The 62,639-nt window shown below is 40.5% G+C and overlaps 1 protein-coding gene across 2 annotated transcripts; it reads left to right on the top strand.

Annotated features, from left to right (window-relative positions):
* The first annotated feature begins 29,002 nt into the window (after positions 1-29,002).
* Positions 29,003-61,236, top strand: KIF5B (kinesin family member 5B). Of its 2 annotated transcripts, none has more exons than XM_065731450.1 (26): positions 29,003-29,350; positions 36,970-37,057; positions 38,660-38,733; positions 39,328-39,432; positions 39,788-39,836; positions 40,123-40,178; positions 40,279-40,366; positions 41,782-41,906; positions 42,480-42,584; positions 43,038-43,183; positions 44,633-44,781; positions 46,051-46,244; positions 47,008-47,076; positions 47,960-48,166; positions 48,876-49,019; positions 49,761-49,946; positions 50,691-50,808; positions 51,155-51,216; positions 51,300-51,409; positions 51,764-51,865; positions 53,344-53,404; positions 53,489-53,560; positions 53,740-53,844; positions 54,366-54,582; positions 58,683-58,815; positions 61,066-61,236. In XM_065731450.1, exons 1-26 carry the CDS (start codon positions 29,225-29,227, stop codon positions 61,070-61,072), a joined length of 2,898 nt encoding a protein of 965 aa, XP_065587522.1. In that variant the 5' UTR covers positions 29,003-29,224; the 3' UTR covers positions 61,073-61,236. The 2 variants fall into 2 exon arrangements, with proteins under 2 accessions (XP_065587522.1, XP_065587521.1); XM_065731449.1 differs by having other exon boundaries at positions 29,004-29,350; positions 49,758-49,946.
* The last annotated feature ends 1,403 nt before the right edge of the window (positions 61,237-62,639 follow it).

Below are 62,639 nucleotides of genomic sequence, written 5' to 3'. Positions count from 1 at the left end.
GCTTTGTTGAGGCATAGCTGGAGCAGGAGTTGTTCAGAAGGATCGCTGGGAAAGGAAGGGCTTGCTGCGTGCAGGAACCTGCTGGTGCTGGGCTGTGACAGCTGAGGTACCGGGGGAGCAGCGGGCAGGGCAGCCTGAGTCGTGAGCTTGTTCCTCACCGTTAGGTGGCAGACTGAAACAGCAAAAACCCGAACCATGCAAGCCAGGAATTCTAGCTCCTGGAGACCTTTGTGCTAGGAACCTGATTATAACTATTACTGAAAAGTAACAGGAGAGAGCATAGCTGAGCGTTAAGTGCTCTTCCCTCTGCACGTGGGGTAGGTGGGCTGCTCGATGCCCTCAAGCACCATCTAACCATGTAACGGGGAAACACCCACGTCCTGAGTTCTGTTACAACTTCTACACCATCTCTTCACACCCTGCTGTAACACCTCACCTGCAAGATTCATACCCTCAGTGCTGGAAGAAGCTTCGTGTCGGTGCTGGGCAAATTGTGTTCAGCTTGGTAAGCTGTGTGTGCCTGAATCCTGGCAGCAGCTGCATCAGCTGTTTGCTAAGTGGTGTAACGGGCACAAAATGAGAGCTTTGATGGTGCTACCAAAGCACTGCTCTGTCCATGTGTTTGTGTACAGAAGTCATTCTGCCTGAGCCCGGGTTGCTGGTCCCATGGATCCCTGCTTGTGACAGACAGACAGTCTCCAGTCTTGCTGCAGGCTGATTGCAAATTTGTTGTTTGCTTGTTTGTTAATAAAGAGGGCATCCTGGCTTCCAGCCTCAGTGCAAGCAGCGTGTGTCTAAGTACAGCTTCTCTGGGGCTGCTCACATCTTGACCAAGCTAGAGGTGTGTGTCTGCACAGTACAGGCACAGCCTGGAACGTTCCTGGGCGTGTGTCCTGGCACTGCTGCGGTCCTTTGAGAGCCACGAGGGCAGGTCGGGCCTTCCCCACTCACCTCCCTGCCTTTGTTAGAAGACATCAGCATGGAAACATGGCAGTGTGGCATTTTCCCTCCTGCTGTTTTTTTGTGGAATGCATATTACTGCTTAGAGATGGCAGTCTTGACTTCAGCTGAGCTTGTAATCAGGAGCTGCTTGGATAACAAAGTTTGGTTAGCAAGGAGTCTCAGAAGCTCCAGGAGGAAGGCTGAAACCGTTTCTGTATGCGGGTGTTAGGAGAGGCAGCAATGACTCCGATGGGTCCTGAGAAGAGCTGTGTAGATACTCAGCACCCGATGGTGAGAGCCCTGCAGCCCAGCCTGCCTCCTAACACATGCCACAGCCTGAGCACGTGGCCAAGTGCCTGCCAGCGGGAAGCAGACAACAGGAGGCCCTTCAGACCACCACGGAAGCATGTCCTGAACCAGGTATGCTCATTCAAGCTCAGCATTTCCAAAAGCCCGAGGGACTGTGATCCCTAGCAATGTTTACATGGAGACTGGCTGTTCCTTAAAAGGAAACACCGAAGATTGAGGGGCGGCCTTCTGGCACGTGTAGCACGGCAGAACCTGGTGCGCCGTGCCAGGAGCAGAGGCAATGGGCATGAACGGAAGCGCAGGAGGTTCTGTCTGAACATCAGAAATACTCTTTGAGAATTAAGGTGACTGTGTGCTGGCACAGGCTGCCCAGAGGCTGAGGGGTCCTCTCCTTGGAAACACTCAGAAGCTGCAGAAATCAGAGCTCTTCAGATGTTTTATGGATTCCTGTTGTGCTTAAGGCTGATCTTGACTACAAGCACTCTCATAATGAACACTGATTAAAGTTAAATAGTTCGAACCTGGCACAAAATATAAATACACATTTGCTGGTATCAATTCTGATCTGGTTAGTTTCAGAGCGTTTTCTACAGCATAAGGATTGTGCTCCCTCTGGCTTAATGCTGCGGGAGGAAGTGGTCCTGGCCCAAGGGCAGCAGGAGCAGCCATAGGGAGGCAGGAGCAGCTCTTTATCAAAGGAACAAAATCACACCTCTGTTCAGGAAGGCTCTGACTTCACTACGAACTGAAGCTTTCCGCAGGAGGAGCTATTTTGTTAAGGGCCCAGAGATTGCTTGACCTTCCGGCTTCTGAGGAGCAACAAGCCTAGTAGGACCACAGCTGCTCACTGAGAGCTCACCACGAGCAGCTCACCAGGCCCAGCCGCTGCCACTCACCCTCTCCAGGGGCCCAGCAGAGCCAGGGCTGCCACGGAGCCTGCTGGAGGGCAGCCCCACAGCACAGCAGCGGCTCCTTCTGGAGGATATTATTCTATCAGCTAACCAGCAGGAGCACCCTCAACAAGGAGCAGCATTTCCTTTGCTAGCACGGCTCAGTGTTCCCTTAGGAAATGTTTTCTCTAAAAGATTACTCTTCAAATCACATCAAATCAAATAACATCACATTGAGACAGCACTGCAAGCAGAGACTGAGGAGGCACTGTTACCTGCTGAGCGTGCGTGCGGCCGTCCTCACGGGGCTCCTCAGAACACTTGTCTCCTGCACTCGGTGTCCTCCCCTGCAGAGCCTCACAGGGTGCTACGTCTGCTTATGCTGCTTATAAACAAACACAGCTGTCACCATCTCTCCACGTTTTTAATTTTGTGCCTGGACGTAAAGGTGCACAAAACAAAGAACTGGAATGAAGTAAAGAAATGGAAGTGGTGATGGGAGCCAGGATGTTATGAGCTTCATCTGAAGGCACCACAAGATTTCCCTTTATAGTGCTGAATTATTTCCTTACCTCTGCCATATTTTTGGTAAAGTGAATGCATGTTATAGCTCACATGATAAAACTAGCTAACACTGAAACCTTGAAAGTGTTGCAGAAACACAGGAAGTGCTCAAGCACAGAATTTAAGATCTAATTTCAAGCACAGAATTTAAGATCTAATTGATCTGAATGTATGTAATGAAGTCAGTTTTGATTTTCCTGAGTGAAGCACACAATAAAACACTGAGACAGCAAACGCTAACTGGAGCCACACCCCTAAGAGCACAGAACCCTTGGCTGTCCCAGTCAGCTCTCGTTCTGTGCCTCGTGGCACTGCTGTGCGAGGTCAGCGCAGCCTGGGCAAGAAAGGAACCTTGTCATTTTGAACTTCAGTATGAAAGCAACTCTTGTTTGCAGTTACGCCCACTGATTATTGTGCACAGGAAGAGCGTGATGATAAAAATGCAGCTATGTCAGGTCTTACAAGTCTTCCTTACCTGACTGCAGCAGAATACAGCAGTACCCCTGCGCAGGTACAGAGCAGAGCTTCTTAAGGGTCGTGCAGAATAAAGCTGCTGTTTCTGGGGTACAGTTGGTGTCTAAGGAGCTCAGATGAGCCTCTGAAGTCTCGTAGGGCTGGGAGATCTTGGAGGAGAGAGGCACGGCAGTGAGTTCCCTTTTGGTCAGGACCCTTGCCACTGGAACACAGCCAGGGTCTGTTTCTACCCCAGATAGCTTTGACAGACAACCTGTTTTAAGAAAAAAAAAAACACAGCACATTAACCAGTAGTTAGCAGTTGTCACTCTTTGAGTTGCTTGATTTGGTTGATCAAACAGGACATTCTGTCCCGTGTGACACACTCTGGGGTTCCCAGTATAACCCACACCAGTCTGACCAAAGTGATAACTGCAGCAGAGCTGCATTGCTCTGGAGGAGCTGGAGGCCAGCCTGCCTCTGCTAAGTCATTTCTCCTGACTTTTTATTTAAACACTTGAAATTCTGTGATGTCTGAGCAGTCACTGACTGTGCTCCACTCCTCACTGAGCAGATGCTGAGACAGCATCACTACATCCTGCATGGCCACAAGAAAAGCAGGGGCTGAGTGTACCTGCAAGGTAGAAGATGTGTCCTGAGAGTCAGTGATACCTGCATCACAGATGGATGTTCCCCTGCAGCATAAATATACATGCAGGATGTAGCAGATGTATCCCAAGAGCAACAGCTACTGGTATGTAACATTTCTTTGCTCCATGTGATCAGAATAATCCGTCTCTGTACCAACAACCTCCTGCACCAGATACAAAACCCTCCGCTTTGATGCCTTGAGGCTGAATTGCAGCAGGCAGCTCTAAGTTCAGAGCAAAAATCACTCTCTTCTTTTGTATACAGATCCAGTCTCCAAAAGGCAAGTTACATATGACATGAAAGTAGATCCAACTTGGGAGGCTGGACTGTATTTTCTGGCCAATCTGTTGTAGTATTTGATCTGGGGTAGCAGCCCTGCCTATGTCAGGGGAGTGGGAACCTGATGACCCTTGAGGTCCCTTCCAACCCAAGCCATTCCATGATCCTATGATTTACTCATCAAAAGTACAGCAGAGGACGTAATCCCACAGTTCTTAAATCAGACTGAGGGACACATTAAAGGAAATAACTGCAGAGAATTCATCAGTTTCTGGCCAGTGCTTTTGGAATTCATTTGGACTCTTCTTGTTCCTCCTCCAAGGCAACATATATATTAAGAATATTTTTTATTCATCATTCAGGACATGATGTTCCAGCACAGAATTCCTGATGTATCAATTAACTTGAGAGATTTGGGAAGCTTACCTTGAAGCTGTGCACATAATGTTGACATTTAAAAAGAAAGCACTGCCAGCATTTGTTGAAGTGCCAAAATGAAAGTGCTCTGCTCAGGCTCACACCAACCACCCCATTGTTCCCATCCTATCTTACAAGATAATCAAGTGTCTAGGCTGTTCTCCACCCTTTCCTCATTTTCCCTGCAGGAAAGCATGAGATCAGCAGCTTTCTCTTCTTGTTCTTTATTTATTTATTTATTTATTTTCCTTTTCGTGACTCGTATTTGTTCTGATTTATTGCAGTTCATTTTCTGAAGTAGAAAAAAAAATCCTGGCATAGAAACTGTGGACATCTGCAGCCTAGGGACACTGCCTCTTGAGCCCCCCTACAGTCAGACCTATATAGACCTATAAAGTCAGTATCAGCACTTACATCTTAGCTTTAGATCTTTGGTTTCCGCTCTGAATTGCATTGTAGGAATTTCTTCTTGGCTGCAGAGGAAGCACGAGATTAACCTTGCTGGGCTAAAGAAAGTGAGTGCACTGTTGTGGTCACAGAATCACAGAACTGTAGGGATTGGAAGAGACCTCTGCAGATCATCTAGTCCAAGAGCTCCATTAGCAGCTGATATCCCAGTGTTTCGTGATCTCTCTGGAGGTAGGAGGTGTTAGTGGTACAGAACTGTGTACATATACCACCCAGCATTCAAAGACATAAGCCTATTGCTGCCAGGAAATAAAATCACTTCTCGTAACGTAAACGTAAGAGAAATAGAAATAGCAATCAAAAGCAAGATTTAAAAGAGTTGAAATTCTAAAATAATAGGAAACACAGTCTGGATAACTACATAAACGTTTCATTAAAGTCCATCTTGGGACTTAATCTCCCATTTCATATTGTTTGGTCACCACCCCAAGTCTTTCCAGCTGCACAGATTTCAGCCATGTCAGATGACAAACAGCATCAGTTTGTGTAAACACAGTTTGTGTTTATTTCCTCCATTAAAAAGCATGAATTGTATCTCTACCAGAAAACAAGTAGTAGCCACAGAAAAAATTCCAGGACACAACTTTGGGGCTGCAGACTTCCTGCTGCTGAAGCTTTCCATGCTTTACTCACATTAGCTCGGGTGTCTCTGTTGTCAGTCTCTCCTGCCATGCCTTCCTAGCTGTACAACATAGGGGCTAATGACAAACTGACAGGAGAAGAGTTTCTGGCCACAAGCTAATTCACACTGCTCAGAGCAAGACAGGCCAACGAGAGAAGCACCTGAAGCGTGGCATGAGCAGCCACCGTGCTGGCAGGACAAGGTGTACTGTAACTGCTGGCAGAGCAACACAGTAAAAGAACTTGAGGGCAAATTGATTCCCAGCCATAAATTCTGTTCCGTTCTATTCTAACAACATTTCTTTGGTACATCTAATGGCAGAGTGGCACAGAGGGTGATACTTCCATTACAATTCATGTTTTCAGCTTATTGCTGCTGCCCTGTATTGCCTCGTTTCATGGTTTCCCTTAATTTTTAGGTCTTATTTCCACCCGTCTTTTGGAGTCACTTTTATTAGTCTCTCAAAACTGCATGTAGCCCACATCACAGAGGAACGTGAAGAGATCACAAAAAGTGAAACATTTCCAAGTGTTAAACTTTTCTGTGCTAATGCTTTTTTCAAACTGCACTTGTTTCTCCAGCAATAGCCAGCTTCCTTCTCATTTCATGCTCCTTCCCCCCTTGGCAGACACCCGCCCTCCCCATGACTATTTAGGAAGAAAGGGAGGGAGGCGAAGCAAGCTTTCCACCCTGCAGCAGAACAAAGAGTGCCTGCAGCAAGCAGGGAGCTGTGTTCTGCTGAGGACTCTCTGTCAGTGGGGTTAGTGGATTTCAGTTGCATGCCATGACAGATTACACTGTGGATTATCTTCAGATATATGTTGGAGAGGTATTTCAAGGTATTTTACCTTTTAATCCACATTTAGCAAAATCCTTTCAACGTAACTTTGTGGTACAACCAAATACCTTTATCACTTCTGTACCACTGGGTCACTAATAGAAGTGCCCAGAGTTTAGAGCCCGGTTATTATGTGTGCTACCAATCTTTTTTCTGTATGTCACTGCCTTGAACTGTCAATGGATTACAGGAAGGGACTGTAAGCAGAATGTTCAAGCAAAGAGAAATAAAATGATGGCCTCTGGATAAAGCCCATTTTATTCTACTACAAATCTATCAATTGTATCATCTCATAGAATATAAGGCTTACTAAAGAAAAGAATAAGAGACATACTTTACCTTTGTGAAAATGCTCCCCATCAGATATCTGAAGGAAGAAACATAACATTCTAAAAAGAGCAGTTGGTATCCAAAACAATGAAATAACATCACAGTCTGTTGCTACATGACTTTTACTGAACTCACTTTGGTACATCTTCAAGCTCCTTCAGACATTAACTGAGTTTACTTTACCCACCTTGCTGCCATGGTCTTCTACCCCTTTGTAATTAAAAATGTTCATAGCTCTGAAATGGCTCCATCACTGCTGTTGATTTGGCCTTGTCTTTTACTGTGTTGTGCTTGAATCACGGCTGCATAATTGGTTTTACTACAGAACATAAAAACAGACTATCAGGAAAAGCAAATTAGCCCATCCATTACGGCGGGTACAGTCTGCTAATGACATTAAGGACTGGAAGCTCATGTCCTTGGAGCTTGCCATTGTCAGGTTCATTAAAGCACAGGGCATACATTCAGTTTTTTATTCACCTGAATCTGCATCTTGAAAAAATGACTTCCAAAACTAATTCTTATGACACCAAAAGCAAAAGGCAATTTTAACAGCATATGGAAAACAATATATATTTCAATTATCAAACTAGGAAGTCAATATTTAGTATTTTAAGCTTAAGGGGCCAAATATTGCTCTTTCTCTATGATTAAACAATTGGTGAAATTAAATCAGCTCTAAAACTAGAAGTTTCTGTACAGGCCTAGGTATTTTCTTCATGTTTACAATCATAATGACCATGTAATTTCTCAGCTATTTTAACAAATAGGTTTTGTTTGGATGGAGAGTCTCTCTGTGTCGCACACCTAAGCGCAACACGTGAAGGAAATAGTGACTTGGTGGCAGGGTCACTTCCATTTCAGGGGAGGCTGAGTATGTCTCTTCAGTGGATGACAACACAGTGCACAGAAATACTCTTGTTTCCCAACTTTTTCCCTTTCACATCCTCACAAGATAAGCATGCTATCTTAGGAAATAATGCATTTATTAAGCCTCAGTAAGTAATTACCAGTTGAGAAGGGAACAACTGTAGCACCACCAGAAAGGGAAGATCAGCTCAGGGAAGTGTGAGGACCCACAGTGCTGTTTCAGGTAGTAATGGGTGCAGAGAAAGCCAAGGCTTCCTGGAGAGACAGAGGATTTCTCAGTCACTGAGTCGAAGTCATCTCGCTCACAATTACTGAAATTCATTTCACAGACTATTTTCAGCAATGTGTTTTTCACTGAAACTTTGTATGTGAGAGCCAGCTTCTCTGAGATACCTAACTTTGAAAACACCATCTGCAAACAATTTTGATAAGATCTGAAAGTAAATTTCACTTAATACAGTACCTAAAATCTTACCAGTCCACCCCTAACTGATGCAGCAGGGAAGAAGAAGCACTCTTACAGAAGATGGATATTGCACTGGTTGTGAGCACAAGGTCTGGGATCAGACCAAAACTCAGTGCCCAACAAAATTTCAGTCTCCATACAAGATGGATATAATGTCACGTGCACAAACGGACCAGGATCACGGCCTTCCTTCCTTCACCCACATCAACAACAGAGAGAATTACTGCACACAGCAACAAGTGTGCCACCAAGGGCCAGCACTGTCACATGAGGGGTTCAGCTTCTTGAAACTCTGCTACAAATCCTGTTTTCTAAACTGGCCTTGTATTTTATTCAGTTTCTGGGATAAATTCTGTTATCATTGAAGAATTCAATTTGAGGAAAAAAAGTAACAATTGCTTTTTTTTTTTATTATTTATATATTGGAGGTGATGGATAAAATGGGATAAAATCAGCAAATGCACTTCTCCGTTTAATCATATTTTCTAAGTATAAAGACAGCATCATCTTAGGAGCAGCATTAGTATTACAGATGCATATTTCATACAGCTTGAAAGTGCTTTCTGTTTTATATTTGCATACCTCAGTGTGACAATCCTATCTCGTAAAGTATGCATACACACAGATAAATTAAACCAGCCACATAAAAATCAGACTAAAGATAATATAGCATAGGGAAATGTGAAGTTGGCATCTCGTGTGAGTTTAGAAAGTTCTTTATTTAGCTACATTTATACCATCAGTACAACAGGCATAAGTTTCAGCTTCAAAAATTGCCTGATTTGAAGCTTACCATTTTTGTATTGTTGCTTTGGCATAAGAGATTGCCTCACAGAGCTGGAATCAGCAGTGTGTTTCAGTTTTTGGTTGCAATCTGGTCAACATGAAACAATTTAGAATAAAAACTTGCTAAGTTTTGTGTGACTTTGCATTCTGCTTGTGCACTAGAGATGATCAGTATGATTTGTACCTTGGAAAATAGAGCATATGCTGAGGCCCAGGTAAGACATTAATGAGCCCATGGTATACCCCATTCTTCATTTCTTCATAAGCTTCCCTATCAGTATGAGTCAGCAAGAGGAGGCTGATATAGTGGCAAATACTTCTGCATGTCTGTGTAGGTATGCATTACTGTAGCCGTGGTGTCCCTGAGAACTACTGTACCAGCACATACTTCTGTGTGTTTGTGTGGGTACGCATCAGAATGGCCTTGATGCCCACGATAAGCACTGTCCCTCGTAGTCATTGCCAGCAGACCTGAAATAATTCAGAGCTCTTTCCACAGAAGGCTTGTGTCACTGTTTACAGGTTGTGTGCAAGCGGGCAAGAGGAGAAGACTGCCCCAGGATGTGGAGATGGATGTGGCTAAACACTTAACAAACCCTGAGAATGAAAATAAACAGCCTCCATTGCAGTTTCCTTGGCGCCAACGTTCTTCCTGTTAGAGCACAGATTCTGGCAAGCAGTTGGGATAAGCACTTTGGCAGGCTGCTCTTCCTCGTGCTTTGGAGCAATGCCTGACTGGCTGGTGACAGCCATCAGCTGTCATCAGCTAAACCCACTTTCATGCATTTTGTTTTCTAGCTTATCAAACTGTTTGTTTCTCTGCTGGTGCATGGGTCAGAGATTGGCCTTCACAAGCTGCTTAGTAATCACTGACTCTTTCCCTTCCCTGCTGCTCCTCCAGCTTTTTCATCTGTACCAGGCTGCCTATTGTCCTTCTACTTTTGTTTCTTTTGACATAGACAATATTGGTATAGTTAAGATGTCCGGTCCAAAGACTTCTGAAGGCTGAAAAGCATTTCAGTAGCATACAGAGTTACCTTGAGGACATCCGTCTGCTTGCAGCACAGGCCATAGCTCAACAAAGGACATCTTTCAGCTGTTTGGTTACATTAAAGTGCACAGCTGGTCCCAAGCCAAATCCTGAAAAGGATCATCATTCTCATAAAAGCAATCAGCATAACTGCAATTAATTTAGAGTTCTGTGAGCAGACAGATGAAAACTCAATGGCTTGGTACATGATACAGTCTCAATCCTGAATAAAAAAAAAAAGTAGTTCTTCAAAGTTCTGCACTGAAGATCAGGTTTTTAACAAAGCCAGCACAGGATGTGTCCTCCGTGCTCCTTTGTGGTAAAAGTTCAATTTTGATTTGAATCTGCACTTTGATTTCCCACCTCAAATTTAATGACACTGAAGTAAGCTCGCACCTTTGTATCAAGCAGCTGTGGGAAAAAAAGGTTTTATGCAAGCAGTGGCTCCACAAAGCTGTGTCACATATACTGAATAAAGCCATGAAAATACCTCCCTGCTGATGGCCTCAAAAAAGCCTTCCTATGGACTAAATCAAGTGATGACAAAAATGATATGTCACTTTCTTTCACACCTTGTAAATCAGATTGACAAGGTATTATTCTATGGAATTCCCCATAGAGAAGCCCCAGATGGTCTCAGCAGAGATTTACAGAGGCAAGAAACATGACTAAACAACTAAAATAATATGCTAAAACCCTCTACCTAATATTGAAGTACCAGGAAACAAAATAGTCTAAGTGGGGATAGGAGCCACTCTGCATATGACACTCCACTCTGAATTCGTAAGGAGGATGAAAACAAATTGTTAGCAGTTAGGCCCTTACACTGTGACAGTGCCAGTACATTCTGCAAGGTCTTGCATGACTGTTTCAAAATGCTGCACCCACTTTAATTCCTCAGCAGCCATATGGTTGGAAGCCATATAAAAGTCTTCAGATCCTGCACTTTCTAACAAGACTTCTACATGTAACCTGCCAGCCATCAGCTGAACAACCAACCTTCAAGAATGGGATTATTGCTATAGAAACAGCATTAAAATTGCACTCACTAGTGCATAGAAACTGTCATGGCTTCGTGCCCTTCAGATACAGAGTGTTTCAATATGAAATACGACTCAATGAGTGACCTCTTTCTCAATAGCTACAGTTTTATGGATAGTGAGGAAATCTACCTTTCATTTTAGTTTGATCTAGTAGACTTTTAAGATAACAATATTTGATGTGGACTAGATGCAGAAGATAACCCAGCTGGTAACTTTCCATCTTGTCAAGAACATTGAGCCTGTTCCCTGAAATAAGTTCTTGCTCAGTTTCACATGTCTCCTTGGGCTAAACTCTCTCTTGCAATGAGATGGAAATAGACAGATTAATCAACAACCACAGAGACCGGGCCCAGAAATACTCTGGCAGAGATTAGGCCATAAATTGGCACAGTGCCTTGAAGTGAATTGCATCCATGCCACTAGATTTAGTGGCCTTTCTTATATGGCTTACCGTATATTCTTACAGTGACTTGGTGTCTATCTCCATTTATTTATTTATTTATTTTTCTCAAGTGTCATCAAAATACCAATATCATAACTATTAGAAGATTTCTAGCAATGGTATGCTTGGCACTCAGAAGCCTCTTCTCTCTTACTTAATTTGGCTTTTATCCCTCTATGCACTAGACAATTTGGATTCACTTTGTCATACCCATTCATTTTCCTGGTACAAATATCTAGCTGCTCACTGTAAGCTGTTTGACCAGCTCTGAGCCTTCAGAAGACTTCAGCGGATGTAGATGAAAGGGAATTCCATCCAGAAAAGCACTGAATTATGAGAACAAATATTCAGAATACAATTCAGACTTGAAAAGGAACTGAGTTTCTTCCAGAAGATTGACTTTGTGCTGGCTGGCAAGGAAGCTCCGTCATTTGGTAGCAGCTATCACACCATGACAAGAAAAAGATTGGTTACCCCTGTAGCAGGTCCTCGTTAGCTTTCATTTCCCGTGTAAGACACAGCAGATATCATGACACTTTGAATAGAGCAGCCATTGCATGGAGTAGCAGAGCTGAATTCTGTAACTTAGCATTGGTTCAAAAAGCACAGCTGTCCTGCTAGTAATAGCCAGCACTAGACTAGGCTGTTTTCAGCACTGAAGAAGTATCCCATGTTCTATTTTTTGTTTGCAGCATGAAAGCTTTTATTCAGGATATGACAAATGGGATTTCTGTGACCTCAGCTCAGCTCTATCTGCTGATAAAGACATTATTTTTGGCTGTAATGCCACTATTTGCTTTAAATAATTTAGATTGGAAACATTCAGGATGAATTTCACAAGGAGATGCCTGCCACGGAAATCATCAAGTTTCCTATGGCATCCGGACCCGGGACACTGTCTAGAAGGAAGAAGCTCCCTCTCTGTCTCACACACAAGGAAAAGCTGTGTGTGTCTACTTGAGAAACTCAGCTACTGCAGTGACTGTCTGCAGTGCAGTACAGACTTCCAAGCTAACTTCAGACCAGCTGGCAGGGGCCCACTAGAAATCTAGCTCTGGCGCACGAGTCTCTGTAGATACGCCTGTCCTGTCACTGGCTGCGATGTGAGCATCAGTTCAGTTCTTGAACTGTGAACTCAAGCAATGAAAAAAATCATGACAGGCTGAAAACAAATAAAAGATCCACAAACTGTGCTTTTTGACCCTGAGACAGCAAAGTGCACACTGCGTTTTTTGCAAGACTTGAGAGATGCTTGTTAGCAAGAAAATTCCTGAAGGTGAATATTCTCATGTAGCTGTCAAACTTAAGAACCATGGTCTGGAGGAAAAAAACTGCTGTTGCAAAGCTTGCTGCAAACAGAGCAGCTGGCAACATTTAAATTGAAGAAACTGAGGACCCTTTTGATCCTGGATTTGTTGCATGCTTATGTTTCTGTTAACACCCACTACAAACAGCGCCTGCTCCACTTCCATCCATTCAAAATATAAAACGCCTCCTGTTATAAGTCAGTGATGGTGGGTTTCTGAGTTGGTTTATAGATGGGCACTGGAAAGACTGCTAGTTTTAGCTTTTGGAAAAGAGCCAGCACTCAGACTCTGGGCATCACTGAAAGCTCAGTACAAACAGTTACTTACTGAAATGGCTGAAGAAGTTGCCCATCCTGTTCTCAGTGCACCGTACTTTTATCACCAAATGCACCACTACACTGGCAGCATAACTAAGTTTCAGTGGAAAACAAAAAGGCAGAAAGGCTGTGGAGATCAAATTCATAACCCACCCTTGGGAATTTCTACCTTGCAAAGCTGGAAGAGCTGTGATGAAGAGGGCTGCACAGCTGCTACTCACATCAAACATTTTGGTGGAGGAAAAATCACTCTATTAAAGTCTCTCACAACCTAAACAACTTTTTTTTTCTTTTTTCTTCTTTTCTTTTTTTTTTTTTTTAAGGAGGAACTCTCACAGTATTTGCTGCAGAAAAAAAGAAACAACAAGCCAACACTGGTTAAGGCAGGGAATATATTTTTCTTGGTAGTAATCCTAGATCCACTGAGGTTACTTGCAAATCTTCATTGATTTTAATAGGATGGAATCTTAAACCTCTTTTGTTGGAAAGGAGATGAACTCCCAAGGATGGCAAGTCTTTCCATTTTTCATGGGCCCTAGTAGATGAATTTGAAGGTCAAGAGGCATCCTCCCTAGCATGCATTTAGTGAAACACAGCCACTGCTCCACGCCTCTCCATTGCACACAAATTAGGTAGAAATCTCAGCTGTTATCTGACTTCACATATCATCTTTGATGCCTGCATTGTATTATATGACAGAAAAATACTAATTCATTAATAATTATAAATGAATTACACAGCTACAATTCAGTGTCAGTCAGTTGGGGTATATGTCAGTCTGCAAACATCGAGATGTTGAGTTTCAAAAGTCTTAAATAACTAAACAAAGTAATAAGTCTGAAAGCTCAGGTTTTGCTATCACCAGCCCCAGCTTACAAAATTGTGTCCTGATCCCAGTCCTGATCACTCTTCCTAGAAAGACTTCTTCACCTACTCCATGGTTTTCTGAAGTCATGCAAAATGGAGAAGAAAGTCAGAGAAAAAAGAGAAGTGAAATGCTTCATTTCTGATAAACGAAATAGTCTAATCAAATGCAATGAGGAAAGACTGCAGAAATGTTTTTATAACACATAGGATGTTGAAACAAAAAGAAAGTCAGTTGTAGAGGGACAATGACTGTAGCAAGTCAAGTGTCCAAATAATGCACCACACTTAAGAGTTGGAAAAAAACGATACAGAACCAGATGTAGACTGTGAATCAGCAACTCTGGAATGCCAGTGCAGAAAGAATGACAGTAATGATCCAAGAGGACACACAAAGGCACTCAGAAATTGTTCCAAGATCGTTTTAGCAAAGCACATGTTTGTAATACATATATATTCCTGTGATGAGAAAGTAACGTTTTAAACTCCTATTAGATCATTTCCTCAAAGCATTAACTGAAGTCAAACAGAGTTCATGAGATCCTGTAGGTGAAAGCTTCTGCTAATCACTGGGGCAAAATTAAAAACCAAACTAACTGAAAATCCCACCCACACTTCATTAAAAATACCTACTGATGGAGCATGGAGGAAAACCTCTGACTTACTGCTGCTTAGTTTCCAAAATCTGAATTCCTTGGCTGAATTCTGCTCTAGTTGGCACTGAAATTGTCTGAGAATGAACAGAAGGGAGTGATCCTGTATTCCTGGCAGTCTGGTGCCAAACTCAGGATTCCTTTTAGTGGGTGGAGATGAGAGACATGCAGTGGGCAAGGGAAGCATTTGTTCCCAGCTAACTTTGGCTGCTTGATGAATACTCTTAGGATAGATGTGGGACAGTGGGACAGCTTGGCATGCATCCTCACCCTACCCTGCTGGTTGCTTTCTTTCCTTGGCAATGGGGGTATACAATTATTGTAGTACCCAGATTTCATTCCTAAACATCTTTCAGACTCTAAAATTACTTATACAGGTCAGAAGCAGTCGTTACACCTTTTTCTTTTTGGCCATAATTCATTACTTCGCCAGCAAAGGTGAGGGGTACCACCTGGACCATTTGAATTCATAGCCCCTGAACACTCCTAGAGAACAGATAAAGAAGAGAGAAGGCAAATTAAATTTCTGTTTCTGTAAAGGAGAAAAACATGTGATGCTATTGGAAGATTTAACTACCGTAGAATTAAGTTCTACTTTGGGAAATTGTGTAGGGGCTAGAATGTATTGGAACAGCTCTCCTACAAGGGCAGGCTGAGAGCTGGGGCTGTGCAGCCTGGAGGACAGAAGGCTCTGGGTTGATAGTGGCCTTTCTGTATCTAAAGGGGGCTGGAAGAAAGGGGACAGAATATTTATCAGGGCCTGAGATAATAGGACAAGGGCAAATGGTTTCAAACTTAAAGAGGTGAGATTTACATGGGATATAAGGAAAAGTGAGGATGGTGAGGCACAAGTTGCCCAGAGATGTGTAAGCCCCACCGCTGGAGATACTCCAGTTCAGGCAGAATGGGGCTCTGAGTAACCTGATCTATCTGCAGATGTCCCTATTCACTGCAGGGGAGTTGGACCACACGGCCTTTAAAGACCAATTCCAACTCTGAGGATTCTATGATGCTATGCTTCTACTTCACTCCAAATGTCACCTACTGATTTTATGGGCAATATTCTTTTTCTTTCCTTTTCACGTGGAACAGAAAAAAACACTGATTTATAAAATCTCACAATAACCTTTCCTCCAAACTTCAACCCAGAAGGAATGTTAAAAGACATTATATTGGTTAACTCTATCAGCTGACTGAGTGTATGCACTGCCCTGCTCAGCATACAAGGAGACCATTGTTAATAGTCAGAAAACACCTCAACATTTCATACAGAAATCACATGGGAGGACCTTCCTGGTAACTAGATGTGTCAGTTGGCAAGGAGAGGACTGACAGTGATAGGAAGCTTACGTTGTGTGTTTATCGCTATCACAAGCACTGCTCAGGATATTTTTACTTCTTATTCGTGAGACTCTGCTGCCAGCAAATTCAAATATCTTTATGGCTTCCACAGGTGTTTGCATTTTCCCTGAAATCCACTCTTGTCCTGTCACCAGGGAAGCAGTAGCTGTTTATTTGTTGTTGTTTTTAATTAATTTATTTCATTTGGAAATAGTGCTAGCTTTGACTAGTTCCCTGAGATACCTTGGTCAAATCCAGAATAGCAATGCTGTGCTGCTTTCAGAGAATAGGATAGACTGCTGCTTTTCCTACGGCAATGAAATCCCTGGCTGCAGTTTGCATGAGGATAAGACAGGACAAAAACAGATACAATGAGAATCTCCAACGCGTCATTCTGCTTCTCAGTTGAAAAGGCCCACTCAGGATGGTTTCAGCAAGGTTTTCAGTCAGAAGGAGAACACTGATTTAGAAGATGATTGCAAAAGCACTCTTCCTTAGAAGGCTGCTGTGCTGTGCTCTGGGGTACATTCTTTCCAGTCCCTCTGTGCTCCACTTGAAACAGAGGGAAAATTAGTATATAAGCACTGAGGATACCTGCATGCATGGCTTTTTGTTTCTTGAAGAACAGCAGCAAGTAACTGGCAATGTTACGCTGCAACTCGTGGGACAGTTGAACTGAACTGCTAGATTACGTTTCTCTTTGCAAAGCATGTGGGCATTTTACACATTTTGAGAGCTTTTTTGTGTACTGTTTGAGTATGAAAGGGAACTGCTGAAACCTCTGCTATTTTTGTTTCAGTTACTGAATTATTGTCCTACAATGTAAAAACAAGAGCTGGCTTCTACTCAACATCTCTTGAAAAAACCTGAAATAACACAAATCAAAACCAAAACCAAATCAGAATAAAGAACTGTCATGAGTTTTTCACTGCAGCTGACCTGCTCTCCTGTCTAAATACATACAGCAAGTGTATGATCTTTCTCCTTCAGTTCGTGGCCTGTTTAGATAACATACTTTGCTCTCCAAAGGGAAAGGTAGAAAAAAAGTAGAACAAAATGCAAAAAAGCCACAAACAAACAACAAACCCCATGCCTGATGCTTGTATTTGAAGATCAAATACAACAGAACTGTTTGCAACTGTTCTTGTAAAGCTGATAGCTTGGAATATTGTCTCGCTGAGCAGAAAACGATCAAGAACTGGAAAAATGAAGTAGGGATTAATTTTAGAAGTATGAGACTTCAATAAGTGTATTAAAATAAAATTGCTTTGAAATAGAGATTGGGATGTGGCTCTGTATTTGATTCTTTGCCAGTTGTGCAGTTCTCTTGGAACTTTTTCTTTGCACTTGTAACCCAGGAAGAGGAACGGTATGCAAGGGAGAAAAGCTCTGAAAGGTTCATTAATGCCTATGTACATAGCAGTTCTTGTCTTGTATGGGCACTGTGTGGACACTGGTTTACAAAAAAGAATTCAGTGAATATGAAGCAACCTCAACAGTGACAAACTACATTTCTTTACGAACCTTATGTAGACATACCAGTTCAGATTAAAATGTATCTGCAAAATACTTCTAACTGATGGAAAAGACCTGCAGCTCGAATTACTCTATTAATTAACCAGTTGGTATTGAAAGGTTTTTCAGTATGCATCCCAAGGTAGCTGCTAGCTGTAGAAAGCTAATACAAGGAGCCTGTTGGTGAAAAATCCAGCAGACACAAAGCAAACAGAACCACTGTGAGTCTGGCTGAGCACATGTATTCTTTCTGCAAGTTTACCTTGCTACATTCCTAACATGAATTACAAGATCATAGATGACAGTGATCATTTCACATGAAGAAATTAAAACACACACGCTAAGAAAACAGCACTTCACAAGATGGATGTGTAACTTTTCTGCACAGAGTGCAGTAGTTCATGCATTACTGTTAATGGTGGACTGTCACACAGCAGACAAGCAGTATATTGTGGAAATAAAACAGTATAATCTGTTGTACAGATCTAATGTGTGTGATTTAAAATAATACTTCTGCCAGCACAAATGCTGCAAGTTTTGTCAAGAATATACTTGCTTCTCTGCCAAAATAATTAAGTATTCTGTTTAAAAGGATATCTTTTCTGCAGCAATATTCAGAAATACCAAAACATATAGAATGGACATCCATTTCAGTCATTTCCACAGTGGAAAGGCAAATTGTTTATCATCTGATTAATTATTTCTGTGACAGCAATTAAGCTCTACTAACAGTATTTGAGAACACAGGCAAGTGTAAAACAAAGTGCTTGAATTTTAGCAATGTGTGGTCATAGGTAATATTAAGGTGCCACTTATGCAGGTGAATCATCAGTTTGACCCACCTAAAGCACAGTATGGCAAAGCAGAAAAAATCAAAAGGAAATAAATTCAATCAAAATATTTTTCATATTTTGATTTCAGCAAACAAAACTTCCATAGTTGTCATCTTCAACTTTTTTTTCTCAGCCCCTGCTTCCTTCAGTGCTTCTTTAGGAAACCATAAGCATTGCTACAGGGTTAACACCAGACAGAAAGCACACAGTTGTTTGAATGAGTATTGCTGCATATAGATGTGTCAGTCTGTGATTACTGCTTTCAGAGCCTGGCATTGCAATACTAGCCCACTTCCTGTCTGCAAATTTCACATCTTGAAATATGTGGAATCCATTACATTCACACATAACACAATTGCAATAATGAAAAGATGTTCTTGGAAAAATGAAAATACTGCTCTACTATTTAAATTCAATTTTGATTTTGCAGGCAGAGAATTTTATGGTTTGATTCCAACTTACTGAAATGTATTAACATGACAATCAGGACGCTTTCACAAGACATAGCTTATAAATATGAACAGTGTTTCTAGGGACAAAAAGAAAACAGTAAAAATATCCTCCAAAATAACATACGGTATCTGATTATTCATGCAATTGCCTTTGTTATTAATTCCAAAAAAAGTTGGTTATTCTGATACCCACATAAAACAATATTAAAATTGAAAGAAAAATCATGCCATACTTTGCCACTGGAATGTTGGAGTATGATCTTTGCAAAGTTTCCATTAAATACAGATGTAACAGAAGTAAATAATTTTTAAAAAACCATGTGGGCAGATAACTTCAATCTATGATTCTGTACTTAGAATTTGTTTTCATTACATTAACTCTATCTATCATTCAGTTTAACCTGTGCTCAGTGATAATAATATCTCTGGAATTTGGTGGGAAAATTGCACATTAGTCCATTATTGGCAGGCTATTTAATCCATCTGTAAAGAATCATAGAATCATAGGGGTTGGAAGGGACCTCAAGAGATCATCGAGTCCAACCCCCTGCCAAAGCAGGTTACCTACACTAGGTCACACAGGTAGGCGTCCAGGTGGGTCATGAATATCTCCAGAGAAGGAGTCTCCACACCCCCCTGTGCAGCTGTGCCATTGTTTTGAAAATCAGTGCTCATTGCGCTTCCTTCAAATACAGCAGACACATTTGCCACATCTCTTTGACATAGTAGTAAAATATTTAAAATGTTTAGAAAGCCAAATTCAGGTTTTGTTATTCTTTATAAAGAAAGTATAGTGCTAGTACTGGCAAAACAATGGGGAAGTCATGGTGCAGTGGGAGTTGTATACAAGCATGGCAAAAATGCAGTTATCACAGAGTTGGGAAGCAATCTCTAGAGATCATCGAGCCTTGCCCTCAGCTTACATCCCATGCTTTTCACTTTGTACAGAGTGGCTGCATCTTCTGTATGAAATAGCTCACATCAGAGGCTAGTAAGTCCTCACAGAGGTCTAATGACAGAGCTCTTTACAGAGGGTCCTTCACTACAAACTTTGAAGCACTAACAGTTTACTGGGTTTTCTTTGATCTTTGCAAAATATGGAGAGATAACCGGTCTGGTTCTCTATTATTTGAATATTTTCTTTCAAATGAGTGACAAATACAGCCAACAGTTTGGAAAAACTGTCCTAAAATATCTGCAGCACATGTGAGATTATCATGTGATTAAAAACATGTTCTGAGGCTGAAGCATTGCTGCTATAGGCAGTATTCTGGAAATCTCATTTAGGTAAATTCAAATTTGCAGCTAAGAGCTCCATGACTAAATTCAAGCATTTGATTAAAAAGCCCCTACTTAAGGGCACAACACAGCATTCATCCTCCTCAGGCTTTAGGCATTTAGTGGCTGTCCAAGGCTAAGTCAGTTTATCTGGGCTCTTCTAGATTCAGTATGGGCCTCTTCAATGGACAGTTTATCTGATGTATCTTATAGCGACATAAATCACCTTCTGGGGGTACTTAAATTTGTGCATAAACTCTAAGAAGAGTCTAGGATGTCTAGACTAGTGTCTAACCTTAGATGCTTATGATAGGCTGGGTGAAATCTGTTCTAGGTTTTAACTGTTCTGGTTATTTAATGCTCTAAGAAGCATCCTGCCCCAGGCAAGGTCAGACAAAGACTGTAACACATCCCTGGCAGACAGAACTTCAGCCTTCCCCAATTAAAATGCTGAAGAGAAATCCTGGGCACTGTCTGGACTACAGACCGTGAATACCAAAGACCCTATATGCTGTGGTACATGACTTTTCCTCAGACAATTTGTTTTACCTCAAAATTTCTACAAAAATTTCTGATGTTAGGACTCTTCTATACTTAATACACATGAATTTTTCTGAGTGACCTTAGAAATTCTTTAAGACAAGGTGTCCAGTGATCTTAATAAAGATTTGTACAGGACTGGAATTTTAAGTTAATTCTATTAGCAATGTAACAAGCATAACAGCACTTCTCGATTTTTCTAATGACCAAGTCATGATGTTGAGCTGTGGAGTGCAAAAAGAAAGGGAATGTTTGCCTCCCAGGCTATTTCCCCAGTCTACATGCAAATAAGAGAAAACAAAGATGTTCTTCATATTCAGAGCGAAATACCTCCTGTTACATTCAACAGCCACAAATGCTCAGAAATTTCTCAAGAAATCTCTTATTTGGCTAAGAAAGATGGGCTCCAAGCCACCCAGAGTTACAGACTTCCAAGCTTATTAGCACTGCTTCTCATTCTCTGAATTCATATCTTAGCACTGTCCAGAGCATAGCAACAGCTGATTAAAGAAGACTACGTATGTCACTGAGTGATGCCCCAGGAAATCAAAGAATCATTGCAACGGATATTTAATCTTAAAAGATCCATACAATTACTCAAGAACAATCCCATACCTCAGTGCACACTGCTCATGATTGCCTGTGCAGACTTAAGACACAGAGGAAAGGGACAAGAGCTGTACCTCTGATGGACCGAAAGAAAAAAGCAGCAGTGACCATTTCCTTAATATTTTACAGTACCAAGAATCTGAAGAAAATTGTCCAAAAGATCCAAGATATTCCTAGAGCTTCTAACTCCAAAAGCCATGCACTGAGAACCACCCCTCCCACCCAACTCCCTTAGCTAAGCAAGAGAAGTCCTGAACATGAACACAGTGCAAACACACAGAAATCTCTACTGCAGAACGTACTAAGGTACTAACCCTAAGAAGCTGGATAAGAAAGAACAATTATCTCAGACTTTAATTCCAACTTCAGAGCAAAGCGTATAAAGGCATATAAATATCTAGTGAGTGAGAGCCTAGTGACAGGACAGGGGGCAACTGGCACAAACTGGAACATAGCAAGTTCCATGTGAACATGAGAAAAATCTTTACTTTGAGGGTTACAGAGCGTTGACAGAGAGGCTGCGGACTCTCCTTCTCTGGTGATATTCAAAATCCACCTGGTTGCTTCTCTCTGCAGCTTACTCTGGGGAAGTTGGACTGGATGTTCCCCAGAGGTCCCTTCCAACCCCTACGATTCTGTGATTTTGTTCATGCTGTTTATAACTCTGACAATAGGACGAATTAAACAGTTGAAAATGGAAACCACCAGTACTACTGACTTAAAACCAAAAAGGACGATTATGTCAATGAGACTGGGAACTAACAAGCTCACTGAGACAGAATTTTGCAACATGTAAGTGTCTACTCTAGAGAAAACACTTTAAAAAGGGCCCTGATATCCACATAGAAATTTGTTATGAGGCTGCTAACTCTGAATAACACTAAGAGCAATGTAAATTCAGCCTACAGCGTACACAGCATTAACTCAATTAGTTTCAAGTACTTATTCACTTGGAAAATATGCTGAAGAATTTCAAAGTATACCTATAAAACCATTTTACATGTTATTCTAAAATTATTTCACCGACTATGACAAATGAAAATATTTCCCATCAAAATGTCACTTCATTTTTTTCCCAAAATTTCCAGTTTGCTCTATCAAACACTCTTTCATCTCCTTGGGAGTTCTTACCTACACAAGGTACCACTTGGACAGCTCAACGTGATGGCAGAGTTCATGCAGACTAACCATCCCATCGAGCCATGACTTAGTAGAGATCCAATGGTCAGATACGAGGAACTAAAGGCCACGTAAGACTTTAAATCCACAGTAGTTTTAATACACTTTTACATGCTGATCCATCAGTTTGCAGTGACCAGTGAACCACGTGCTTCAGCTTCTTCCCTCTCACCTCATCCCAACCCTCACATACTCTTCAAGGTAAACCTTTAATCCCACATCACTGACTGCTATTCAGAGGAATGAAAAAATCTATCACCTTGTGTAGTTAAATGTCAAATGCACAACAAGTGCAAAGGAGAGAAAGAATATTCTAGTTTTGCTCGTGGTAAGCAATGTAAGTTCCATCTACTTTCAAGGGGCACTGTTTCCCATTTTAAAAATAATAAATCTCACTGAAATCTCTGCATTATTTTTCCTTCTCTTTTAGTTGATAGCAAGTTTGATGCTTTTTGGGAATTCCAAAAATGGACACAATATCAACTGAGTAAATAATTTCCTTATTTTTCCATCCAAGTAGAGCCCTGTCTTCACACCTGTGACTACGGAAGGAAGCATTCCTTGCCAAGAATGATGATACCATTGTTTCTGAAAGAGGTGAGGACAAATCAGAATACAACTATTTAAGAGGTGTGGGAGTCACAAAGGCAATTTCAGTTCCACTAGTCTGCTTTTTATTTCTGGCACTGCTTGTGTTATATTCTTCTAATGATTAGAAAAACAAGAAGGCTGCTCATGTCTGTTGAAGAAAAACTCTGCACAGAGCCAAGGATGTTTCAGCTCCTTGTGCTGTCCTGAAGGTGGGGGAGCTAGCAGGGCTGGGAGAAGACATAACCAGGATGGCTGACATGAACTGGCCAAAAGGATATCCTGTGTCACAGGGCATTCTGCAAGCTAAAAAACTGAGCTGGCAATGTGGGAGCAGACTTTGGGACTGGCTGGGCAACAGACAGTGAATGGTGAGCAATGGCACTGTACATCACTTGTTTTATAAATACATATATTTTTATGAATACATAATTATCATTATTATTTTCCCTTCCCTTTCTGTCATACTAAATATTTTTATCTCCACTCATGTGTTCTCTTTCATTGTTTTTTTACAGTTCTCCTCCTCCATTCCACTGGGAGAAGGAAGTGAGCAAACAGATATGTGGTGCTTAGTTGCGACCTGAGTGAAAACACAACAGGGTGGGAAAGATTATATTAGTAGATATATTTCTTTTGAACTGTCTCTGATGCCTGCTAGACATCAGTAGAAGGAATGTATGAGGGAAAAACACTGCAAGTCAGGATAGGCACTGAGGGCTTGGCTATAAGAAAAGCTGAAACTGACCACTTACATGAAGGAAATGAGGAAGTGATGGGAATTTATTCAGGATGACAAAAGATCTTCAGATGTTGCCAGGAAGTGATTAGTACCTGCCTCATCCCCTATTTGATTTTTTTTTCTTTTTAAGCTCTGCCACTCCTTAGTGTGCTAAGTCAGCACCAAGAACTGCTGCCTTCCCACGTAGTACTGCCATATTGTAAAGTCTGACAAATGTCTACATTACAAAAAGTATGACTTCTAGTAAACACCTTGAAAAGCTGGTGAAACTTCCCTACTTCTCTATCCTCTGGACAGTTTGAAGAAGATGTGATTTGGAGGAAATGAAGAACATGATATGAACTGCTCTATGACAAGTACATGTGCATGTGCACACACACACCACTCCCTTCCCTTAGGGCAGCTCTCCAGCTAATGAAGATTCTTCTCTGCATGCAACGCATATATCCATTTATGGGAAGACTAGAATTCAGGATGGTGAGTCTGTGTGAGGTCAGCTGGAATTTAAGATAATATAAAAGGTCCATTTTGATGCAGTTCTGCCATCCTCTCACCCCCTATGAATGGTTTGTTTACCACTGCCATATAAATTTGTTGCACAAAGAACTTAAAAAAGTGCTCTCAGCTCAGCAATTTCAAACTGGATTCTGAAAGTCAGTTCCCTTTTGTGTGTATCTCATGTGCTGTCACCAGCAATAAATGTCAGAATCGAGGTAATTCTGCTCATAAAAGACCTAGAAAAGGCTTTGGATTTTTCTCCCCTGGCATTATTTCTGCAAAGCCTATGAAGCAGTGATTAATAAAATATATTTTTGCCAAATATTTCAGACATGCTTTTGAGTATAAGCACACTTCAGGCAAAGTAAAAAGCTGTATGGTCATCTTTCTAAGCAGAACTACACTGAAGAAATACATATATATACATCTTTACAACCATTTTGTATGCATGTATGTGTAGTAGTTTTGTTGAACAAACTTAAACAAAAAGATCTAGTATAATTTTTCTAACAGGAAGAGGAGAGACAAAACTCATGCTTTTTAAGTTGATTCTGCCTTTAATTTTCATTGTCTGATCATGACTCAATGGAGAAGAGAAGGCTCTGGGGAGACCTCATTGTGGCCTTCCATTACTTGAAGGGACCATATAAACAGGAGGGGAACAACTGTTTACATGGGTTTACAGTGACAGGACAAGGGGGAGTAGTTTTAAACTAAGACAGAGGAGATTTAGGTTAGATATTAGGAGGAAGTTTTTCACTCAGAGGGTGCTGACACACTGGAACAGGTTGCCAGAGAGGTTGTGGATGTCCTGTCCCTGGAGGCATTCAAGGCAATGCTGGATGTGGCTCTGGGCAGCCTGCTCTAGTGGTTGGTGACCCTGCCCAAGGCAGGGAGTTGAAACTAGCTTACCTTTGAGGTCCTTTTCAACCCAGACCCATTGCCCCTTCCCCTTTCACTGGCAAAGCACACAGTAGTTATATGATGGTGTCACTCTGCATGTACTCAGTCCGAGCTTCACTTGCTATGTGAGTTCCACATCTATTTGGTGACATCAAAGCGTGAGGGATCACAGATCCCATTTGTGCTGCTGGAAGAGGTCCTGCAGTAGTCATAGACTTTTCTGCTTGTTTCTTATGTCCCCAAACTTCAATCTTCTTCCTTTCCCCTCTATCCCAAATATTTTTTTCTGTTCCTTCTAACAACCCATTCTCTATCTGCATGTGAGAGAAAGCAACTCCTCCAAGAATTTATAATCAAGTCATACTCCTTGCTTTCAGCTCCAGCTTCCAGCTCAATCACACAATGTAAAATGAAAGTTTGCTACACCAGAGCACAGGAGCTATTTTTCCAAGGTTTTTCTATGACACAGCCAGTTTTGAGTACTTTTAGATAATCAAAAGCATTAGACAAGGGTTTCCCTAACAAATTTTCATGCTTAAGATTCTTTGCTGCAACTGCCACAATTAAAAGGGTTTTCCTTTAGCAAACACTGCATGTCTAATCTCACTCTTTGAAACAGCTAAGCCATTTTTGCTGCAACTGTTTAAAAAATTGGCTCAGGCAGAAACAAAGATACAATCCAGCGCTGGGTTTAGTAAGAGCTATAAGCAATGGAAAGTAACTGAGAATAGGGATTTATGATGGGATGTTTCAGAAAACAGATGGCAAATATTTTTTATGGTTAAAAATATAAACGTGGTCCAAAAGTGTGTTCCTTCTTCAGTGAGAATTCAGAGTCAGTGCTTTAGGAAGTTAGCAAATGTTTGTGTTCATCTGCACAAATTAGCTGAAATAAATAAAAAATGTAGTTTTATTCCCAGAGCTTGTTTTGCTTCTAATTAGTCTAACACTGCTAGATATAATCAAATATGCTCTTGGTGATTAGAAAGAAACTAGAGGTTTCTCTGAGATCTATGCATCTTCTGCAAAAATAATAAAAATAATAAAAAATAAAAAATGTAAAAATAAAACTGTTTTTAAGACCCACTGGTATTTATGATAGGAAGATAATGTTGCAGTTGCATCCTCAAAGCATATTTCAGCCTTTTGGTTCACATGAAAGCCTAAACTTGCCTGGGAGAGGAGGTATGTTCCACAGCATACTATTTATTAGAGTGAAAAAAAAAAAGCATTACAATCTCATAATTGAATGAGAGTTTCAGATAATCCAGTTTGACTCCAGTGAAATTTCATGACACTAATTTTTATATGCCAACTTTCTGCTACTCTCATTAATTATTTATCTGTTGTGTTACAAAAGCTGAATTGACTGCTTACATTCTGTTGGTAGAGACTCTAAAACATGTTTCAAAAGGCTGACTGAACCAAATGATATTGTTACTTTTCATAAGGCTTTTCCAGTGTCAGGCAGTGTCAATAGATTTCACAAATCTTAATAGCCTTTCTTTACAGGCAGTGTTACAAACAACAAATTTTGTTTGAGTCACAGTATCTCTATGAGATTAATCCTTTTTGTCCTACAAACTGATCTGCAAGTTCAGAATAAATTGAACCTGGACATACTGGAAGTTCTCCAAAGTCATGTACTCTATTTTTCTAGCACACTGCAAACTCATATGAGAAAAGCACTTGTGTTTGTATTAGGAACGCTGAATGTCAGCAAGCACTGTTAAAAGAATTCAATCCTTTAAAGGGCGGGAGGAAACAGCTTTAATTTTCTTCCTAACAAACACCTGGTTCTGTTCAACTATGTGATATTCTTTCAAGATCAAATCAAAATAATTTTTACTCTGCTGAAACAATTATGATGGTTAATTCCACCATTACTCATATATAGTTTCACAGCAAGGCTCAGGTTTGCCAATTCTCTTCCCTTAATGTGCTTGTATTGCTGGGAAAGACCAGAGATCTAAAGAAACGGCAGATCATAAAAGAACATTGAGAGGTTTATTGTGAGGATCACACATGGGAAGAAACATGGTTAGCAAACAGACATAAATTCATTGGAGAAATTACTTTTAACAAGACATTGGTCTTTACTGAGAAACTTTTCTGAACTTGTCATACAGTGCTTCTTCAGAAAAAGTATTGATTTATAAGGTCAAACAGGGCTTGAATACTAAACAGAAAAAAATCTCTCTTTTTTCACTGTAATAGAATACTTTTAAACAGTCTTAATCTAAATCACAACAAATGTATACCATAATACAACAAAATAAAAGACTGTAAATGCATTTCCAATCAAAAATGAAGCTTTCTGTAACTATAACTGTAAGGGAACTGTTAGGTCATAGCTTGAACTGATGACTGGGCATCTGGTAAGGAGTGTGGCTTCCCTAGAGAGCACAGGCAAATTGTTTGCACCTGTGCTCCCCATCTGGCAGTGCCACCTTGGGCTCATATAAGGCCCAGCCACTGACTAGGGAGCATTTCTTGGACCTAGGCTGCTTCCTGTGAAGGAGTACTGCATAGTCAGAGAACCCTTTCACCTGTTGGGTGAGTTCTGACCTTCTTTCTGTTTATGACTACTGGACTACCTGCAAAAACTTCAACTGGTATCACCAAGACCCCATCAGAAGCAATTCTGCTTCTTTGTAAGCTGAGCAGTAACAAAATGAGAAACTTAACAGGATGTTTGATCTCTGCTTTGTTGTCAAGAAAGTGACACAAAATCTTTAAACACAAGTTCCCAAGACTGCTGTTTTGACATGTTAGAGTTGATGATGATAACATACCGTCTTCCTTGAGCACTCTGTGTTGTGTCAGATTTAAAGTAGGTCATGTCAAAGAAGAAGTGCTGAATAGTTCAGGCTTTTGTTCACTGAAGAGAAAATTCCTGAAATGAACAACAGAATTGCGTGTTTAGTTTAACAGGCCTCATGTAGGAATCCCTCAGCCTGGGTAAGAGAGACCTTCAGTCATTCTCCTGTGAGTCTGCATAGCACCAATAGCCTAGAACTAAGCAGTTCTGTCAACATAGGTAACATTTTCTTGCTTCAGCATAATTAAAGTAACTTCTGTTTGTGAGTCACTATTCTTTGTGAAGCCTGCTGCTTAAAGGTAAGCAAGCCCAAGCACCTGTTTCCTTGAGGATCGCATCCTGATGAGGTTTCTGCTGTACTGAGGTGTTCTTATCTGGGCGCTGTATGTCAGCAAACATTGCTAACGCTACAGCCCAAATTCCACAGCTGTGTAAGAACCTTTGCTAGGCACCACAGTATTCCTTGTATTAGAGTGTAAGAAACCCCTGTGGATGAAAGCCATGGTTGGGTGACTGCTGTGTCACGCGGAGCACTTTGGAAGCAGTGCTCACACTGCACCCACCCCGAGTGGAAGCACATTCGAGGCCTGCAGCTACAGAACGGCTTTGGCAACGCATGCTGCTCAATCTCAGACAGTCGCTGTTTAAAATTCATCCTATTTTTCTCTTTTCGATGAAAAAGCGAGTACCTTTAAGAAAAACACGTTGCTCTCCTAAGTAATTCTGACGTGGTATCATCTAATTTCAGGGGGAAAAAAAAGAAGTGTCCTTGATCTATTTATTTCAAGACAGTTTGACAAGTTCCGAGTATGAACCTTGGTTTCTGTCAGGGAGCAGACCTAGCAGGGATGCGGGATCGCACCGTGCCCCATTTGAGCGCTCGCGCTACATCGGAGGCAGCAGGCAGCGCCGGGCCGTTAGCAGCGTCCGCCCCTCACACACTGCGCGTTCCGAGTAAGGGGGAGGGACGGACGGGCGGGCGCAGGCCTCGGGCACATGCGACGCGGCGCATGCTCCGTTGAAGCTCCAGCGGCGGCGGGAGCTCTTCCCGTGCTTCCCATCGCGCCTGCGCGGCGCGCCCCAGCCGAGGGGGCGGGGCCGGGCTCTGCAGAGGGTGACGTCACCCCTCCCGGCCCTGCGCCGACTCCGCCTCCGCCCGGAGAAGGGGGGGGACTCAGTCTCGCCGGCTGCGGAGCCGCCATGGCTGCCATGTTGGGGAGGAAGTGAGAGCGGGAGGCGGCGGCGGCCGGGAAGGAGCCCTTTCCCTTTCTCTTCTGCTCGGGCGGACGCGGTTCTCCCGGCGGCGGCACGGTGGCTGGCGGAGCCCGGAGCGGAGCGGAGCAGGCGGCGGCGGAGCTGAGCGCCCCGCGGGCGGCGGCCTAAGATGGCGGACCCGGCGGAGTGTAACATCAAAGTGATGTGTCGCTTCAGGCCCCTCAACGAGTCCGAGGTGACCCGCGGCGACAAGTACGTCGCCAAGTTCCAGGGCGAGGACACCGTCGTCATCGCGGTGAGCGGCCGGGCCGGGCGGGCGGGAGGGGCGGGCAGCGGCACTGCTGCGGGTTGCAGCTCGAGTAACGTGCTCCTTCTCAGTACGAAGCGCTAATGCTCCGATCGGTTCAATTTGCACGTTAAGTCCCGCCAGTCTGCAGCCGCACGAGGGGTAGCTTATGAAATGGGGTAATTTGGGGCTTACCTCAGCTGCTGGTTCGCTGTAGTTGAGTACGTTTGTGCAGGTAGGCTCCTCAAGGAGGATCCAAGTCTGGAAAACAGAGGAATTAATTAGAGCAAGTGATCTCCCTTCAGTCAGTGAGCGTTCATTCATTGTGACAGCATATGTTCTCTTCAGAACCCAGGACAGATTTTAGAAATGTTGATGTTTTCTGACTTCCTAATGAGTGATAATGTTCCACGTCTTCTTAAAGTAGTCCATGGGCTAGAGGAGGGAAAAAAAACGACGTTCTTACGTACTCTTTAAAACACTTGTATGCTCTTTACATATTTGAGAAGTGTCTAAAATGTAAATGGGGCTGAGGTGGCACTACGTCTGTGGAGCAGTCTGAGAGTGTGTTGCAGGGGGCTGCAGGGGCTGTGTGCTGGGCCTTGCCTGGGAGTTAGCATTCCCTGCTACAACCGCACTTTGCTGTTTTCTTCACTGATTCAAAAGAAAAAATACATACATCTGTCACTTGTCCCAGGCCAAGGGCTTGCTGTGTTTGGAAAAATACACCTCCAAAGCTGGGAGGCTAGGTAGCAGTGATAATATTTGAGTTTTGTTTCCCAAAATATTAATGTATAGGATTGATTTTCCATTACTATAAAAAAACAAAATGTGCTATAATGTTACTATAAAAAAACAAATGTGTATGACACAACCAATGTTCTTGAAGTTGGGACTTCATTTTCTTACACACTTGAGGAACTTAATTTTTCTTATATGTTGTTATAACAAACTGAGGGATATTGCAAAGCCTTGAGCTTTCTAATGTAACAACAGGCAGCCACCTCTTGTATGCCTTCTGGAGCCAGCGAAGGACAGATGGTAACATAAACAGTTCTTAGTTCTTGTGAAACAGTTTCTAGGAGCATTCCTCAGTGAGCTGTGCATTTGATTACTATCAGCTGATAGTTTCTGTATTGACTGCCGAAAGTCATTTTGGCTGCCTGCTGAACAGTACTTGAGGCACTTCTGTAGCTGCTTTCCTTAACTGCCTTGTCTTGAGCAGTCTGAAGGACTTCACCACTTGGCCTGTGGTGAAGCAGGGAAGGCTTCTTTAATAATAGCTGGGAGTAGCCTGGAATGGTAGATAGGAGCTGAAAACTGGGTGACTGCAGAAGGAACGTCTGTGGCAGACTGCACATCTGAATTCTCTGTGGAGGTGGGTGGGGAGGAAGATCGGTGACTACAGCCAAACCCTTCTCCTCCTCCTCCCTCCTTGGCTCCCTTGTCATCTCTGAGCTATCTGTCCTCCCTTCCCCCTTCTTTCCCTAGCTCCTGCTTAATTACTGACGTGGCCATCTTTCTCAACAAGGGAGTCGTTTTGGTTTGTATTAAATAAAATACTTGGTTGTAGCTAGTGTACAGGACTAATGCGGGGGGATTTGTTGTCAGAGGAGTAATGCAAGGGGATGTTGTCAGTCTGTTTTGAAGAGCAGACCTTGGAAACAAGGTACTGTCTTTCCACAGGTTGGTGTGGTGTTGTTTTTAAACCAGTAAAAACCATTTAAATAATTAACTGAGATTTGTCTTTCTACTTGAACACCTTACTGAGTATTTTTGAATGGTTCTCTGAGTTAAGTGAATACAAAGGTTCAGTTAAAATAGAGAATGGGGTGACTTGTTATGATGTTTAGGTTAAATATGGTATATCTCTTTATATGCAGAAGTTTATAGCAATTTACTCGTGAATTTTAGGCTTTTGAGTACAGTGGAATGTGAAGGGATATCAAACTTACATGACTTTTATTTTTTCAAATGTGAAACTGCTTGCTTATCTTGAAACTGTCCAAAAGATGAATTGCTAAATACATTCACACTTCAACTTTTTGAACCGATGCCTAAACTGGAAACGGTGCCATTGAACAATTGAAGTGGTGAAGTAGTGTGGGTGCTCACCCAAATGCTCAGTATCCCTTTGTCTGTCCTCCAGATATTTCACGTAAGGATCAAAGCATGTTCAGTATTTCTGTGATTATTAAGAAAAAAGAATTCTGCCTGCCTGTATTTATTTGCAGTGAGGTGTAACCCCTGTGAAGAGTTTGAGACCTTCAGCTTTCTTTTTCATTGCCTTTTAAACAAGTACTGGATAACAAATGGGAGCAAGTCTATATGTTATGTGAGAACAGAAAGATGAAGATCACTTGCTATTGCTGGAGCTTTTGGCAGTAGATACTCAAAATGAAAACATAATTCACGTGTGTTGATGACGGAAAGGTGCTGGCACACATAAATGAAAGAAGCAAGGTACATTCTTAGAACAACTTTTTAATGTTATTGTTTTGCTAGTATGAATGACAGCACTATTTAATTAGAAGTACAAATAAAAATACTTGATCCCTACGTTGCAACTTCAAATGTGAATCACAAACAGCCATGTGCAGCTGGAAAGATCATATTCCTTCAGAGTTTTTTCTTAATATTTTTGTCTTCTTCTGTGAGATGGTGGCTATTTGAGAAGTTTTTAAGGTGGTGCTGGCATGATGATTTAACAGGAAGCAGATCTTCTGGCTGAGCAACATTTAAAGGAGAATTATGCTTCATCTATCAGTTGTTTTAAACACCTCATCATCTCATCTTTGTCTTTTGTTCTGAAACTCAAGGACCATTCTTAGGCCAGCAGCATTTTTCTCTTTAGAAGAAACAGTAAACCAAAGTTTTGCAGAAACTCTTTTTCCAAAACTTCTGTTTTCATGCTGGAAATTGAATTTTCAGTCATTTGTGTGTGTATAACACTCCTTCTGTAACAATAAATAACTGTAAAGTTTATCCATGCTGATACTTGAGTTGCAGTATTTGCACAGTAAGGCAGAAGGAGTGGAGATTCAGCTGCAGTTGTGTGTGCAGAGCTAAGAGACCTTCTGCTAGGTGTGTTCAAGTGGTAATACCTTAGCTTAGTAATAGGAAGAACTGAGTCAGGCTATTGTCTTCAGACTTTCCAGAGATTGTTCAGTGTGTTTTTTTTAACATGTTTTGTCCTGGTAGGAAGAGTATTCTCTATTAAATATGCAAAACTGAAAGGCAGAAGGTAAGCCCTTTACTTGTTGCTTCAGGATCTTGTAAGTTAACCACGAGTATCTATAATAGCAGCCCATTCTAGCAGGTGGAGCATAATAGTTGGTCTTTAAGCTAACTGCCGAACTCTGTACTTCAATGTAAATCTGTGTTATCATTCACTTCAATTGCTGATAAACTGTGTTGGCAGATGTGCTTTGTGGGGGCCGTGGAGGTGCTTGCAGAGTTCTTGCTGTGGGACAGCATCCCTTCAGTGCAGCAGTTACGGGAGCTGAAGTTATCCTGTGGCTGACAACTGCCAGAAGAAATGCTAGGCAAGGAGCGAGTGTGAATGTTGAATTCTCTCTTTGGAGAGAAGTCAGTGTTCTGCTTGCTTGCTTGACGTTTCTGGTGTTTATATATCACATTGATTTCTTGATAGGGTTTTAGTGAGATTTGCTGAACGTTTCTGAAATCTGTTAAAGCAGTGTCATATTGCAGAAGCCATACTGCCACTGCTGCAGGCTCCTTGTGGTAGTGCTGCTTGGCCCTCTGGTGTGTTCACCGCCTTCGTGTCATCTGATTATTTACTCCTTGGGGAAGAGAAGGAATCCAATATAGGAAAACATATCTGACTCTTTAATCTTGCATGATTAATCCCTTAAAGATAATGACCAGACTTTCTGGGGCAGGTTAATCTAGGTAATGCTATTTTGGCTTTGTTTACAAAAAAAAGTGAACTGTTAAAAAAGGATAGTGATAAGATGTAGTCTTGCAGTTGTCATTACTGTGAAAGAACACTAAATATAACTTGTATCCTTAAAACATGATTGTCTTGGAACTTGCTCAGTTGAACTGTTAGACTTATTGGTCAAGTACTGATTCACTGATGGTGGAGTGGGGTTTTCGTGGATTTTATAAAGAAATGTACTGAGGTCTGGGAGGGATCAATGTCATTGGGTTTTTGAGTGTTTCATATTCCATATTCATCTGGAGAAAAGTATAATGCTGAGAACATGTAAACAAGTATACTACTTTCACCTCCAAAAAGGGGAAACAAAAACTGGTAGCAGTTGTTGGGGGAAATTGATCTTGTTTATTTATACAGTGAAAGCTGCTGGGCATGTGACAAATGCCAATTAATGGCATTACTGCCTGAGTGAAGTCTTTGCAGTTTGGATCCTGTTCATCCTAATCTATGGCAATTGTCATATATGCTATTCTTCAAATTAACATTTTGTAAACAAACAAACAAAAAAATTATATAGCATGCTTTACCTATCTTCTCTTACGAAAGCATCTAAATGGCAATTTGGGAGTAAATAATCTAAGTATTCTGTGTCCAGGGATTACTCTTGAGTTAATAAATATAATTTTCCCTTTACACAGATAAAGAATAGCGTAGTTCAGTCAGCCTTTGCTTGCTGGAAGAGTAGGTGAGATAAAAGCCCCCTTCTTCTAAACAGTGTTTAGAAACATGCAGAAGGAAAGCTTTCCCAGAACTTTCCCAGAACATGCTGCAGATACCTGTAGACTGCAGGGTAACTAGCCCAGCTTCTGCCTGCTGAGTCTTCTGAACAAGGTGTCCCTGTACTGGAAGGCAGGCTGGTTTTTAGTTGGATCTCTTTGAGGAGAATAAAGATCTGCTATTAGATGGTAAAGGTATTCTGTAGTAGTATATAAGTAAACAATAGGGTGTGTATATTCAGCTACTCATAGTATGCAAAATGTTTGCACTTTAATATACTTTCGTTCTCATAGTTGTCAGTGCTCTGTTGGGATCAGCAAAGATGAGGTGTGTTGGGAACCTGTGTGGAAAGAGTGAATATTGTTAACAGTTATTGTATAAACTGTTAAAAGATGCTGCCCACAAACCTTTCCTAATGTAAAATAAATTATTTGACATTTTAGGAAGTTGTAATTTAATTGGAGTGATTATTTAAGTATTTTCTGGAGCAGTAGTTCAGAGGCAGTTTAAATTTTACACGGTTGCTAACATTGCACAGATTATTTGCAGTAATTGTGGAATCATGAAATGGTTTGGTAGAGACCTTTCCAGGCCATCTGTTCTGACTCCCTCCTATGGGCACAGGCATGTTTCACTGTGCTGTGCTTCCCAAAGCTTCGTCCAGCCTGTCTTCCAGTGATGGGCTATCTACAACTTCTCTGGGCAACCAGTTCCAGTGCTTCACGACCCTCGTGGTGAGGAGTTTTTCTTCTATCCGATTTCCTCTCTGTTTAAAACTGTGACCCCTTGTGCTGACACTTACAAACTCTGAGTCTCTCCCTGTCTTTTTTATGAGGTCCCCCACCAGTACTGTCAAGCTGCAGGGAGGTTTCCCCAGAGCCTGCTCTTCTGCAGTCTGAATGGTCCCAGCTCCCTCAGCCTTTCCTTGTAGGAGAGCTGCTGCAGACCTCTAAGCATCCTCATGGCCTCTCTGGACCCTCTCCAGCATGTTCCTTGTGTTGGGAGCCTTAGGCCTGGATGTAGTGTTACAGATGAGGCCTCACACAGCTGGAGTTGAGAGGTGGAATTGCCTCCTTTGACCTGCTGCTTCTACTCATATGTGTGCTGGGCTGCATAAAGATAAGCCAGCAATGTGTTGTCTGGGCTGCAGGCACACGTTGCTGGCCCATATCTTATTTTCATCCTCCTCTATCCCCAGATTGTTTTCTGCAGGGCTTCTTTCAGTCTAGTCAGATACAGGGCATTGCCCCAACCCGGGTGCAGGACCTGCACTTGGCTTTGTTGAACGTATTTCTCGTGGATCAACATCTGAAGACTGTCAGTGTCTGCCTGAGTGGCATCCCTTCCCACTAGTGTATCAGCTGCACCACTCCTCTTGGACGTTCACTTTTCCCATTAAGTTTTTCCAGTGCGTAGTGGTAAACATGATGCTCCGTGGGTATTATTATGGATAACAGGTATTATTTCAGTGTGTACAAATATGCAGATGAGCTTGAGCATGAAACAAATGTGCCTAATGTTTGTGATGTGAATGGCTTGCAGTGTAGCTGTCTGGTAGTGGTGAGGATGGAGGCTTTCGGAAGTTACAGCTGTTAGCAAGAAAGAAACTTCCAACAAGTTTTCTGTGGTGACTTAGACTTTATGTAACAAGTTCTCAGCCTTCATTTTCTTACCTTGGGGATACTTGAACTTGTTCGTTTGTCTTCTGTTGTACGTAGGGACCTGAGTTCGACCTATAGAGCATATGAATTTGAGGTGTATTTGAAGCTAGAATGAGTAATTGAGAAAGCCTGTGATTTCCCTACTGCGAAACAAATGTTCTGGCAGACTTCGGCACCTTAGGGATGGTTTCTGCCTACTGAGTCTTGTGGTTTCTTGAGCATATTTACACAGTGAACTGTGTAATTATTTTCGTTTTTCCAAGAGGGAGCTCATATGTGTGAATTCAAGCCCTCTAAGCAGAGGGATATGCGTCGGCTTTAAAAAGCTTTGTTTGGTGTTACACTAGATGTTATTAAAAGGCAAATGGAAAGTCAGGCTGGGAAAGGGAGTGTGGTGAGTGGGTGGGTAAAAGATGGAAGCTAGACTTGTTCTGCTGCCAGGGAAGCAGTTCCACGGTGTTCCTGGGGGAGGGGAAGGATGGTAATGAGTTAAATGTAGACCAAGTGGAGCATTTAACAATTGCAGTAAGTGTAGTGGTAGAAACTGACTTAAGGCCCTGGTAAACCTCAACTGTCTGCAAAGATAATTGATCAAGTTTCAGAAGTGCTATGAAAGTTACAGCTTAAAAAGATGAGCATAATTACACGTCTTTAAGGATTGTCAGCTTGTTACAGCTGTTACCAAAATCCCATATTCTCAAAAAGCTGTGTCCAAGCTTCTTCTTTTAGCATTTTCCTGAACCTTTGAGAGGTTCCCTTCCTCCAAGGTGGCCTTTCCTGCTGTTTACAGAGCCTTATTTTAGGGATGTCATGCAAGGGGAAGTATTTATTGTGCTGACTGTAGGTGACCTGGATGTTTCTTTTGGTCTGAGGTTTTTGAGAAATATGAATGTGTTATGTGATGTGTTGTCAGTTGTTCTTAATTTGGGTTTACCAAAGCAGTAGAGAAGAAGAAAGGATTCTCAGATGTGCATACACTAGGCATTGCTTTACACTGTAAATCAAGTAAGTAGAGATCACGTAGTGGAGTAGTTTTGGAGAAAGGTTTAGGTTGCACTTGAAAAATAAGTATATTTAATTCAAGTCCATATTTGTAGGCAAACATGTAAAGATTTAGATGCATACCTGAGCTGATTTTTTTACCGCATCCTTCAAGTGTTTAAAATAAAATGTAATGTTGGACCGAGACTGCATAGGCTGCTTCTAAGCTATGTGAACAAACACCTTTCAGTTGTGCTTCCAGAGTCATCTTTTTTATAACAGTTTTTCTGTTTCTTTTTACTCTGCAGTCCAAACCATATATATTTGACCGTGTATTCCAGTCAAACACATCCCAGGAGCAAGTATACAATGATTGTGCTAAGAAGATTGTCAAAGGTAGGGTGGAACAAATTCGTAACTATAGGGAAATATCTTATTTGTATGGGTTTTAATGTTGAAAACTGGTACTTCTCTTGCTTCCTTTTGCCTTTTAAATGTTCAATAACAGTTGTTGTGGATCGCAGTATAAAATAGTCCTGTGTTTGGGGTGATATGGTGTCAATACCAAACCCACTTCTCCAGTTGTTTGGAATATTTGATGATAATTGCTTGTAATTTAATGTTCTTCTTATGATCTCTGCTAAAGGTTAAAACAGTTGGTCATAAATTAATGAAAGGCTTCTGTCTGTTTGGAAAAAAAATCATATGAGAAGTTTTTTTGTTTTTTTTAATTGGTGTCAGGAAAAATCCTACAGTTACTTTTGGTTCTTTGGAGGAATGTAAGGTGAAAAGAAACTTGAAGAACTTGATGTTTGTTTTGTTTTAGCTTTACAATTGTAATTAAAATATGAGTTAGCTTATTTCAGTGTTTATCAGAGTGTACTGTTTCTAAACTTGAACTGTCAGAACTGGGTTTGTAACTTCTGGGAATCGAGTCTTCTAGCAAAGAAGGTTATACCACAGAAAATTGTGGTAGAAAGGAGTTAGGTAGTTCCTTCAAAATAAAATTGATTCATTTCTTGAGTCGATCAGTACAAGTCTTAATTGACACAGCTTTCAAAACAGCCTTATCAAAGCCTTGTTAGGAGCACATAAACTGTCAACAATTAAAAACAAGACCAGATTAGTTTTGAAGGTTTTTAACAGCAGTTCACTTTCCAATTTACTACAAGTCTGTGCTGCCACAAGTATTTTAACATTTCAAGAGTTAAGGAATAATCAGGATTAGATCAGAAGTTTGTTCCTTAAAAATGAGTTAACTGAGAATTATATGTAATCTTGTCTCTTTCTTCCTCATCCTATGACTTCTGTTGAAACATTTAATCTTAGTTTCTCTGGTTGCATTTTCTAGTCTGTGGTAGATCATGAGGCCAGTGAGCTGTAGTGGTGGTACAGCTGGGTGATGGTTCTATTGGGAGGTAGACCTCACTGTTTGGGGTCTCTCATGTTTGCTTGTGGAAAAGAAGTTTACAAGCCAGTTAATGTAAATCACGTTCTGCAAACAAACAAAACCATCAGACCCTTACCCTTCAACCAAAACTCTGAATTGATTTGGTCATGATTTAGAACATAAGCTTATAGCCGAAGAGTAAGATGCTTGAAACTTGTTACATAGCCCATTCACTTAACTATCAGATATTTAAACTTTACTGTGAAGGCAGCAAATAGTGTAGCGCGTAGTATGATCTGTCTAAATGGTCAAAGGCTGTTCAACATGGCAGTTGTATTGATTTCCTTCTTATTGACTGAAGTTCTATTTTGCTACTTCTAATACAGTAAGCTTCTGAAAACAGCATCTATAGCAACTGAATGCATTAAAAGCAGTAAGGAAGAATGCTGCCATCTTCCCCTTCTGGCAGCTACTATTGGAGCACTGATTCTGCAGTCACCAAGTGGTTTAACTTGCTAAGCATTTTAGAAACTGCTTGCATACTATTTTATTTGGCTTTCCTTTAAAAGAAGGAAATTAATCCTAATGAAAATACTCTTTCCCTTTAGATGTACTTGAGGGATACAACGGTACAATATTTGCTTATGGGCAAACATCATCTGGAAAGACACACACTATGGAAGTAAGACAACTTAAAATATTTTCTCTTGATGTCATTTTCAGCTCTTTTCACCGCAGTGATGTTATATTCCTAGAGATGAGATACCAGCTTGTTTTCATAAAATCACAGAATGGTTTAGGTTGGAAAGCACCTTTAAAGATCAGTAGTTATAATCACTCTGTGTTGGGTAAGGACGTCTAGATTAAGCTGTCCGGAGCCCCCATGCACTCTAAATTTGAACACTTCCAGAAATGAAGCATCCATGTCTTTCACTTTCTTTTCACTTCTATTATGAACTTGGGATACCCAAATTATTTTTCAGGTCTGAAAATGGCAGTTACTGTATTTATTCATCCCTTAAAAGGATAAAAGACTCAATATTGTTCATGGTAGATTTCTTACCTTTAATTGTGAGGTTTTTGAGGCTGTTCGTTTTGATTCCAACAAATGCTGGGCCTTAGTGGATGGTCAAGAGCTTCCTTTGCAGATAAAAATAGGTGCATTTTACCCACAAACACTTCAAAGCTAGCTTGCCTGACTTTTTGTTCTGCCTTCAAATACTTTGTGCTGTTGGATTCAGTGTGAATGTTTTTTTTCATTCCCTTTTCTAATCAGGGGAAGCTTCACGACCCAGATGGAATGGGGATTATTCCAAGAATAGTACAAGATATTTTTAATTATATTTACTCTATGGATGAGAATCTTGAGTTTCATATTAAGGTAACCTTTCTTTATTTCCTATATTTAATCTGTATTAAAAGTGGAAGTTGTCTGTTGCTGAGTGGGTGTTCCGTATCTGTTATGAGTGCTTGTGAACTGGAAAACATAAAGATGAGTTATTTCAGGTGTAACTGGCTTTTCTCAAAGAATAATTACATTACTGCTTTAATCTCGTTTCCATTAAACATTGATGGTAGCTATCTTGATAACTTGTGGCAGTGCTGTGTATTCCAGTTCATTGTCCAGGGTAGTGGACTAGATGTAGCAGTATGTGGGAGGTCATGGCAATCGTATTGGGTCCTTCTGAAGAGCTGAGCATTTTTGCTTTCTAATGCTGAATGTTTTACACTTCTAGGTGTCATATTTTGAAATATACTTGGATAAAATAAGGGACCTTTTGGATGGTAAGTCTTTTTACTTAATAGGCTCAAAGTAAATAATTGTTCTGTAGAGATATTTCAAGAAAAAAAGCTTTAGGATGATAGTGAGAGAAATATGTTGTGTTTATAAGTAACCCATCTGATATAGATACATCAAAATGAAACAGCATGTAGCTCATCTATATAATGCAGCTGTAACAGTAGTAGTGGTTGTTTGGTGTATGCTCCATTTTTACTTGGATCTGTTGTAAATGTCTCATGTTGCAAAGAAATCTTGCTTACCTTAGCTTTGGAACTTTTTCTCTTCCAGTTTCAAAGACCAATCTTTCTGTTCATGAAGACAAAAATAGAGTTCCATATGTAAAGGTTAGTGTCATTCTGGTGTTGTTTTGATCTTTTGCTTCCAGTGTACTCTATTTTCTTCTGGCTTATTGGTGTTTTGTTTTATTTTGGTATTACTTTAAAGGGTTGCACAGAACGTTTTGTATGTAGTCCAGAAGAAGTTATGGATACCATAGATGAAGGCAAATCAAACCGACATGTAGCAGTTACAAGTAAGTACTATCCTTACCTGCTTTAGGGCTTTAAAAAGTCATGAAGACAACTGATAAAATATACCATAAGGCGAGACTAGTGAACTAAATTCAGGCTATTGAAAAGGTTTAGTACAAGCAGTTGCAACGTGTCTTTACATACCAAGTCTTTCAATTTATTTTTTGTTAATGTGTTTCATTAGGCTTTGATTGGAAAGACAAATTAAGTAATCTGTGGGGAACTTTGAATCATTGGAGTTCTTCATTAGAAGGATATGCAGAATCCTGATTTGTGGAGTTTGTTCCAGTTACCCTATGAACTTTTAAGTAATCCACTGTGACTCATCTACATTTTGGCCGTTTTATTGTGGTCTGTGAGAAAAGCAGGTCAGGTTATGTTTTCAGACATGCTACAGATGTAAGTAGCATTCCATTTTTGGCCTGAGATGTGCAGCTGAGTTGCAAGGAGTCATGTCGTAGGCCTCTGAATTTCCCTGATTAGGGTTAGGAGTTGTGTGCGCATTTCTTTTTCAAATGTGGGCAAAATAAAGAGGAGGGAAGGTGAGATGCATGCAAAATATTATTTCTATTTGAAATGACTCTGAAATCTTTGCGAACCAAGTTGTTTGAATTTAGTCCAGATATTTAGGAGAAGAAAACGTGCAATCATAAAGAAAAATGTTTTCTTTTGTTATGAATTTGGAATAAGAAAATGATTCCATTAAGGAAAGTCTTACCCTTCTACTTTTTGCTCCAAGGTGGTAAGGTTCTGAACTAGGGACCAGACCAATAAACAGAAAAATAGCTGGAATTTGGATAGAAGGATATTCTTTCATGTTGATCTATTTCTGTGGTGCTGGTTAGCAAAAGCTTAAAAAAGCCTGTGAGAGATTTATAGATAAAAGGAAGTATGCTGACATTGTCATTCAGGTTGCAGTCAGAACAGATTTTTATTCATTGAAATCATCTTTAAGATTTGACATGAATCTCTTTTTACTGCTCACCTCTGTGATGAGATGTGCAGAATAAATATTTAAACCAGAAAGGGTGGTGAGGAATTTTGGCTATCTACCTGACTTTTGCACAAAAGGGTAAAATGTGATATGCCGTAAACAAACAAAAAAAAAGTGCTTGGGTATCACAGTGTAAATATGCTTTCTCTTCTGATATAGTAAGTTCATAGTGTAAAGTCTGTAGCTAACAAGCTACCATATCTTATTTGTGAATTTGTGATAACAGTAGAAGCACAAAGGTGATGGAGTCTTTAATTAGGTGGTACTGTTCGTTACTGCCTTTTAGCTTTACTCTCATAGTGATTCAGCTGTATACAGTTTCATTAGCTTTGCATCTCTCACTTCACTGTCAGGGAGATACTGTTTAGCCAAATTAGATGGGTTGTACAATTATTTTTCACAATTTATATTTTTTAATTACAGATATGAATGAACACAGCTCTCGAAGTCATAGTATTTTTCTTATTAATGTAAAGCAAGAGAATACTCAAACAGAACAAAAACTAAGTGGAAAACTTTATCTTGTGGACTTGGCAGGTAGTGAAAAGGTAATTTTATATTTCTCTTCCAGCTTTGAGAAACACAGATCATTCTTTACAATTAAACATGTTCCAGTAATATAATAATGGCTGTTCAGTTGTTATCTGTGAAGTTTGATTGTGAAGTTTTAACTTTGATTTCGAATTGTAATTTCTCAATCCTAGTCTTTATTGCCTGGTAGATATTATCTCTAAGCTGTTTTGCATTTATGCACTGTGGGTTTGTAAATATGGAGAAGGTTGGGAAGTAGACTAGAGTTCAGTCTCAGTATCTGAGGAAAAAAAAAGTGTTGGCTGGCCAGATACTGGAGTCAAAAGCCAATGGATGTGGAATATCTACATTTTTCACTCAGTAATTGTATGAAATTCCTTATTTTTAAATATTGATTAATGTTGTTAAAATGACAGTTCAGCTGTCAGAAAAGAAGGAAACTATGTGCACTGTGCTGTTTATTCTGTGTTACTATATCCTTCTTATACATGGTAGTTTACCCATTTTAAGACCTGGTATACAAGTTTTGTATTAAATGTGAAAGGTGATTTTTCTGAAGATACTTTTAGTAATTTACTGAAATGCTTTAGGTTAGTAAAACTGGAGCAGAAGGTGCTGTGCTGGATGAGGCAAAGAACATCAACAAGTCTTTGTCTGCTCTTGGAAATGTCATCTCAGCTTTGGCTGAAAGCAGTGTAAGTGTTCTGGTTTGGTTTTTTTTTTTTCCTCCTTTTCTGTATTTCAGGGTTAGAGGCTTGTATTTCTGTACAATATATTATAGACAAATACTTCATTGGTCACAGTGATGTGCACGGAGTCTTTTAAACTAATCCAGTTACATCAGTGCATTGCAATAAAACGTTCTTGTGCTGTTTTGTCATTGATGAGAAAGTTGCATTTAGGGATTGTCTTACGGGAGCTACGCAAATGGAAAGCTTTGTTGTACTCTAGAAGTTACCAAGCATAGAAACAAGGTTACACATCACTCTGTGCACGTTCAGCTGAATGTTTTTGTTAATTAAAGTGGAATTTAATCTGTCTTCTTAATGAAGTTATACCTAAGCAAAGCATAGCTCTTCAACGTTTTAAGTAATATGGGAAAAAAAAAAAAAAACTTTGACCAATTCCTTTCATCATTTTCTTGCTAGACCTATGTTCCATATCGTGATAGCAAAATGACCAGAATCCTTCAAGATTCGCTAGGAGGTAACTGTAGAACCACTATTGTTATTTGCTGTTCTCCATCGTCATACAATGAGTCTGAAACTAAATCTACTCTTCTGTTTGGCCAAAGGTGAGTGCATGCTTTAAATGACGAGAGAGATGAGAAACAGAATTTCATAAGAGAATCCTAAGTGCTGTGTGTGTGCTGCACTTGCGTGTCCCGCCTAACACTGGCTGATAAAATAAACCTTCTCCAATAAACAAAGCACTGAAGCTCTTAAAGTATGTAGTTTGAGATCTTAAATTCATGCTGATTGCAAAAAGTGAGTGTACCGTAATATTTTGCTGTTAGTAAACTCAGCAATGAAGGCAGAGTGAGAAATAAGCTATCCAGTCAGGATTCCTAAACCAAACTAATCAGAACACTTTCTTTCTTTCGTCAGTCCTCCATTCTGAAAGCCAGCAGTGTTTCTCTTGCTTGATCTGGTTTTCTGTATGTCTCTTCCATTTTAGTTCAACAACATAATTTTCAATTTATTTCAGAGAAGATTTTTATTATGGAAAGTAGTCTACATGACTTTAGAACTTCCTAAAAATCTGGTAGGATTGTGGGTAGTTGGTAGGTGTGGAATGATGGCTGTACTGCAGCAGTGGAATTCTAGTTTGGTCTCCTTTGTGAATCCAGGAGATCCTTTCCTTGAAATACTTTCAGCATTCAGGTATGAGGAAGTGTCTTCCAACTGTAGCTCTGTAGATCCATTGTTCCTTGTTCTCTATATCTTCAGGAGTTGCTTGAGTGTATTTCTGTCTCATGCACCACACTAACTGTGGTGACTTAACTCAGCTTTCCGGGGTTGTTAAGTTTCTGCTGAAACCCTCAAGTGTAGGAACTAAAGGTTAAGTAAATATTACGTAATTTAGTAAGAAACTCTGTGCCTTTTGGTTGTAGTTACTCCCAGTGAGGCTTTGCAGATATATACAGGAGTCTTAATGGTGGCTATCTACCAATCACATTTTTTCTGTTTTCGTCTTTTGGTGGTAGGAAGTTATACATGAGTTACTGACGTAAGCGAGGTACATCACTATTGCAACAGCAACATGTGAATTTTGTAAAGGTGTACTAGTCCTTTATATTTAATCTATTACCTGAATGAAATACATCTGAACTTCGTAGCTCATACACCTCTTTGGTTAATGCAGATCTAGTCATCGGACTTCTGAGAGCTGTTCCTTAAGTTAGGTGATTTATGTCCTGAAAATATTATGGTGTCCACTAGTGAAATGTTTGTTGGGAATGATAAATGCTAGTCTTTGTGCAAAGCTGTACACTGTCCCAGTTCAGGTGAAAGTATACAGCTGCTGCTTTCCAACTCTGATGGCTTGAGATTTTTTTTTCCATCTTCTTTATGCCTGTTACATTATTGTGTCCAGTAATAATTGTATCAATCTAACTTCAAAAAATAGTGAATAGACAGGGTGTAGAGATGAGCTTTTGGAAGAGGAAGGAGTTGTTCATGCTTTCACCGTTATTTTCTTTAAAAAAAAAAAATCAATTTCAGAGACCTTTCTTTCTGTGTAGAGCGAAGACCATTAAGAACACAGTCTGTGTCAATGTTGAGCTCACTGCTGAACAGTGGAAGAAAAAGTATGAGAAAGAAAAAGAGAAAAACAAGACGCTGCGTAACACCATACAGTGGCTGGAAAATGAACTCAACAGATGGCGGAATGGTGAGAAGCAGTTTTCTTTGTTATGCAGTCTTCAGGCAAGGAGATGAAGAGTAATTCAGCAGGATTCCAAAAATAATGAAGAACACCATGCCAAACAGATAAGAATATTAATGCTATGATATTAGGCTGATGCTGAAGCTTACTGTTTTTCATTGGAATTGGAGCCACTTTTTTGCCAGTATGTGATTACTGGTGTCTGAGAGTGTGTTGGTGTTAGGTTCTTCAATGCCTGATTTACTAGCAGGATTTGATCAAGGTAAATTCTAAAAAAATTTATTTGGGAGTGAAAAATGATACTATAATTGCAGAAACGAAAAATTGCAAATTCAAATTAGTATTGTAAGATTTTGTCCTTGTTTATAGCTAAAACACTTCTAGAGGCAAGAAAAAGAAATTGCTAACAGTACAGAATTTGTGCCCGTTCTCTCTGAATGATTGAATTCTTTTGGATTGAAGTGATTGGCAAAATGCAAGATAAAACTGGTAGATGTAGGATAAGATATTGTTTTGTTCTGGATTTTTCTATTTTGAAGATGATTTTGCAGTCATACAGACAATTTGTGCGCCACAATGTAGTGTAAATCTGAGGAGAAAAAATGGCCTCACTTAAGTTGAGGGAGGGGTAGGATTGATTTCTTAATTTTTCCTCTCCCTGTGTTATGTAGAGGTGGTATGAGACCACACCTGGAATGCTGAGTGTAATTCTTTCAGAATATTCACACACCATACAGGAATGTTGGGAAGAGCCCACATCACCCAGGGGCTGCATAAAATGCTTCGTAATAAGACAACGCAGAATTTACTTACAGTTTATCAGAGAAGTGCCTAAATTACTGTATGGTACTCTTTTTAAATGTGAAGGTAGTGAAGTGTTCTCATCAGTAAAGCGTTAATGAACATAGAAACATTAAAGAAAATATTTTTTAAAATAAGCAAATCAGTTTATCAGTAAATGTGGCTACCTGTCACAACAGACTGCCAAAGGGGCTGGGGGTGGGGAAGGGGATTCTGTCTGCAGTGCAAGTTAGGTACTGCTCTGGAAGATATTCTGATCTAAGATTTATTGCCTATAGCAGAGTAACTGTGAAAGGGCAGTAGGCAGGAGGTGGTCTGGGTGATGGAGTAGTCATTTTTGCCATGGAAGCTATGAACTTGAATGCTTATTAACCATGGAGCTGTGCTGTAAGTAGGGAATAGGTAGTACTTGGTGAAAGATGCTTCATGACTGACTGCTAAAAATGTTTCATAAAGTGTATTTCTTTATTTAAGGGGAGACTGTGCCTGTTGATGAGCAGTTTGACAAGGAGAAGGCCAACTTAGAAGCTTTTGCAGTGGACAAGGATATTACTGTTATTAATGATAAACCAGCTACCACAATTGGAGTAACTGGCAATTTCACTGATGCTGAGAGAAGAAAATGTGAGGAGGAAATTGCCAAGTTATACAAACAACTGGATGACAAGGTTCGCCTTTCTTGTTTAAGATCTCTTTGAAATGCATCTTGAAATGCATTATGTATAATCATTTGCCAGTCTTCATTTGTTATTACAGGTTGTTTAAACTTTTGCCAGAACAACTACTCGAATTCAGAAGTTCTGATCAAATGATATTAAAATTGCTTCATTGCATCCAGAATGAGCATCCTTTCTTAGTTGCTCTTGTCCCTTTGCTGAAACTGCAGAAAGATTGCACTGCATTTAGAGGTGCATTGCAGGAAGGGGTGGGGTGGGAGGAGAGAGGTAAATGGAAGTTAGAAGGAAAGTTCTTGAGAATCTCAGCTAGCATTTCTGCTTCCTGGACGGTGACCGTTCCTGGCTGATTGTTTGGACTAATTCTGTACCAGGAGGAGGAAAATAATGAGTGAGCAGAAAAACGTGAACTGGAAGGGAAAACTTAGATTCAGTGCATATTTTATTTGAAAATGATTTAAAATTGAAACAGCAGTACCAAATATGGAGAAGAAAAAATTCTCATCGAGTCTGAATTGTTTCTGGAAGTTTAAAATAGATTGGTGAAGATTTATTAAAGCAGTTAGAAAAATTTTGTCTTTGGAGCACAGTGTTTTATACATATACTGGGTGTATGTGTGATTTTTTGCTTTTACTGCATTGAGTTGTACAGTCATCTGAGGACATGGAAAGATGCCTGATGCTACCTTCTCTTAAGATTGGTTTATATTTCTCAGTGGTATTTGTCAGTTTGAACACAGTCTTTCTTCAACTGCAGGATGAAGAAATTAATCAGCAGAGCCAGCTGGTAGAAAAACTGAAAACACAAATGTTGGATCAGGAGGAGGTGAGTTTAACTTTTGTACCTTCATTTTGCTTTTCTTTGACTGTCTGAGATGGGCCTCTGTCTTATGGGCCACAGTTCATGACTAGGGAGTAGGATGGTGGCTTGTTACTATACAGTGGTTTTTTTAGTCTGAATTGAAATCCTCTGCCTCTTCATTCTTTCCACTTATGCTGTGCTTTTTTCTAAACTTGAGCCAGTCTACTTTAATCTTAAGTATCCATGAAGACAAAAGGAACTTGTGAGATCTATTGCAAGGGGGTTGGGCTCGATGGTCTGAAGAGGCCCCTCCCAACCTCTGCAGTTCTGTGAAATAGACAAAGGCTGTTGTCATCTTTGTACAAAATTAGCAATTTGTCAAAACCAAAGATACTTTGATTTACTGTGAGAAATCATTCCTACTGTTTAGTCAGTATTGCTGTACTGACAGAGAATTTGAGCAGGGAGCGTGTGTGGAATTTTATGGCCCTTAATAAACGGGGAGATATCTCTTTGTTATTTCAGGATGTTCTTACTGAAATATTCAAAATATCGATGACAACATGTGAATACAAGTACAATTTAATTACATGGGTGAACACCTATCAGTTTCTTTTAACAAAGTTGGAGCAAATGGCAAATACTTTTTATTTTTAAAGTAATAGTTAAAAAAAGAACTTGACGTATTGGGCAAGAAAAAAAATGGGTTGAGCTCCAGAAAGCTGGAGCTGTTATTTATTCCTTGCATCTCATTGCACCTGTTCTCGATGTCCTTACTTTGTTATGCTAGACGCTATAGAAAAAAAAAGTAGATACAGGCAGTAGATCAAAACATTAACGTTTACTTACTAATGCAGTTTTCTTGGTAATGATTTGTTATTAATTTAAATCTCTACCAATGTTGTAGCTTCTAGCATCAACTAGACGGGACCAAGACAATCTGCAAGCTGAGTTGAATCGCCTTCAGGCTGAAAATGATGCCTCTAAAGAGGAAGTGAAGGAGGTGCTACAAGCTCTTGAAGAATTAGCTGTCAATTATGATCAGAAGTCTCAGGAAGTAGAAGATAAGGCGAAGGAATATGAACTGCTTAGTGATGAACTCAATCAAAAATCGGTAGGAAAATAAACAAGTTACTGAGAATCTTCAACATATACATTGTCTTGCCTTAGCTATATATCTTTCTTGAATTCAAGGTTTTTCTTGAGTGGAAGAGGAGAGTTTGACTTACTGGAAAACTCCTGATCGGATTACCTAAATGGCTGATGCATTTCTCTATGGCTTTTTCTTTCTTCCCTTCTCTCTTGTATGAAAATCTGGGAATTCTTTCATGGTTGATATGTCCTGAAATGTTTCTTCCTGTGTCAGCATTTGTTTATATGTTTAGTGAAACTATCTGTGGAAACTGTTAGTCTTCTCAGTAGCATCCAGAGATTATTGCGCAGTTTTTTGCTGCTGATGTGTTGACAAAACCGAGAGGTGGCTATAAAAGTAAAATTGAGACATTGTCATTCTTGGTCTGTCACAGCAAACCCACGCAGTAGCTGTCCTTTGGCACCACTGGAATGGTTCTGCTGTAAAATGTCTGACTTGTTTTAAAAGTGGTAAACAAAGAACAGACAGCTTTGGAGCACACAGGCTGCTGAATTGCAGCTGCTTCAGCCTCAGCAGTTCAAACTAAATGCAGGTCTGCTCAAGAGTAATAGTAGTGCTTACAGATTCCCAGATCTGGCTGCCATGTTTTGGTGTTGCAGTATTATGTAATATAAAAATAGTTCTAAAAACTTGTGTATTGTTTATTAAAATGTAATTATTTTTACTGCAGGTTACTTTAGCTAGTATAGATGCAGAGCTTCAAAAACTTAAGGAAATGACTAACCATCAGAAGAAACGAGCAACAGAGATGATGGCCTCCTTACTAAAAGATCTTGCTGAAATAGGAATTGCAGTAGGAAATAATGATGTCAAGGTAAGAATTAGTCAATGCAGTTTTTATTGCCATGTATTACACACAAACACTGGATTTCATAGCTTTCACAGTGCAGTAAAAATAACCACTGTAGGAAGCCGTATTCATTATTAGTAAATTCAGAATTAGGTTATTTCTTGCTTTTTCTATGGTTTACTAGGTCCCAAACAGAAATTGTGCGAAGATGAGAGAGAGCAGATATGATATTTGAAATACTGTTTTCATTCCTACTGTTAGTAGGAACATGACAGTTTAAAAGGCATTGTCTTGGACCTGCAGTGGCAATTGGGAGGTTACTTACCTTAAAAATTGAACATTTAATTGAAATAAAGTTTAATCTAGAAGATAACTGTAGGACAGGAATATAGGCAGTGCTGTAAGTGACTATTACCTTTGTGCAAACAAAACAGCTCAGAAAAAGAGAACAGAAACAGAAGTAATTTTTTCCAGGAGTCTAGGTTATAGCATTTAATACTTTTTTGGTGTTAACCTGCAGATGCAAGTTGTACATACCTCAGTCAGGTTTGTAAGAGTTAAGCTTGTAAGGGGTGAGGTATTAAAGGTAACCTTTTAAGCATGTTACACTTCCAGGTTGTTCATTTAAGGTCATTTTGTTGCCCAAGTGCTGTGATTACTGGTTGGGGTGGGTGCCAGGATGCTAGGGACTAAGTTGCTTTTCTTCATCTTCAATTCTGTTTCTGTACCTAAGCTTTTTAAATGTAATTCCACAATTTTCAGCAGCCCGAGGGAACTGGCATGATAGATGAAGAATTCACAGTTGCAAGGCTGTACATTAGCAAAATGAAATCAGAGGTGAAAACAATGGTAAAACGATGCAAACAGTTGGAAGGCACTCAGGCTGAAAGCAATAAGAAAATGGAAGAAAATGAGAAGGAGTTGGCTGCATGTCAACTCCGTATCTCCCAGGTGAGTGTTCCTTTACAGGACTCAGCTGTATCCATAGGATTCTCTGAAGTTTGGGTGCTTTTGAATAATTGTTTTGAAAAAAAATCTTTTGAATAGGATGTTTCCACAGTATGTTTGCAGCCTGGTAGTGCTTTTGTAACATTTGTATTAAATACTAGAATCTTTTATGTTCTCCATCATGGAATCCTTTACAAATACAGATCTCACAAATCTATTGCTCCATACTAATGTGGCAAGTTGGAAGTGGGGAGGGGTAACATTAGTGCAGTGATATTACAGTAGTTCTATATAGCAGATGAAATTATGCTGCATGACTGGCTACTTTATTGTGGTTATTAGAGAACATGAGCCATGTGACTTCTAACCACTATCAAAATTGTGACTATATGTGTAGTTTTTTCTTTGTATCTTGGGTTATATACAGATCATCCCTTTTGTATCAGAAGGTATATATTTCTGTGCAGTTTTCTAGATGCAGTGAGCCCCTTTATTCTGATAGTATTTAACATTCAGACACATCTCCCAGCCAAAAATGAACTTCACTCAGTTAAGCAACATGAATGCAAGACATTCTAACAGGCTGTAACAGGTCTATTCACAAAGTCACATTCTTCTTAGAGCTTTAGTTTGCACCATTTTTGTTTTGTGACCAGGTTACTTTTTTAGAAAAAAAAAAGTACAGAGTGTTTATATAGATGTAATTCTGTGATACCTTGTTCTGAATGAATCTTTTCATTCTACAAGCATGAAGCCAAGATCAAGTCATTGACTGAGTATCTTCAGAATGTAGAACAGAAAAAGAGACAACTAGAAGAGTCTGTGGATTCTCTTAATGAAGAACTAGTTCAGCTGCGAGCACAAGGTAAGAATAGTTTGTTGTAGTCTGTCTGTCCATCTCCCTCCTCAAGTTAAATATGTAATGATAAATAAGAAACTGGTCTGTCTAGATTGAAGGACAGAGCTATAAGATAGCTTCTTGCTACTGAACTTACAGAATTAATCAGCAGGAAGGCGTACTTGCTGTGTTGAACTGCTAAGTGTAGGATTAAATTAAAGATGTTATTGATTTTTAATTGATATAATATACGTAGATGGGCATCTTATTCCCTTTTCCTCCTCTCCCACACCTTTTGGAACTATCTCCATCTTCCTTGTGATAGCCTAGATACCTGGCTGAAAAGTCTTCTCTTTTCTCCTATTTCTACTAGAAAAAGTCCACGAGATGGAGAAAGAGCACTTAAATAAGGTTCAAACTGCAAATGAAGTGAAGGTAAGTTAATTTCTTTTTTTTTTAGGCACAGCAAATTAAACAGCTTCTCAAAGCATATAATACATGCTGTTTTTTTCTAACAGCAAGCTGTGGAACAGCAGATTCAGAGCCATCGTGAGACACATCAGAAACAAATCAGTAGCCTACGAGATGAAGTTGATGCAAAGGAGAAACTTATCACTGAACTCCAAGAGTAAGCAATTGTCATCCATTTGGTAATGGGAAATGACTCCAGACTGTGCAAATACAGAGGAACAGTAGGATGGGATGGAAGTGGCAAGGGTTTTTCTTCAGCAGTACCTTGGTAGTGTCACGTTACTGGATGACATTTATGATAGATTCACTGAGACAGCATATCAGAGGCCTTAGTTACTAATTATTGATAGCATGACTTGGTTTGCAGTTTAATAGATTTTGGGATGCTTGTCGTGACAGTGCTACAACAAAGGCCTTTTCTGCTTTAACTGAATTTAAATAGATATCAAAGATGTGTGTATTGCTTTCCCATCCTTTCAAAAATACATCTAATAATTTACTTTGTCTTCAGCCAAAATCAGAAGATGATGCTTGAGCAGGAACGTCTTAGAGTTGAGCACGAGAAGTTGAAAGCGACTGATCAGGAGAAAAGTAGAAAACTGCATGAGCTTACGTAAGTGATAATCTCACATAAAACAGATGTGTGGAGGAACTGTTTTTTAACTAGTAGCCTGATATGATGTTGAAGTTGCTTTCACCCTATGAAGATAAGTTTTTTAAAAGGAGGTTCCAGAGCCACCTTGAATTTAATTTCTTAGAACCTTTTTCACCACCTTAGTATATAAAGTTGGAAGTAAAGTCATGAAGGATGCAAATGTGTCGTAGATTTATGTGACAGAAGGCCCAGTGTTTTTTAGTGTTAATATGCTCATGATGGAGTAATTCACATTTTACAGCTGAGTTTTGCATGCTGTAAGACTAGGAGAGACTTGCATTAGTGTTGTAAAAGATCCTTTCTAGTTCTTGTGTGATTTCACTCGTTAGGGAGTTCAGATTGAAGCCGTAGAAGTTCAAATGGACTGTCTGTGTGAATAAGCAATAATCAGCATGTTCTTACAGGACCTTTACTGTGAAATGCGTTGTTGATTGAAGGGACTAAAGTCTGAATAATAGTGTGGTCTTAAGTCAACCTTATTTATTCTGTATACCACTCAGCATCAGTTACGATAGATTTCCTTGTCATAAAAGATTTAATAAACATACCACGGTCTTGTTTCTTATTTTAATTTACAGGATAATAAAAGGAGTATGTAGCATTGATCCCTTTAAGGGACTTGCTATTTTAGGAACTTTTTGCTCTTCCAAAGATCTGCAGGAAGCATTAGAAATTCATTTGATATTGTGTCCTGCTCTTTCAATCCAGTTATTTTCCGTTGCACATCAGGAAAGTGCTGGCAAAGCACAGGCCAGAAATAGTGCTGATTATTCACATTTTATTGACTCAAATAGTTGTATAAGGTGTCTACTACTATTCCAGTGAGGTCTGGAAAATGGATAGAATACTGACAGATTCTTTAGTATATTTTATCACCTCAGATATTTAATCATTTAGCTGCAGTCTAGAAGAGTAACTGGATGGGAATGTTCAAGAGCGTTAGCAGTGCAGTCAATCCTTTTACATTTAGTAGGAAATCAGGAGCTCTGAGATTCCATTGCTTACAATGCAAGCTCTGGCAAATATAGTAGAGGTGAGGTTGGTGGAACAAAAAGAGAAAATCCAAAAGTATCACTTAACACATTCACAGGTAGATGAAGAGAAGAGCATTTGTAGAGTAAGATTTTCAGTGGTGTTACTGAACTTTATTCTCAAAATCTTCCTTTAGTTATTTTTAAATGTATAATTTAGACAGCTGGAAATACTTATTTGCATCCATTCCGTATTAGGAGCTCTCCCTCTCAGTCTTTGCAACTTTCCTCCCTTGCTCCATGTGAATTTGAATTGTTGTGTCATGGGTTGGTTATAATCCTTAATTGTGAGGGCTTCAGCTGAAGTAGGTGTTCTTCTTTAGAACCATATAGTTAGCAACTCTAGTCTGCTAAATCATTCTCAGTTTTGCTCAGATGCTTTAGGATGAATGTATTCTCTTTTAGGGTTATGCAGGACAGACGGGAACAAGCAAGGCAAGATTTAAAGGGTTTGGAAGAGACTGTGGTAAGCTCATCAAAATATATTCCAAAGGAAATGGAATTACTTGCTTTTTCTTTCAGAGTTTATTTTTTTTCCTCTTCAATGTAGGCTAAAGAACTTCAGACTCTCCACAATCTTCGGAAGCTATTTGTTCAAGATCTGGCTACTAGAGTGAAAAAGGTAACGTGGTGCTGTAATGATACTTGGTGCTGCTGAAATTGTTGCATACATTTCAGCTCAGAACTAAGTTTGAAATTGATCTGTATGCAGTGTATTTTTTTTCTGTTTTGATCTTAATGTGTGAATTCAGCTTTGTACTCGGTATCTCTACTCCTTTTTCTGTGCCTTTGTTACTGCAGAGTGCTGAGATTGACTCGGATGATACAGGAGGCAGTGCTGCACAAAAACAGAAGATTTCTTTCCTTGAGAATAATCTTGAACAGCTTACAAAGGTTCACAAGCAGGTACAGTGAGACTTAGTTTCAAGTTTAATTGAAAGCAAATGGACTATGTAAGCTGCATTATTATGGAAGTGACTAAATACACATTGGTTGTGAAGTAACTGTCCTGAAAGTATTTCATTGTCTTGAATGTATTTCTTGATATGAAACAGGCTAAAGTTTTCCTATAAAATAATGTAATAGGTACCTTAAGTGCATGAGGGTATGAAACAATATAGCTGTGTTTAAACTAAAGACAGAGCTGAAGCTGGTGTTGAGTTAGTGTCTCAGTCTGTGGGATACCTGCCTGTCTCTGACAGCTCACAGACCACGAGGTGTCTGTTGGATGGCATATTTCTACAGTAACAAGTTTTCAGATGACAATCTTAGTGCTGAACTGTTAGATTTACTAAAAGTTTAAGCGCAGCAGTGTAGGTGCCATACTGCACCATGCCATATGGTAGCCTGTTCTGGGGGTGGTTGTTTGGTTGGCTCTACTCATGAAGAGAGAAACCAGGAAATTAATAGATGTGTTTTTTTTGTAGCTGGTACGTGATAACGCAGATCTTCGCTGTGAGCTTCCTAAACTGGAGAAGCGACTTAGGGCTACAGCTGAAAGAGTTAAAGCTTTGGAGTCTGCGCTGAAGGAAGCCAAAGAGAACGCATCTCGTGATCGCAAGCGGTATCAGCAGGAAGTAGACCGTATAAAGGAAGCTGTAAGATCCAAAAATATGGCCAGACGTGGACATTCTGCACAAATTGGTTAGTAACGAATCCCTTGGCTCCTGAATCTCCCATCTCTCCTGATTTACTTTCTTGCAAGTGTGTATTTTTCAGACATAGTTGGATCCACTCATGTGGACATGGTGTGCTTTGTTCCACAAGTTCTCTCATGGTTAGCAGTTGGGCTGTGTGTGTGTTTTGTTACTTTTTTTATTAAATGGCTCATTTCTGTGATCTGTTGTATAAGCTGGGAAAGTTTTACCTAGAATTCTAGTCTGAATACGTTCTGTCTCCTAGAACAAAACAATACACAGAACACACGTCTTAGTTCTGTTAACATCATTTCATAAGGATTTTGAAGGCTAAGTAGCTATTCCAAGGCAGGAAGAGGGATTAAGTCATTGCATTTAAAAATAACATAAGTTGTCTTCCTTTCTCTAGATTCTGTATAGGAGGGTGCAGACAGAACCCCAGTCTAGCATCCCAAGATCCCCAGTTTAATTTCCTTTTTGGTTCTTTGCTCCAAAACATGTGGTATTCAATGACCCATCCTAGACAAAAAATGAAATAAATTGTGGTAGCTAGTAGTCTTTCTTATTGCGTGGTGGGAAAACAGTAATAATCCCATGGTCTTCCTTCCCACCTGCTGCTATACTGTCAAATGCTGAGGGCCAGGAGGGTGTGAGAGACCTGTGGAGGAGGTACCTGTGCCTGTTGCTTTTTATTTTTTTAATAGCAGGAACTCTGTGGTCCTACCTTTTCGTTTTCCTTTATCGGATCTTCAGTAATTAATATACTTTCCTTAAATTCTGGCACAACTGAAATGAGAGTTGAATCTGTGTTCTACAGGTACATCAAGAGCTGTTTCAGACTAAGGTGTTTTCTGGGGATCGGGTTTGATGCTTTAAGTGGTGATGCATAGACTGGTGCTTTCCTGCTTTATCTTTGTCTTGAGAGATCTAAGACAAGACAGTTCTCTAGTGAGTTTATCACAGGTATAAAGCCTCCTGTTCTTAGATGTCTGATTGAACAAGGCCTGTGCTACTGGAGATCAGTTTCCTGTAGAGCAGAAATTGAGGAGTGTTTCTCTGGTGTAGTTGCTTTATAACCACTCTGTCTGCTGAACTCTAAATGCGTCTTTTTAATGGGGATAGGCAAAGAAGGAGTGGTGGTGGCATGGCTCTCTGTGCTATGGAGTGTTCTGATGTTGTAGAGCTTGGGGCTGGAAAGGATAAGGTCGAGTCCCTGTGGGTGAGGATTGGGAATAAGATCAGCAAGGTCTATAACAGACCCCCACCAAGATGAAGAGATGGGTGAGGCATTCTGTGAGCAACTGGCAGAAGTCATGCCATCAACAGTCCTTGTTCTCATGGGGGACTTGACCTTCCCTGATACGTGTTGGAAATACAAAACAGGGCAGAAGAGGCAGTCTGTGAGGTTTCTAGTGCATGTAAAAGATAACTTCCTGACACAGCTGGTAAGAGAGCCTACCAAGGGAGGTACCCTGCTTGGGCTGCTGCTCACAAACAGCAAAGGACTGGTGGGAAACATGGTGGCCAGGAGCTGTTTTGGGCAGAGCAACCACAAAATGGTGGAGTTCTCTGTTTTTGTCGAAGTCAGGAAATTTTTGATGAGATCAGCAAAACTTCTGCCTTGGTTTTCAAGAGGGCAGGCTTAAAACAGGACCCTGGTAGGTAGGGTCCCTTGGAAGTCAGTCTTGAGAGAGTAGTCTTGGAAGGCTGGATGTTCCTCAGGAAGGTAGTCTGAAAGGTGCAGGAGCAGGCTGTTCCCTGTGCTGTAAGATGAGCTGGCAGGGAAGAAGACCAGTGTGGCTGAACACTTTTTGCAGAAACTCTTGGAGAAAAAGAGTTTATGTGCTGTGGAAGAAGGGACAGGCAGCTCAAGGAGAGCATGACTAAGTTGCTAGGATGTGCAGGGATTGGTCTAGAGAGGCAGAAGCCCAGCATGAGCTCAACCTGGCCACTGTAGTAAAAGGTGAGTGTTTTTACAAATATATTAACAGTAAGAGGCGAGCCAAGGAGAATCTCTGTCCTTTAACAAGTGCAGTGGGAAATATGACTGAGGATAAGGAAAAGGTTCAAGTTCTCAGTGTTGTCTTTGCATTTGTACTCAGCCTTCTGACCTGGAAGTCTGGGATGGGGAACAGAATAACCCCCCCTACAATTCAAATGGAAACAGGGACTTTCTGCTCCACCTGAACTGCCACAAGGGTGCTGAGGAAGCTGGGGATTGTGATTACCAGGCTGCTTTCCACCATCTCTCCTGAGCAACCAGAGATTGGCCCCAGATGGCTGGAGGCTTTCCAGTGACTCTCACCTACAAGAAGAGTCATAAGGAGGATCTGGGGAAGTGCAGGCATGTCAACCTGACCTCTGTGCCAGGGAGCGTTATGAAGCAGATCACCTTGAGTGCAGTTGCACAGCGTGTATGGAACGAAAGGGATCAGGGCCAGCCAGCATGGGTTTGTGAAGGGCAGGTCCTATTGGACCAACCTCATCTCCTGTGCCTAGATGGCCTGCATGCTGGATGATGGAAAGGCTGTTGATACAGCCTACCTAGACTTCAGCAAAGCCTTTGACAGTCTCCCACAGCATTCTCCTAGAGAAGCTGGCAGACCGTGGCTTGGGCAGGTACACTCTGCTGGATGAAAAACTGGCTGGAGGGGCAGGGCCAGAGAGTGGTGGTGAATGGTGTTGAATCCAACTGGTGTCTGAGCACAAGTGGTGTTCCCCAGAGGGTGGTGCCGGGGCCTCTCCTGTTTAAAATCTTTTTTTTTCTAACCAGGATGAGTGTACCATCAGTAAGTTTGCAGATGACACCAAGCTGGGGGAAGGTAGGAAGGCCCTACAGAGGGATCTGGACAGGATGAATTAATGGGCTAAGGCCAATAGGATGAAGTTCAGCAAGACCAAGTGCCGGGTCTTGCACTGAGATCACCACAACCCCATGCAGTGCCACAGGCTTGGAGCAGTGACTTGGAGCAGAACTAAGAAAGCGCTGTTCAAGAAGCGTTTAGATGAGGTGCTAAAGGACTTAATTTAGTAGTTGGGTAGAGATAGTGATAGGAGGATGGTTGGACTAGATGATCTTATAGGTCCTTTCTAACCTTATGAACTTATGAAAGGTTGTGAGGATGAAAAGGATCTGGGGTGCTTGATGTTTGACTGAGCGTGAGCCAGCAGTGTGCTCAGGTGGCCAAGGCAGGCAATGGTGTCCTGGCCTGTATCAGTAGTGTAGCCAGCAGGAGCAAGGAAGTGATTGTCCTCTTGTATTCAGCTCTGATGAGGCTGCACCTCGAGTACGGCGTTCAGTTTTGGGCCCCTCTCTGCAAGGAAGGCACTGAGGCCCTGGAGTGTGTCCAGAGAAGGGCAGTGAAGCTGTGAGGGGTCTGGAGCACAAAGATCAGGGAGAGCAGCTGATGGAACTGCAGTTGTTTAGCCTGGAGCAAAAGAGGCACAAGGGTGACCTTGTTGCTGTCTGCTCCTTCCTGAAAGGAGGTTGTGGTGAGGTGGGTATCATCTTCACTTGTAACTGCCCCAAGAGGTGGTGGGGGTCACTAGATCTGTGTGGTTGTCACTAGGTGTGTGGTTGCACTAGATCTTAGAGGTCTTTTCCAACCTTAATGATTCCACGATTCTGATGTGACAGAACTTTGTAAGGTTATATAGTTTGGTATGAAGTGTTAGGAGCTGGTGCAACACTCCTTGCAGACACAGTTTGTTTATGAAAGCACATGCAGCGTGTGGATTGCCTGTCAAAGCTACTTCCTTTTGAGCTCCAAACTTAAGTGATGAATTGAGTTCTTCCTGACAAGAAACCGTGCTCTTACAGAAAAGAGGACACCATTAGGTGAAGCAGATAATTCATGTGAAGGTAGTTATTATTAAGAACTTTGTTAGCTATAATTCTAGCTGTGACGATAAAAGGAAAATCGTGTCTATTTTTCAGTGCTAATCTGACGAGTTCTGAAAATACCATCTCCTAAATTTGTTTTCCTTTAATTCAGAATGCATTCAGTTTTTATTATCGCTCTAGAACACTGTAAAATAAAGCATTGGTGAACTGGGATGATGGAAGTGTTACATACAGACCTGTAAGTCGTGTCTCTTTTCATGTAGCTAAGCCCATCCGTCCTGGCCAGCATCCAGCAGCTTCTCCAACTCATCCAAGTGCAATTCGTGGGGGAGGTGCATTCACCCAGAACAGCCAGCCCGTGGCGCTGCGCGGAGGAGGAGGGCGGCAGGACAAAGTGTAAGTTTGGCTTGAAGGGTTTGTTGAACACGTGCAACTAGGCTGCCTGTGTGTTAGCTTTATTACTGTCCATTCTTCTCCATAAAATCGCGTGAATAATCATAACCTTTTTTTTCCCCAGAATTTACAGTTAGAGAGTCAGTATCTGTGTGCATCTCATTAGTGCTACTGCTGTTGTTCTGCAGCCAGCATTTATTGTCAAACAGTAATGTTGGACTTCTGTTGCAGAAGAACAGAATGTTTATAAGGAGGAGAAGTCAATAGGATATTCTTAGTAGCCACAGCAGATACCCAGTATTTGGGAAGGGAGTGGAGACTTTACATTCTTTTGGCTTACTAGTATTTTTTTTTGTAGTTCCCTTCAGAAAGCATTCAGCAATAAAATAGAGGACCCTATTCTCACCCTTTTTCCTTGCTCTTTTTACCAACTATGTTCGGTTTCATGTGCAAGTATTTAATGGAAAAAGTAATGTCTCTTTCCAATAAATTTAAATTTAATTAAAATACAGCTACCGTAATTGAAATCAATATATGTTCTTCTAAAATTGAGACTGCATCTCTAATCTCATAGGTCATTAAACTGAGTCGGGTACTGATTTGGTGAATAACGCACATATTAAGTCTCTCTTTCGTTAATATCTGCACTGTAGTTGATTTATTGGCCACTGAACAGGAAAGCTTTGCTGCATCCTCTGTCCTCGCATTTGCTTTCGAGTGTTCCAACGTGAATGGCTGCTAGGAGTTCTTAGTTAAGATTATTTGCATCTTCAGTTGGAAAATATTTCTAACATGACTGTGTGGTGCTTAAGTCCTTGGCCTTTCTCTTTTTGAATAGCTCCAGAGCAGCTTATATTAGTCTTGTTTTCATTCATTTGTTGTTGTTAGCTGAATGTATTTTCAAGTCCTTCCCTCTAATTGAGGGAAGAAACTCAGGCTGTAGAACTAGTTAAAGGAACCTAGTTCTGCTCAGTCTCTCTTCAGGTAGAGGATGAAGTGGAATGTAATCTAACTTGGAATAACATCTACCTTCAGTGACCCAGGAGCTGGCAATTCATGGATGTTTGATTATTACTTGGACGTGGTGAAGCTAATCTTGCAGTTACTTTGACTGTGAAGGCAGTCTAGCTCAGCTGTCCAGTGCAGGGGCATCTGAAGGTGTGACTGACCTCATTTATTGTGGATGCCTTGAGCTTGTGGATACTCATGGTAAAATAGTGCTATTTTAGATCTGTAAAGAAAGAGAGGCTACTGTCATACATCTTTAATGGTACTTAAAATACTTGATATAATCACCAATAACTAACTGAATTTTGAGCTTTTTATCTTGCTTTTGAAGAAGGAACTTTCACCGTTGGTCATAGGGAATTTAAGTAGGAGACTTAACACTTTGACTTTTGGACTATTTGTAGATAAACTTCGCTGTTTTTCTCTCCGTGATGATTTAAATTAAAAAAAAAAAAGAGAGAAAAAGCAAGAACAACCAAATGACCAAAGAAACCAATGACATTAAAGAGACTTTGTCAACATATTAGCAGTTGTAGAGCTTTCATGCATTTCTTTCAGTATAAGTGTGTTACCTGTTGCTGTATAATAGAGCTGAGTTTAGCACTTAAGAGCAGAACAGTGGTCTTTTCCAGTTCCCTTTCCCTTCTTTCTGAGGGTTAATAGAGATACTAAGCATCTGGATTTCTGGTTAGGATGTAACTTTTGGTACAGTAGGAACGTGATGGAGACTGCCACTGTACATTTAACAGGTTATTCTTGATATTCTCTGTTAAATGCAGAGGGAGTCAGGCAGTTGTTAATTCCTTAAATCAAACTTCAGCATGATTGGTGCTGAATAATCTGTTCCCACCTCATCCTTCCAGAAGAGCAGCAGCTGTGATGTGGGTGGGTGGTACCCAGGCAGTTCTCTCTTCCCTGGGGAAGTAGCAATAGCTGTAGGAAACAGAGAGGAGATAGCATTACAATCCAGCCAATTCTTGCTGCTTTCAGTATCCTGTCTTGATTGTGTTAATCAGCTTATCTCACTGTAGATTTGTACTGGTAACAGCCAGCACTGCTTTAAACACTTTGTGTTGCGTAATTTCTCATCCTAAAGCAGATGTTGTATTAGCATTTATTTAAGTAGTTTAAGAATTGGGCTCTTAAGAGCTGTATAAGTAGTGAATGTGCTCTACTGTAAGTGTAAATAGCTGGGCTTTTTTGACTTATAAAGCACAAACACTTCTTTCTTTTTCTCATTTGCAGTTGCTGAGAGATGAAGGCAGCACCAGGAGGATTGGGCGTCGTATAGAGGGAGTCATTCCGTGACAATAATCTCTCCCTTTGGGGACTGTAGGATTATTTTTTGAAAATGTATAAATGATACCTGGCCTGTACAGCTCTTTTCCCTTCTACAAATTCTGCTAACTAATTCCCCCCTCCCCCAGACAAACAAACTAGAGTGCAATTTTGGCGTCTTGAAAAACAACATGTTAGTTAAAGCGTAGCTCTGCTCATTACAGTTTGTCTTTCATGTCTTAAATTTAGTCTGCACTGTGCCAAGCTGAATGTACATGAAGAAAATCTTAGTTCCAGTTTTCTAGCTTATTTTGTGTACACTTTATTGTCTTAGGGAATGTACAACAGGGCTTAAGCATATTTTCATTTCCACACCTGACGTAACACTACGTGTCCCGCTGAACTAGGACGGCACTCTGCATAACGTGGCGGTTTGCCTTCGGAATGCTGTAGGGCATTGCAGCTGAACTTGGTATGGGCTGAGAATACTGAAGTGTGCTGAGGAGAGCAGGGCTGCTGGCTGCTGGCTGAGTCGCCCATTTATTGGGTGATTTGGAATGGAGTACTGTACAGTACTAGGAGGAAAGCGATGTTTACCAAGGAGAGATGGATTGTCTCATCTGTGCTGCTCCTGAGTGTGCACAGCGCAGTCGGAGTGAAAACATTCTGCTTCATTCCGTTCAGCCATTTCTCTCCACTTGTGACGGTTCACTTCTGCTGTTTTATTGTAGTGAAATGAGCACAATCTGAAATCTAACTCGATATTCCACTGCGTACACAGTACTGGAACTTTGGGCTAAAATTGTAACTCAATTTCAAGTACTTTCAGCGACAGTTTCAGATACACCCGATAAAGGATATGACTTCTTAAAATGGATGTGTTGGGAAGGCCCAGAGATGCGTTTAAAAAGAACAAAGCACTACACTGAATTGTGTTTGTAATCCGTTTGTAAGTAAATACATCAGATGTCCGAAGTCGTAGTTGTTGAATATTTTTTCTTCTCTTTGCAATAAAGTCCTGTAAAGTGGCTGATGAAATGAAACATGGGGTTTTTTGTTTGGTTGGTTTTTTGAGCTCTAATATTCCCACTGTGCTGGATGTGGGTTTTGAACTCTTCCAGTGTAATTGCCTAACTTATTCATAGGGTTTAGCCACTGTGGTTTTTAGAACGGCCTCTGGATAGAAGTTAGTTATCAAGTCTTTGGGACAGAAGGAACTGAGTGTTACGGGAAGAATTCAGATAGCTTTCCATGCCTGCTTAGTACCACTCTGAGCATTAGCTGGAATTTTCTTGATGGGTATTCCACAATTACTGTGGGGACAGAGATCTGTGTCTGTTGAGACAGGAATTCACATTCAACTTAAATATTATAAATAGACAAAGTATTTATATTATGGAGTGCAGTCAGGCTTTCGACCTTGAACCACTAGTTTTCTATATCTACAGTAGTCTGAGTTTGTAACGGTTTGATTTACAAAGGTTGAGTGTATCAGTCAGAAATGTCACTGTTTTTGGAGCTTTCAGCTTTTAAGGCTTCTG

This window comes from Cyrtonyx montezumae, unplaced genomic scaffold (assembly GCF_038088225.1).
Source record: "Cyrtonyx montezumae isolate F1298 unplaced genomic scaffold, pur_monq_1.0 scaffold_14, whole genome shotgun sequence".
NCBI lineage: Eukaryota > Metazoa > Chordata > Aves > Galliformes > Odontophoridae > Cyrtonyx > Cyrtonyx montezumae.
Note: the sequence above shows the minus strand (reverse complement) of the source record. Positions and strands in the feature narration are given on the sequence as shown.

Bases quoted from the DNA above. Each gene is read 5' to 3' on its own strand.
- KIF5B (XM_065731449.1), top strand. From the start codon at position 29,225: ATGGCGGACCCGGCGGAGTGTAACATCAAAGTGATGTGTCGCTTCAGG. The intron at 39,433-39,787 runs GTAACCTTTCTT...TTACACTTCTAG, and splicing joins ATCTTGAGTTTCATATTAAG to GTGTCATATTTTGAAATATA. The intron at 44,782-46,050 runs GTGAGAAGCAGT...TCTTTATTTAAG, and splicing joins ACTCAACAGATGGCGGAATG to GGGAGACTGTGCCTGTTGAT.